Raw genomic sequence first — 72089 nt, forward strand, 5'->3', positions numbered from 1 at the left:
AATCCCAGACATGGCAACTGTGAGACTTGGTGGGTGTGTCTGTGTTTGTCATTCATATCTGGTGTGGAGTTGGCTGTGAGTGTACAACAACTAGACTTATTGTGGACCAGGTTTTGCAAATTTCTTATATGGTGGGCCTATTATATGTCACAATGTCCACCTTACAAGGATAACAGATGTCAAACAGCAGAGAGGCTGGGGTTTGCAATCCATACCCATACATGTGACATCAAGGCCTAGCGAACAAATTAGGCAACACTTGTTTTACCCCGAGACCACTCTCAACCCATGTCTCGTACACAAACACACTCACCTAGGCAACAACCGCTTTGTTGTTAGTAACCTGCATATTGCCCAAAGATAGTAACCATGGTGTGATTGCAGTGGACTACAGAGGACATGGCACCCTGTTCCATCACTACAATAGGCACATAATTGCAGACAGTGTGCCTTCACTATGTTTCCCACTGGATGCCTGCAAACACTTTAGTGCCATCAAACATGGCCCATAAAGGACATACCATGCCTTAAACACATGCCCTGTATGGACAGATGCCACTGACACCAAGGAATACCTGTATCATGCTGTCAATGTAAGTGCAGGTTCAACCTGGTGTCCATTTCCAGTTCCCACCACATGAGGCCAAGACTGGCACATCAGATGATAACAATCTGTGCACACAACATGGCCCAAGACACCCCAGGTACAGTTTCACATGTCCCAGAACATGCATGTGGGATGTGTGCACATCCCAGACACCACCCATGTCATGGACTATAAAACAAATACATGGCAAGCATTGCATAGCACTGGCCACACATAATAGTAACCTAGATGACTGGATGGATAATACAATACCCACCTGTGTGGGCCAATCCAGACACTACACCCCTGAGCCGCACTGGAGACCATTGTCATGTGGCCTGATGCCAAGGTATACCCTTCACCTAGCCTTGCACAGCCTTCTAGCACAGTCAACCACTACACACCTGTAAAGCAATGCACCCATGCTTGTCAATGCTGGCACCGTGTATCTGTGTGTGTGTGGAGTATAATGATTTCAACCCCATTCACACTCACTACAACTCCCATTGAACTACTGAAGCATGCCATCTGATGTCAGACACCTTCACATACCCTTTGCTCATATATCATCTAGATAACCCCTGTGGTGCATGTGATACCTGTGCATTACTGTATTGTGGCACACTAGCTAGTTAGAAAGTCTATTCCTGACCCTCCCAATTGTGTTAATATGTGGAAGTCCCTGAGAGAGTGTGCCTGTGTAGGTGTTGGCACCTGTTCATGTGGACAGGCATGTGTACTACACCTACCTTATCACTCCTATATCACTGTTGCAGATGTCACTTACCATCAGATATACCTTTGGACAGCTCCCCAACATGTAAGGTATGTGGCACATGCAATAACTGCATAGACATGTGATAGCGATACATAGTCAATCAGAGGTTTGCAACCCTGTACTGGTCAGTGTGTGAGGTTTTACTTTCCCACCCCTTCCCTGACTTACTTTGTCTCTGTCTGTCTCTCTCACTCCCTTTCTGGGGGATGTGGAGAAGTACACCTGCTTTGCTGAGGCAGCAGCTTGTGTATTGTAAGTGATGCTCGTGATCAGCTGATGGCCTCTGCACAAATTGCATTTCCCCTCTAGCTGATTGCATGTGGAACAGCTGTGGTAACATTCACATAGTCAATTGCATTGAACACACACTCCAATATCTAGGAACATCATGTGGGTGTTGAGACTTTGCATTAACTGTGAGCAGGACCTCATGTTGGTGTTTGGCAAACAGCATCACAGATGGTATTGGGATTTACCGCTAACAGCAAACACTGTGGAAACAGGCCAACAAACAGGAGGGGGATGTGCCAGACATGACTACAGAATGTAATTGTTGCTCTTCTAGATTTGGAGTAATGTTGGTTTAACAGGGTATATGTGTGGATATGGCTGGTCTACATGTCTTAATACCTGTCATGACAGTGTTATGTGTTTGAGGAAACTCCCACCTGTATGGTTATCTGCAGACTGGGCAGTGCTTGGAGTCTTTGTTTGTTTATTGAACTGCAGTAGCATAGTCTGAGGACTGCAGTCAGTACCTGGTGACAGCCATGAGAGTTACTGACTTCATATCCTTCATAGGACATATGTCACAACAAACCCTGTTACGACAGTAAATGTATGAGGCTATCACAGCAACATGCCAATATTGGCCCAGTGTTTGTAGCACCAGCCACAAGTCTGTCAACCTTTGTACACATGTCTTGCAGTAAGAGGTGCATATGTTCTGTACACCACTATTTACTGACATCATACCTGATAACAAGCCAGTCAGATATCAGACTGCTAGATATGTTATGTATAGTAGGGATTATTTCTGAGAACACAACCTGGGCATTCTGCAGTTGTGTGTACAGTACTGGGGTCTGTGTACTTATGGTGATTGTCGACAGTATGTGTATTGCGCATACGTACCTTGGCCTGTGCAGAGACTGTGGTAGATGCCATTGTTCTTGGGCCTGTTCTGTCTGATGTTACATGCTGTTCCAGTGTATGGTACCCTATCAGCTCACATGTCTGTAGGGCCACACGCACACATATCCCATACCACAAACAGGCATTGGACCACACTGTGTCGTGACCCAGTTTATGTAGGGCTAGTGTGTGCGTGGCACATATGAGGTTGGTGTTTATCAGACAGTCCATATGGTGCCATATTAAGCTTGTGTACCATATGTGGCTGTGGCTGTATTCACATTGGTTGTGGGAATGTACTTTCTCACAGGTGTCTGTTACTCTGTGCTGTGACATGTGTGTAGAGCCTGCTATATTTGCAGGTACATGTGTATTCCTCCATACAAAATGTAGTCCAGTGTTGTGACAGTCTGCTTGTAGTTTGCACAGTGCTTTGTTGCATGCCTAGCAGCTTAGTGTAATTACCCAGTGTGCTGTTATGTCCAGATATTTGCAAGACATATGGCTGACAGTCCACCATAACTGTTGTGTATTTCTGAAAAAGCAGTGGGATTCTATACAGATGTATGTCACTAACTAGTATGTAGTATGTGGCCATGTGACCTCTGCACCACCAGGTATTATGTGTCAGGACAGACTAGCGTGTGTAAATGCATAAACTGTGTGGGCATATGTAGTCCAGCATTTATGTGATATACTCATGTACATGGCTGTTAATATCCACATTGTCAGGCGTGGTTGATGTCTCGCAAGAAGGGGATATGTGTACACCTCTAGACTAACCACAGAGTGCCAGACTGTCCACATATATTGGTCATATGTCTGCTGTAGTCCACAGGATCATTACTGTGCTAGCAGTGGTACTGTACTATGATTACCTTAGGATGTCTGTCAGTAACCAGTGGAGTACATGTCATGTCAAAAGCAGATGTGACCTCCCACACACGTCTGTTAAGACAACCCCTGCTACAGTAGCAACAGTCTACATATATACCTGCAATGCATGCATGACATCCCCTTGCACTAAGAGTTTGGGACTACTGGTGTGCTGAGATAGGACTCCACTCCATGTTCTGGACATATGGTAAACATATATGTATATAAATGTGTGTTTATATATATATATATATATATATATATATATATATATATATATATATATATATATCCATATATCTATATAGATATATAGACATATACATATCAACATATATATATATATATATGAAGATGTATATATATATATATATATATATATATATATATATATACTCAAATATATGCATATACACAGCTATATAGGTCTACACATATACAGATATATAGATATATATACACATATAGTTATGGATATCTACATATATATCGACATAAATAGGTATATCTGTACACATAGGATGTGCATATATATATATATATATATATATATATATATATATATATATATCTTCACTTCATAATCTCGAAATGCTGAAATACCGAATTTCAGCTTCTGAGACCATGAAGCCGAAAATTCAGAATGCTGAAAGTACAAAAGAGTGAATTTGAATATCTCGAATCCATGCTTTTGCATTTCTGGTACGTTGCGTATAGTGTTATGGTACCTGAAATTGCAGGTGAGTGAGTGTTTGTGTGTGTTTTTGTATGTTGTATGCATGGGTAAGGGTAAGGAATTATAAGTATGAGTGTGAGTGTTGGATTTGTTGGTGTTTGTGTATCTGTGATGTATATTTATGTGAGAGCGAGTGGAGAATGCCATGGTGTAAGTTTTTTTTTTTTATGTTATGTGCGATCTCGTAGTTTGTATATATAAGTAGGGGGTGTGGGGGATGCAGAGGGGCTTGCCCCCTGCTTATAGGTAGTGCAGGGTTGTGTGTTTGTGTGCTGTGGTTGGAATGGTGTGTGTGTTATGTTGTGTATGGTGTATATATGTTCATGATTGTGGGTTTCAGTATTGTGAATGGTTTGGCTTCATCATCTCGGAATGCTGAAATTCAGCATTTCAGCCTTTCCAGATTATGAAGTGAAACTACATATATATATATATATATATATATATATATATATATTTGTTCAGACGTTGCCCGTTCGATTCTCAGTTAGAGCGTCTTCTGTGTGGCGACATGCGTGAATGGGCGTTCCTTCGTTGAAGGTTGTGCATTAGGCCTGGCAAGCCAGCATGTCAAAATCTACTGCCAATCATTAGCGGACCAGAGTTCCGCTGTGGCGACCCCTAACCGGGAAAAGCCGAAAGAAACAAACAGACATACACATACACACACACACACACGCGCAGATGTAAAAATGGCCATATATATGATGCACTCTACAGATGTGTAGAAATACATATATATGAATATATATGTGTATGTACATGTAGACATATATCTACATATTTATATGTATATATCCATATCCTTGTCATGTGTAAACATTACGGTTGTGTATACCTTCTCAGATGTATCACACCGTATGTATCTGATATGTGTATATTTAGATATAACAACATATGTGATGCAACAGTAATATCACTAGCAAGTACTAGACAAGTGTGGAAGTCACAGCAATTGTTCAATACTATTCATAATGTATACTGACAGATATATTGGAAAAGCAACTCTCATCACATGGTGTAGTGGGTAACTGTTGTGACTATGGTGTACATGGTCCTGGGTTCAAGACCTGCAAGCGCTGTTTATTTTGTTACTGGGAAAAACAAGGGCTGTTGGATACAGAGTGTTTAAGGCAGTTTTGAGCAGCTTGAAGCATATTTGTGCTGGTTTGTGGGAAGCTATGCAGTGCTTATGTATGGTTAAATGTAAGGGTGCTTATACCATGTAGGCTTTGCTTACCAGTGTGCAAATGTGCTCAACTGTTATATTGCAGCAATTCCTACACCTGCGAAGCATGGCTCAGCCCTGGTAATCAGTGCTCACATCCCAGTCTGATAACATAGCAGGGTAATGACATCTGTAATAAGTGTATGTAATGCCATGTACAAAACATGCATCTGTGTGCCATCATTACAGTAGCAAGGGGTGTGAGTGTTATGTCTGGGGCACTCAAGTATATAAGACCTGTACATCACTCTTATCCATGTGAATGTGTTACATACAAGGGTAGTAACCCAGGTAACATGCCATCACACTAGAATGTAGTGTATCATGCCATTACTACTGTTAACAGTGCTTTCCCAGGCTAGAGTAGATTGCTAAATGTAGTACTGGCAACAAGCACCCCTGCAGGCATAGCTTGACTCTTGAGTCCTCACTGTCATGTTCCTGGTGTCTGAGCTGTGTCACAGTATATATCCCCTACTGGATAATGATCTGACATGTGGAAAGTTACTGTAGACTACTGTCTAAACAGCACATGTCACTGAGGCCTTCCAACATGTGGTAATGGCATACATATTGTTGTCAGATGTCTATCTGTCGACACATTCATCCCACTGCATAGCTAGTTGCCAAGATGATGTCTGTTAGTGCCTGTACAGATGGCAGGTGTCCAGCCTGGATATGTACAGGCAACGTATGATTGACTGACACTGACATGTCTGTCCAGCTTTGTTATAATTGGCACAACACCCTGTATGCACCACATGCCATGGGTACCTCCACTACACTACCACAGTCAACAGAACATGCTTGGGTACAGGTCTCCATCACACACACTAACCATATGTTGTAATACATGTTGCATACATGTCAACTGGATCATCTTAGTGGCCATTTACAGGATGCACACAGAAGATTGGCTGATGCATGTCACTCTCACCCTGAGGGTCACCACAGTGGTGTCTGTTGATAGATTGCCTGCTGGCACATGGCAGGTGGCATGATACTACTGTACACACATCCCCTTACACTTCCCATCTCTCCATGGACAATAGCCAGGTACACACCTATTAACACCTGCAGCAATGCACCCTAGTACTGAAAATGTGTATGTGTGCATTACTAATGATATCAGTGTCAGTGTGTTAGTACACGTGTAAATGGAAATATCATGAGGGATTTCACACCCACTGCAACACCCATTGCCATAGTAAGGTGTGGCTGCTGCTGTACCAGACATTACATGTACCCTGTTATGCTCCTCTCCCTATCAGCTACATGAGCCTTGCAGTACCAGCAAAACAGTGTTGTACAAATGGGTTGATAGGCATGGGATACACATTGAGTTCTGGCAAGTGTGTGTATGTGTGCATGTCTGTATATCTGTAGGGTACAGCATTCCGAGGCCACATACTCCTATTACAATACGCATTTCCACACAGTATTATGTGATGTTGCTGCCCATAGGTGAGGCATGACAAGGCATCACCCTTCTATGCCTGTGGCATGTGCATTAGATGCATATCCCTATAGTACCACTGTTGGGATGGACAATGGGTTATATCGCAGTTGTGGGCAATGTGTGATGGTGGGTATGTCAGAGTGACATCATGGGTTCCACTGTGTGTGCAATATCCTCTGTGGGGTGTGGGTGCTGTGTACACTGTCATTACATCATGGTACTGCCGGTAAATGTCCCATGTACCACTGTATGGGGACCACTGTCACCATCAACTAGACAGGTAACTGATACCACAATCCATCCCAGTTATGCATGTGGTATGTGCAGCCTACTTGTAACACATTGGACACACTGACAAGTTAGTTAGCACTGATAGGCCCAGGTCTCTTGGATGTGTGTCTGCCAGCTATGTCTCTGTTAATGTGCATATGATGGTATGTCACACTATGTATTGTCCATATACAACCATTACATCCCCCATTACCATACTGTACATGTCTGGGGATGTTCTGCAGGTAACATGTAACCTGGAACATACCACACCCTAAATGCTGTGTGGTGTGTGCAATAAAAGCCACACACATCAGTAGCACTACATACCTAGGTAGGGGTCTAGTCCCAGTGTTGCCAAGTAAGAGTTTGCGTGTATGTGGATGGATCTACATCAGGTTGCTGATTATACATGTCCCAGCAAGTCACCTGTTCATGTGGCACAGGCAGTAACTGTTTTACAGACCTGTGACATGTGTTCAACTGTACCCAGGATATGTCACAGCCATGGTGTCACCACAGTGCCATAACCCATGTGAAATATAACTGAAGACCATCCTCCTGCTGACACATGTACACATACAACACAAATGGATAACATTGTGGAGAACACAATTACTCAGTGTTACTAACAGCTATAATGCATCATGGCTGAACAGCTACACTACCTGACATGTATGCATTAAACATTACGGCTGACAACATGTTACACAGCAGTATATTGGTATACTGTAGCACAGTCACCGTGTGCAACAGAACCATATTAGCCTGTCCCTGCATCGATGTTATGTATAACAGGGATGTGGCACAGGTATCATCATATGCACAAGGTATGTTGTTGGTTTGCCAGAGACGGAGGGTGGGCCATACATTTGACACCATGTGTGTGGGTGAGGGGTGTAATTAGCTGAAATGGGTGTGCTGATGTGGTGTGTGTAGGTATGGGGTTGCCCTAGGTGTCTTTGGATAGTGTGTGGATATGCATGCACACAGTTCTGCCAAGTGGCCGCCCTATACAGGTGTTTCTTGGACAGCTGCAGACCATACCTGGCAGGGTGTGTAGAGTTCACCACCTCCAACCATGGACACATGAACTGTGCCTGCCAGGGATTCCTTGGGCACATCCAGGTATAGGTCTCGATGTGTTACTATCCCCTGATGATGACAGATGTCCACTGGAACCAGGACCCTCCTGGGACTGGCCAGAGCCACGTGCATGTGGCCTGCTGTGGTGTGGACAGCTCCCCCTGCAGTGCTGGGGCTGGTACTGCCACTACAGGAGTGCCTTGGTGTCCTTGCACATCCACGTCGACCATCAGCTGTTGGTGCTGCTGGCCTACATCCACGTGGCCAGCACCCCACTCCCACTACATGTTCGAGCACGGACAAGCCATGGTTGATTAGACCCACCATCTAATCCAACTGTCCATCCATGACCTTGGTATAATCACGGAGGGCACTTGCAAGTTCATGGAAGTTGTCACTTACAGATGAGAGAGAAGCACTCTGCAGCCTCAGGCCTTGTCTGGTGTACAGTTCTATATGTGCCTGCGTCCCCATGACAGTCTGAAAAATGGACCTGGTAGTACCAGTTGTGGCACTTCTGCCAGGGGCATGATCACCAGTGGCCCTACCACGAGCACTCCACTACATCTACCTATGTGGTGCCCTGCCAGACATCTGGCTATGCCTGCTGTGACCAGACACAGTAGGCATAGATACCACAATCTTCTGTGCACGGCCACCAACCACCAACTGTCCCTCTGCTATGGCCAGTGGTAATGGGGTATGTATAGGCACTGTAACTGTGTGCAGGATTGGGGTGGCTAACAAGAGGATGTCAAGCGATGAAGCAGTTTCGTTCTCTGACAACCCCGCCTGTGCCACAACAGTCCTATCATCAGCTTCGGTGTCTGTATGGACACTGACATCAGAGTGCATGCAGGAGGGACCCTGACCCACCTCGCCACCTGTGGGGGAAAACAAGAAATGCACTTTAAGACCTGTATGCATAACAGTACACACACATGCACACACACACACACACACACACACACACACACACACACACACACACACGCACACACCCTGAAATTCCATCATAATACCTACCTTTCCCTGAGTTTACAGACAGTCCCATGTTTATTCACGTAAGTTCCCCATCCTGCATCACACTTGGTAACATACACTCATTAATACCACTCACTAATGCATCACTCCTCTAAATGCATAGACGAGTGATCACAACACAAGACCTGTTTCTCCATTACCTCCTTGACTTGAGTGGAGTAGGTTTTACTTGGCCTCACTGCTGTCATCTAGTGTTCACCCTGGTTATGTCCAGACATCGAGAGCATAGCCCCCATATGTTAGGGGCTACTACATTCACTCCATAATGTCATGCACTGGAGTGTAATACGTAACTATTGCTCAGTACATGCCGGATCTGCTGCTCAATCAACTTATCATGTGGACAACAGTAATATAGCGATACACTCCCTGGTGATGTCTAGTAATTCCCCAATGCATCTGTAGTGCTGCATATGTGGGTAGGCATTCACCTTTCAGCTGATTGCAATATTAAAGGTATACCTGGTGTCTAGTTTCCCTCCAAATGCATGTTCCATGCTACAGACCTAATTATACTATCAGCTGTCCTGTATTTACATATCAGACAAGTATTCCTGGTGTCTCATGTGTTAGTCCATGTCCATATACTGCACGATTCCAAAGGGAAGTATTGCCGTATGAACAACCCCACAATCACACATGTGCATACATGGACACCCACACAAACACACACACACATGTACACACACATTATCAATCCCCCTCCACTCCACCAGATTGAACTTACAGACAAAATAACCCTCCCACACACACACACACACACACACAAAGATAGTACACACAGTCCTCCCATTACCCATCTGTCAACATGCATAACATATGGCACTCAACAGCATGCAGTGCAGCTATAGTCAATCCATGCTAGCAAAAGTATACATGTGTGCGATGCATGGGCTGTGTTAGTAGATGATGCCCCTTCCCCTGGAAGATACTGCACCCATGTACACAGTATTGCTGTGCACCTGTTCTGCACCCTGCCATGTACTATGCACCATACCTCACAGGTGTACAATGCATTGCTGAACGTGTAGTACTGTGTCAGTTATGTCTGTTCTAATGCTGACAGCCCCTATGTGTTTGTGCGATACATACCTGGGATGATATGTGAACAGATGTCATTTGTGAATGCCTGATGTCTGATTTACAGATGTCATCATCAGCAGTGCATGTATGACCAATACGATACTATTACACTGACAACCATCAAACCTTACCATGGCTATGGGGAGTGTACACACCCTTATTGATATGACACACTCTTCCTTGATATGCCATGGGACCACATCACCGCATATATTAACATTACATGAGCCTGATATGTGACATATGCTCTGTACATTCACATGCAGTGTCTAACAAATGTGTTAGGTGTGCAGATAATGACCGCAATGCATACATTCCATGGGTGCATATGTGTGCATGCCCTTATCATGACAGTTTGTTGCACCTATTGTTATGTGTACTACAGCAGTCACTATTCATGGCAGGGGTATAATAGCATGGGCCATCTGCATTGGTCAGTATATGGTCAGTCTGCCCTACACATGTCGCCCAACTCTGCATGACTGCAAGGTCTATTCATGTGCACATCCCTTGGAGTTCACACATTGCTGTCACTATTGCTGTGGAGTCAGGGTTACGTCTTCCACAGTTCCTGAGCCTGACTGTGTGCAGATACAGCCATTCATAGCATCCTTAGGATCCTTGCTGCAGTGCACTGGTGTGTCATGATGATACACCCTCCCCACCTTCAGCCTTTTTGCAGATGCTTGACAACTATGGCCTACACATGTGTGTCAGTTTGCAGTGTCCCAAACACTGAACACCATGTGTAACAGGCTAGTCCCAGCTAATGACTGGCAAACATATAGATGTACACTGTCACAGTACAGATGGGGATGGTGGGCCTGAGGTGGGGAGAGGCATTGGTTGTGCAGCACCTGTATCTTACATGATACTGTCTGTAGGTTCCCAATGTGGTCATGGTACACCAGTACACATTGCAATGCATGACTGTTGGGGACCTCTTCTGTTATGCATACACTACCTGTAGAGTGGCCTGGCTGATGTTTCCTGTTTTACAACTGTCACATCTGTTTACCCTAACCCATAGGCCATGCGCTTTTAGATCCCAGGCAATTGTTGACATGGGTATCACACAGCCAGTACTTGCTGGGCATTCCTGCTACCCTCTCAGTGCTGTGGCATGTTAGTGGACAGCCCACATGCCCAGTTTGCTACATGTGACAGCATTTGTCTTGGGTGGCCATCTGTTTATTTCCTACATCATTCCTGTCCCATACATCCTTGCCACATACATGACTGTCTGCACTGTTTGCCATGGCATATGCAATGGTGAAGTATGGCTACATGTGCAGCTCATGGGTGCTACCTGTTGGGTATGGAGCCCATGCCATGTCTTCTAAGATGTGTGGAAGCCATGCCTGCCTCTATTACAGGTAAGTGTGCACATTTGATGGCCAAATGTCTTGGACAGCTGACCAATATGTGGTGTGACATTGGGGACATGTACTTGATGAAAGGTGCATTTCCATGACAAATGCATGCAGGCAGTACTTCAACAGCTGACTCCACTATATTTTCTCTGGAGTGTGTGTACACATATGCTTCCAGTGTTGGTGAAGGTATGTATTCTCCATATTTGCTGCCCTAACCTATGATTCCATATTACACACGCAGTGCTCATGTTTTGACCACATTGCAGGTGGTAAAGGTTGTGGACCACAGTGTTATGATATGCTGTATTGTATATCTGTAACAGTTGTCATTGTAATACTGGTATATACACTGTTGCAGCATGTATAAGGGTGATGTTTCATGTCCGTGCTGTAGGCCATGTGTCCCAACATTATGTTCATCCCTGATGACACATTTCACAACAACAAGATGTTAGTTATCTTGCAGGTGTCTGACATACCCGTCAGATACCCAATCATGGTCACCACTGTGATGCAGTGCAGTTAACAGCAACAATACGTGAACATGTATGGCATGCATTATGGGTAGGTGTGTTCGATATGTTTATGGAATATACCATAGCCATTACATGATCAGTGTATTGGCAAGCATAAGCATAAACCATACTCACCAGCTACAGGCTGGTGCCCTGGTGGTATACCAGAGGGACCTAAATAAGAGTGTGAAAGATGTGATGTCAGTGGCCACAGCTGTGGCATTGCTACAGGATGGGTGCAGCATTACAGTACATCAACAGTACAGGTCCACAATACTACAGCTTATGCACATCTGTTTATTACTACTACGTAGCAACAGACTATATATATGACATCTCACATATGCATGATCTACCTGTACAGATGCGAATGCATATGCAACAGTGGTCTACTGATGTGCCCTGTGGCCTTACCTACACACTCCTCAGTCGGTGTGTGGGTAGCACCCAACCTCCACTATGGTCTCCGCTAGTTGTCGCGTGTGCGGGTGGGCAGGTGCAAAGAGGCTGGCGAGGAGCTACTCAACACATGTCAGGGAGGGATGGATGGCATGAACCCCCTGTTTCAAGGTGATCCCCCTGACTGCAGCAGTACGCCGGTGGGCATTGTGAAGCAGGTTGATACAATGATATCAGACCTGCTCATAACTGCGGTTATGCAGGCCAACATCATTAACCCTGTGGCTAGATTGTTCCACAGGGTGGTCTGCTCAGGCTGCTCATGGACTGTCCTGCTGAAGAGAACCTGATAGTGCTGTATCAGTTGGTTAAGAATGACCTCATTTTCTGCCACTGAAAACACCGGTAACCGGCCATGGGACATCCTGCCTGAAAGACATAAAGATGAAAACAGGTCTGAGCAACTCATACAGCAAGGTTACCATAGTTCTTAATACACATCTCTGTCTCCCCCTCACCATATCAGTGACAACAAACTGTTCACACAACTCAATAGATATGGCTACACCTTACCTACCATTGGGACATATATTGTAATGTACCAAGCTTTGTTCCCCTGTGGGGACACTATCATTGCAGGCCTGTTACGGACTATTTCACCTGCATGCCATTGTCAGGGCCACTATGGTTCCATGTATGCATGTGGTATGCTTGCTATGTGATTGCTGTACATCTGTCATTGTGTAATTGGTTATATCTATGCATGCTATTGGACATGTTCTGGGATTGTGTGGACTATTACTACCCACATATGTTCTATAACAGTGACACAATAGCATGTTTAGGAAATAGTTGCCATCAAAACCACCTCTCCCACCTGGCCATGTTACCAGGCCACTTTCAGGTGGAACCACCTCTGGGACATGATCCTGTCACCCGAGTTCAGCTCCAGGCACTCTTCCATAGGGGGTTCCACAGAAACCTGTGGGATGTGCTACAGCACCTTGAGGCCCTCCGTACACAATCACAGGGTTCACATGCTCCTCCTGCTCAGCCTCCAGGCCATGCACCTTCAGGACCATGAAACTGCTGTTGTGACTAGTAATGGGTGGGGGCCTTGTTCCCATTGTTTCTATATGGGGACTCATGGGGCTTCCACATCGCAGACCACACCCACCACCCAGGGTGTTTACCCACCACATGTATACAAATATACCTGCTATCCTTCCCCAAATTCCCATTCCCTACTTCACAGATAAGGGCAAAGTGCTCCCAAGAAGGGGTAAACATGTAACAATTCCAAAACTGAAGAAAAACAAACTGTCAAAAAACAAACCAAAATACCCCACGACATAGGGATTGAATATGTCACCAGAAACCTAATAGCACATGGAGCGGAGAGTGATGAGATCTGTCTAATTCAAGAACTATTAGACGTGATCCTGAACAATAACTATGTTGGATTTAATGGGGGCATACATAAACAAATAATTGGAGTAGCTATGGGTTCCCCTTGTGGAGCCAGCTACACCAATTTAGTACTGGCCCAGTGGGAACACGACTATGTATTTAAGGACAACAATTTTCAGAAAGTCAAACTATGCAACAGGTTTTTGGACGACATTTTCATTATGTTTCAAGGTAACGTAGGGGATGCAAGCAACTTTGTTGAGGTTTTAAATAACAGCACTCCATTTTTGAAATTCACATTTACCTTTGGTGAAGACACCATTAACTATTTGGATGTTGAATTGAAGAGAGACGACATCCATAGGGGTTATGTTGCTAAAACTTACAGGAAACCCACTCACTCTAACACTATGTTACATTTTTCTAGTTGCCACCCACTACACCAGAAAAAATCCGTTTTAAAGGACCAACTAGTTAGAGCGGCAAGAATGACTACTGAAGACTCTGCCTTCAACGAGGAATGTACCTTGTTGAAATGCATGTTTATGAGTCGTGGGTACCCTGAATCACTGGTGGATGACACAATAGGAGAAGTTTGTAGGAAAAGGGGTTTGGGTTCTTTCAATCCCATTCTGACTTTGAAACAAACCAACGTGAACCTGGCAGAGCCAGATGAAGTCACATTACAGATTCTTGGTGTCCACTCTTCTAGCATGGGTCAAACCATTTTTTCCCAAGAGAAGTACAATAAAAAAAGTTTCATTACTTCTTTTTCATTAGAAGCTAAATATATTAGCAATGTACTTAGAAAGAATTGGCAGTTGTTATCTTTTGAAAAAGAACTCACGGAGAAAATAGGGGACAAACCTGTTATCATTTTTAGAAAGGGCAGAAACCTCAAAAACATTATGGAAAGACTTTCAATAAAGCATACTAGAACTGAAGGCACATACAAATGTGAGACATGTAACTATTGTAAATTTATATCTACAGGGTCCACATGTATAGTGAAGCAACGTCTGTTTAAAGCAAAGGGTCGTTACAATTGTAACTCAAAATCAGTGGTGTATTTAGCTGTGTGCCAGTCATGCCCTGCCTTTTATATAGGGAAGACTGACAGAAAACTTAGAGAGAATTTATGAACATACGTACCACATTAGGAAGAAGAGCAACACTAATGCCCTTGCAAGACATTGTAATAACAACCCTTTTCACGCTTTCCTTTTTAAAGTTATAGACCAGGTACTTACAGATGAAAGAGGAGGACCCCAACAATTGTTATTAGAAAAAAAGGAACTCATTTGGCAACTTAAAATGAACTCTTACACGTCACCAGGGTTGAACGAAGTTACCTCTTTGACTTGTGTTTTAAAGTTAAGAAACCTGCTAAGATAAGACTTCTTTCATCATTACTTAAACCTCAAGTCTGGTTTTTAAACCTTAATTCAGAAATGTTTAACTTGAGAAACATTGGTTTTCTGACCTCTGCAGCGCTTCGCTGTACTTTGACCCTACCTTATTTTATTTTATTTTATTTTTATTTTTATTTTCATTTTGCATAGTTTCGTTCAGGATTTGTATGTTTTATTTTTGTCAGGTTTTGCATTGTGGTCTGACTTGATTTTTGCTTATTTCTAGACACATACACCTTTTTGCGTAAGTAACAACGAGATCTTAATGTTTAGACCCACGGTATTTTGAAGTACTAAGTTTACCTATTGTCAATGTCATTGAACACCAACAGCTGTGGATTTATTTAGGTGTTGTGTTTCTTTCTTTCTTTTGTCTTCTGCTAATTTATTTATTACCTTTTTCGCACACAGTACAAACTCATTTGCAGAGCAATGTGTCGTATTCATGGGCACGATTGTGAACTGATTTTTCATTTGTTTGGCTATCCACCTTTTTCGCATGCTTAGTACCTGCATGGTTCTTGAATGAAGTACCATCTTGTGAATCCAGAGGTTTGTTTGTTTTGATTTAGAAGTGTCTTCCACGCAATGCCTTGTCATATTTTTTCTGAAACAGTTGCATTTTGACTTGTTTTGGCTGCTACAACTGTGCATACTAAAGCTTAGAAAGTGTTCTCATCGCAGCTTGGTGCTTTACCCATTGCTCAAGGAACAATTAAAAAAAATATATATATATTTTTCATATACTGTTGTTGCATTCTGTTGGCGTTGAAATGACAAGCAATTTCTGTGTTAGATTTTTAACACAGAAATAAACATATTCGGTTATTTAACATTAGAAATAGCATTTCTTTTATTAGAAACGCCTTTGAAATTCCGCTTTTTGCAGACTCCTAGTTGAGTTGCACTGTTTATTTATTCATGTATTATTGATTCTTCATTATGCATTAGAGATGTGTACTCCTTACTACCTTTTCTGTTAAGGAATGGATATTATATACTTAGGAATGGATATTATATACTTAGTTGCAAGCATTTCTTCATTTTATTTTATTTTTAATCACAAGATTCTGTATGAGTTTTGTTTTACCCTATGAAAAATTGTTTGCTAAACTGTATTTTAAGGGAAACAAACAGTATTTACACTTGATTAGGTTCATGAATCTTCACTAAGACATTTTTGGTTACTTTCATCAAGTTCATGTTTCTTTTTTGAAAACTTTTTTATGTTTGACACCCTGTCTACACTAAGTGGACATTTATTTATGCTTTTAATGTAATACAACTTTAAATGTGAAGGTATGTCAGTGGGTTCAATTAAGGCAGCTGTTTGTAATTTTGTAACACACCTCCCTTTTTTTGGGTTTTAAATTGTGTTTGATGATTTTTTCCTTTGTCTGAAGAAGTCTTCCTACTAAGGGAGACGAAAAGCGCTTTACTTTTACATTTCCTAATAAACCTTTAGAGTTTTACACCTGCTGGTTCGGAACCTTTTGGTTTGTTTTTTTTGACAAGGGGTAAACATGTGACATAACCATCCATGTTGCTCACAATTACAGCTGTATGTATATGTGTGTATTGCTATGTCAGAACTGTGATGGAAATATAGGGGACATGTATTTATATTCATGTGTGTGTGTGTGTGTTTGTATATATGTAGACACACACACACACACACACATATATATATATATATATATATATATATATATATATATATATCTGTGTGTGTGTGTGTAGATATATTTTATGTTGCATATATATATATATATATATATATATATATATATATATATATATATATATATATATATATATATGTATATATAGATGTACACATATACATACCTATATATATGGGGTACATTCAGACATCAGGTCCACAGTTTCTAACTCTCCTTCCTGCATAGCTGCACGGTTCTGCCTTGCTACAACACAGACATGTGCCACATATGGACACAGCCTAACATTAGGGGTTATATATAGGACCAGATCATAGGTAAGCCTATTACACACCTAAGGCATTTCGGCTTGCTAAAATACATGTTACCCTGAGTGTCCTGTAAGTGGTGGGCTCTGGAACCCATGTGTCCATCATTATGGCATTACTTCCACCACCAGCTAAAGGCCACAGTAATATACATGCTTTCCATTACACAACACACACTATGATGGCTTACATCTTGTCAGTCAGTGCTTCTCTGCACAGTTGACTGGTATGGCCCACTACCCTCAGGGACAGACTCTATTGTCCATAGCGGTTGTTCAGCTAAACATCATTACAACAACAACACCTGATAGTACATATAAATCATTCCACATCATCTATCCCAGTATTATGGACCATGTACTACAGTCAGTTACATGCATATATATTTCACATACCTGTTGTGGGAATGAGGTCTGTTTTGGATAGTTTCCTTGTAGGAGTATTTGTTTATCTCTTTCTTTCTAGGTTTGTTCCTATTTTGGTCTCTGTCTCTCTCTGTCTCTAGTGAATGGATTGAGCTGCTTGGAATAGATTGCATCATGGCTTTTGTAGGTGATGCACATGATCAATGATGGCTTCTGTATTTGTAGGTGATGCACATGTTCAGGTGATGGCCTCTGCACCAATCAGTGTCCTCCACTTGCAACCTGCATGCTGTGTAGTACTTCCAATTACCACTGTCATGGCAACCCACTACTATAAATCCCCTACATCATGTGGGCGTGGTTCCTTTACCTTTCCTGTATGGTGGACTTCCTTCCTGTGTGTGGGCAGCAGTGTTACAGACACCAGGTAGCAATACGTCTTACAAGAGAACTTGCATACTCAGGCCAGCTACATATTTGTATGAGGTTCCAGAACTACAGAGTGTGAGTAGTGTTGTTGTATGCATTGTATAGCACCAGTGTTACAGGGTTTGTCTGTACATACTAGTTTAACATGGAATGTAGTCTGTCTGCATAGCTGTCAACTGTGGGCCTATCCACTTGATGGCTAGAGGTTTGCCTGTTATGTTTTTTCTGTCCACCACACAGGCCTTGTGTCAGATATATCACTGGCAGTGTGTGTGTGTGTGTGTGTGTGTGTGTGTGTGTGTGTGTGTGTGTTGAGTGCTATCAATGCATGGGTACATCCATTTGTGTTTCTGATGTCATATTCTTGCCTAAGGGTGTGTTGCACACTATACTGTAATGCCAGCAACTTGCTTAGTGTATGACAACACTATTTCATATATGGCCCTGTGTTCAGGCCTCTGTCCTCCACCTATATACCAGGCTTTGTCAACATGATTTGCAGTCAGGAATTGTTATGTAGTGGCCTGTGAGTATGTCATGCTCCCATTCCTGCCATTATTCTACTGCTGTTGTGGCCCCCACACATATTGTGGGGTTGGGTCCATGTATGTGTGGGTTTTATCTGCACAATACATGTGTGCCCTTCTGCAGTCCAGAGGTCAGTGTATGGAAAAGTGGTATATGCCCCTGTAAGTCAGTCTATCAGGGGTGCACCATAAACAACCTAGGCTGTTACAACATGTGAGGGATATCAGGAATAAGCTGATTAAGGTGTATGGATGTACATTACCATACATTTCACCTTGAGAAAATGCTGGCCTACAGCTTCCTGCCATACAGACTGTTCTGTTTGTCAGTGTGATTGTGATGTTTTCAGTTATGCCTTGTTATGTAACAGATACTTCCCATTGTTTCATCTGAAGTCTTTTCCCTCTAGAGATTGTGTACAAAGTGTAGTTAGAAGCTGCTGGACTATACATCTGCATTACTTACTGTTGATTGATTGTTATCCTGTGGCACAGTCTGTCTCTATTGGTGTACTACTTGAAGGCCATGGCCTGGACAGCAACATATGTTATGCTTTTCAGAATACTGTATTAAATGATCTGTCTGAGAGTTGCATTAATCTGTCTAAACAGCTATATGACATGACATATACAACTGTAATAGTACACAAATATAGCTTTCTCATGTATGCAAATCTGTATGTGGTGTTATATCCTTTGACCTCTTTGTGAGTATATGTTTCAGGCAACAATTGTCTTTTGTATGGGTGACTCATACACTGACCATTTAATAAGGTGGCAACTGTAAGAATAGTGGCTGTTCCATACATATCTCTGAGTGTGTATGTGTAATTACATATATATCTATATATATGAATATATATATGTGTGTGTGTGTGTGTGTGTGTGTGTGTGTGTGTGTGTGTGTGTGTGTGTGTGTGTGTGTGTGTGTGTGTATATATATGTATGTGGTGTTATATCCTTTGACCTCTTTGTGAGTATATGTTTCAGGCAACAATTGTCTTTTGTATGGGTGACTCATACACTGACCATTTAATAAGGTGGCAACTGTAAGAATAGTGGCTGTTCCATACATATCTCTGAGTGTGTATGTGTAATTACATATATATATCTATATATATGAATATATATATATATATATATATATATATATATATATGTGTGTGTGTGTGTGTGTGTGTGTGTGTGTGTGTGTATATATATATATATATATATATATATATATATATATATATATATATATATATCTGCAGGTTTACTGTGGTTTGTGCGGATGACATTCTGTTGGCAGCATTGCTGACGAAAATCAGAATGTCATGAACAAAACTTTCACGGATGGGATAGTTGAAACACTTATGCGAAAGCTGTAGTGCATTCGTAGAAGTGTATTCAACTATCTGCACAGAGATCGCGGTACAGTGGAGATTTGAAATTCATCAATATCCCCACTGTAGTGCGATCTCAGAGTTGGAATATATTAGTAGTGGGGGTGTGGGAGGCTTGAACCCTGCAAAAACATGATTTGTCATATAGGAGTCTGATTTACATCAGCTCCTATACAGCTATCACGTGATGGTTTCAGCCACAATGCCGACTCAAATGTGACGATCATTTGGGTCGATAGTGTGACAGGTCGGAAAGTGTGTTTTCCGGTTTACTATTTCTTGTTTTTAACATCAAATGTTTTGCTGTTCGAACAAACAATAATAAACCATATCTGCATATATTTGTGCATGTGTGTGCGTATATGTATCTTAGGAATGTTTATTGCTTCCACATTGTACATTCCATATGGTAGCCAGACTGTATTGCATGATATGTTATTGTTACCAGCCTGACATCATACAGGTGGGATGGACTACTGTTAACATCTTGTGCCCATGTTGTGTTGGGTCATGGTTATTGGACTTGCAACAGTTGGTATTGTATTGCAGGGCAGGCATGTTTGGCTGTGGGGGGGTAATATCAATATGTACAAGACGTATGCAGCTTGGGCCCCCTCACCCCCATTAACAGTGCCTGTGGTCATATATGTATTTATGTTCTATATATATATATATATATATATATATATATATATATATATATATATATATATATATATATATATATATATATATATATATATATGCTTACATATATATTGCTCTATAGATATATATATATATATATATATATATATATATATATATATATACACACATATATATGTAGACATATATATCTATAGATGTATGCATACGCATATACACACACACACACACACACACACATACATATATATATATATATATATATATATATATATATATATATATATATATATATATTTATATATATGGATCTAGGACATTTGATTGAATGATCAACCGTCTGAATCCATAACCACCAAACACACATTAACAAAAGCGCTTTTATTGAAAAAACGCTTTCGTTAAAGCGTGTTAATTAAAAAAAAAAAACACTACATTAACGGTTTTGCAGGGGGGCTTCGCCTGCCCTGTACCCCCCACCCCCTACTTTAATATTCTCCCTCCCGAGACCGCACTACAGTGGGGAAAATGGAATTTTCTTTTATCTACACCGTAGTATGGCCTCAGCAACAGGCATACTTTCACGAATGTGCTTCTTCGATGAAAAGCACTTTCGCATAAGTATGCCCGGCCATTTCGGTTTCGGACTTTTGATCTTGCGATCAAAAGTCCTAGACCCATATATACATATATATATATATATATATATATATATATTTATATCTGTTTAGACAGAAATATATATATATATATATATATATGCACACACACACACACATACATCTACATGTTTAAATATATTTCCTGTACTGTTGAATGAATATGCTGGATGATATGTTTGTGAAAACATCAGGGTTATGTATATCTGACATGGCTTAGTGGTAAATCACTTTGGCTATGGTGTGCAGGGTCCTGGGTAAAATCCTTGCACAGGCTGTTTATTTTGTTTCTGGGCAAAACAAGGTCCTTAGATACAGAGTGATTAAGGCACTTTTAAGCAGTTGTAAGTGGGTTTGTATGGATGTAAGCACTGCTAACGTCTGGTTACAGTTTCTTAGGTTCATAGGTAGGTACTAGGCTATTGGCCCTAGGGCCTATACAAGCCCAACCAAAAAGGTACCCTGGCTTTTGTCACCCAAGAAAATTATTTTCCTGTGCCACTGTCGAGCAGAGCCACAGAAGTGATCCCTGGGGTGAATTTCCTATTTCCCATCCAATCATCATGATTTTTCTTGAAGAGTACTAATGAGGAGCTTTGTTTGATATAGATAGGTAGTTTGTTCCAGAGTATGGGAAGTCTCTGGGACAGGAATCTATCCCTCCAGCATGTTCTGTTTATTGTGGTGACAAGGTTTAGGTTGCCAGAGCGTGTAGCTCGGAGGAATTGGGACTTCTTTAAGTGGAGCATGTCCAACAGCTCTGGTTTTGACATAGCTATGTATGTTAGGCAGAGATCTCCTCTGAGTAGGCGATATGCAACAGAGTAAAGTTGGAGTTTTTTGAGACAGTCTGTGTAGGGCATCTGTTTGAGACCAGTAATCCTCTTTTTGAGGTATTTCTGTGGCCTTTTCAGTTCTTGTAGATGTCTTGTGAGGTACATACCATTGTACTCTATATAATGGGTCTAATGAGTGATGAGAAGAGGGGAACAATGACCTCTTTTTTTCTGGATGAGAAACCTTTTGTGATGAGGTGTGCCATGTAGAAGGATTTCCTGACTACTGTGGCAATGTGATTATCAAAGGAGAGACTACTGTCCACCTGTGTCCCAAGGTCTCTTATCACACCTTCAGTGTTAAGTATACTACCGCCTATGTTGTAGTTCATGGATACAGAGTTTTTACCAAAGGGGATGACAATGCACTTTTTGGCATTGAGCTTGAGATCATGGCTTTGACACCAGGCATCTGTGTCAGTGAGGCCCTTTTGTAGGATGTCCACATCATTAGGAGTTTAGATTATGGTTCCTAGTTTGCAGTCATCTGCGAACTTCATTAGTCAAAGACCTTCTGTGTTAGCCTGTACTTCAGAGAAGTAGACACCAAACAGGAGAGGACCCAGGACTGAACCCTGTGGTACTCCACTTGTCACTGGTCTGAAGTCGGATTTGGAGTCTGCTACTTTCACAGTGTGGTTTCTGTCGGTGAGCCAGTTGGCAACCCATCTTGTGACATAGGGATTTATGCCTAGTTTAGTGAGTTTATCTATAATTCCAGAGTGGGAGATGGTGTCAAAAGCCTTGGCAAGATATAGATAGGCTGTGTGAATCATTTTACCCTTGTCTACAGCTTTGGTGACTGCTTCAAAGAAGTCTATCAGATTTAGGAGACATGATCTGCCTTTTACAAACCCAAACTGGGTGGGGGTCCAGAGTTTCGAGATTGCCAATTTCTTTGTTTATAAGTTAAACAGAAGAAAAGATGGCAGGACACTGCTGCTGCTCAATAAAACTTTTAATAAAAACTTTAAAACAGGTAAACGAAGTAATCCAAATGCAGATAAAATGAAAAAAGGTTAGCGCTTTCGGGTTACACCCTTCATCAGACAATAAACACTGCATGCACATTCTTTTTTAAAAGGAGTCACAACCAATGAAAACCTTGTAGGTCAATGAAACACACGCCTCTTCAGGAGTGTAGGTTTTAAAGGAATAACATCATTTAAACCTGGGGGTAGGTGTGCCATTAAGTCTATAATCCATTTAGTTTCATCCAATGCGGTCTGCAGCCTGACATCCCCCCCCCGATTATTCATTCTAATGTTAACTATCACTCTAAATGAAAAGCTATGTGTTGGATGTATGCATATATGCCTATACAAGGCATTGCTGTCATCCCTATTCCTTATACTTCCTAAATGTAGTAGGATTCTCACATTAAACATTTGTGGTCATGCCCACATAGAAACTGGGGCATTTTGTGCATTCAGCCAAATAGACCACATTTAAGGTCCTGCAAGTGGCTCTACCTTTAAAAACAACATTCTTCCCGGTGGTTCTATGTATGAAGTTAACCTCTTTATTAATAAAACTGCAAGCTTTACACGTACCACATGGAAGTGTACCTGCCCTGCTCTTAAATGGCCTGCTCTCAGAGAGACTGTTCTCCTTACATAAAATGTCACTCAAGTTCTTATTCCTTCTATATTGAAAATAAGGTCTGTTATCAATTAGCCCCTTTAAACTGGTATCACTGGTGAGGATATTCCAGTTGTTGTTAACAATTCTACAGATGTCACTGATGTTGCTCCCATAGGTGAACAACAACTTGGTGCCTCTCTGTATGGTGGTATCCTGCACGGTCACTACGGGAGCCTGGAGCTGATTCCTATTGAGCCAAGGTCTAAATTTAGTCTGTCTATGGATCTTACCATTATCTATAACGTTCCTTACCATATTCTTCCCATAGCCTCTCTGCTCAAAGTGCCCCGTTAGATTCACTAACTCTTGTTCAAATTGCTTGTCATCTGTGCTAATCCGGGAGACACGACTCACTTGCCCTCTTACAATGTTTGGGAAAATGTGGCGAGGATGCATGCTGTCGTAAGACAGCAGGGTATTTTTCCAACAGTCTTTCTTGTGTAGGCTGGATGAAAAGCCTACTTGTTGTTGTGTAACCCTCACATCTAAAAAATCTATAGAGTGGTAAGATGTGTTCGCACTAAACTTAAGGAAGGTGGTGGTAGTATGTAGGTATGACAAAAAACTGTTGAACATGTCATATTCTCCATTCCAAAGAATAAAAATATCATCTACAAATCTAGCATACATCAAGATGTGATCCTTCCAAGTAGCATTTCCCAAAATATTCATCATTTCCCATTTTGAGAGGACAAGGTTCGCATAGGTATTAGCACAGGGTGTGCCCATGGCTACACCCTGTGCTTGCCTATACGTGGAGCCAGCTCCCAGAAAAACATTATTATCCAGCACTAATGTTAACAGATCCCTAATAAGTTCTATTTTGTTCTCAGTGACACCCAAACCTGTCAAAAGTTCAATTATAGAGGTAATACCATAATCATTATTGATCACTGTAAAAAGACTGTTAATGTCTAATGTCACCATAAGAACGTTATCTACATTGGCAGGTTTAATAACATTCCCCAAGATCTGTAAAAAATGCCCTGTGTCTATCAAGATGTTATCCATTTGTTGGATATAAGGTTTTAATAAAAAATCTATCCATATGGAGACATTTTCGGTTACCCATCCCCTGCCCGAAACAATCGGCCTAAGGGGTGGGTCATTCAAACATTTGTGCAGTTTGGGTAGTGCCTTAAATATTGGGATTACTGGTTTCTCTATCAGTAAAAACTGATAAGTCTCTTCAGTGATACTAAAGTTATTCTTCAGGGTATTTAACTTCTTATGTACTTTATCAACTATATATTTTACAGATACAGGATTAATCTCTATATAAGCCATATGATCTTGTAGCAAATGTTTTATTTTGTCATTGTACCATGCAGTGTCCATTAAAACAATAGCTCCCCCCTTATCTGCCTTTTTTATTGTTATGGAAGCGTTGTTAGCTAATCCCTTCAAAGCTGTGGTCTGCTCTGTGGTTAAATTATAATATTTGGAAAAGAGACCTTCGGTATAATACTTGGCCATATCTTTCTCACAAGCACTCAAAAAAAGATGTAAGGTGGGTGAAAGCTGTGGTATAAACCCACTTGCTTTTTTAGGTACATTACAGTTAGATATATCATTACCAAACATGCTCTTCAACATCAGGTTTCTACAAAATAACATGATGTCAGTAATTACCTCATTATGCATACAAGGATTGCTAGGCACAAAAGTTAGTCCCTTGTTCAAAACGAACAACTCGTCCGTGGTTAGACAATGTGATGAAAAGCACTAACCTTTTTTCATTTTATCTGCATTTGGATTACTTCGTTTACCTGTTTTAAAGTTTTTATTAAAAGTTTTATTGAGCAGCAGCAGTGTCCTGCCATCTTTTCTTCTGTTTTGCTTATTTTGGATTCGCAGGACTTTGGCAAGGCTAAGTGGATTCATTTTGTTTGTTTATAAGTTCCATGATGATACATTCCATGACCTTGCAGACCAGGCTCATCAGGCTAATGGGGCAGTAATTCCCAGGCTCCATTGTTGCTCCTCCCTTGTGGAGTGGGATAACCGTCACTGTGCACCATTCAGCAGGCACAAAGCCTGAGGTGAGGCTATGATTGAACATGGTACTTAGGTGGGGTGCCAGTTTGTTCTGTAGTTCATGTAGAATGCAGCCTGGGATGTTGTCTGGTCCCATGGATGCTGTGTTCTTGGCTTTGGAGAGTGTGGCTTTTACCTGTGCAGCCGTGACTACAGGAACTTTGCATTTGTCTGGTATAGAGATGGGCTCTTTAGGGGGATGAGAGGGGGGTAAAGTTAGCACTGAACCTATCTGCCAGGATGTTGGCAATATCAGTTGGGTCTGTATATTTAGTGCCATTGTGCTGTAACTCAGAGCAGATCTGAGTGTTGCCACTGAAATTCATGACATAGCTATAGAATGCTTTGTGGTTGTATTTAGAATCAGTGTCGATTTTGTTTTCATAACTAGCTTTGGAGGATTTTATCAGAGATCGCAGCTTCTTACTGAGGCTGACCAGGGAGCTCCTCCACTCATGGGATTTTACTCTCTTTTGCAACAGTTTCGTCCTTCTGTTGTACAATTTGTTTATGGCAGGGGACCACCAGATTGGCTTCTTTTTTTGGAGGATAGTGTATTGGTTCTGTTTGGGATAGCATGATCCATGCACTCGTTTAAGTGATTATAAAGTGCAATTGTGTAGGATTCAGTAGTCGTAACTATATTGTCCATCTGCATGGGTGTCACGAAGTTTACCACTTCTGTCTTAGGAAGCATAAAGTTGGCTTTGGAGAAATTTTTTACCATGGTTTCCTTAATGGGGGGTGGGGGCAGGATGTGGATATCTAGGGTAATTAGCTTATGGTCAGATCGGACCAATGAGGCATTGTCTTCAGGTGTGAAACACCAGTCACTCATGTTGGTAATGACTAGATCTAGGATATTGTTGCCCCTGGTGGGGGTTGTGGATAAGTTGATCCAGGGCATTGGAATTTATGAATTCCAGAAAGCACTGAGCGAAGGAGTTGGTGCATGAGTATTTTCCCAGTTAATGGTGGGGTAGTTGAAATCGCCCATTATTAGGGTGTTTGGTTGAACCCTAATATTTACCAGTACATCAAGAAATGAGGAGTTGGAATCCTGGTGCTTGGTGGGGGATCTGTAGCAAGCTACAATTTGGATTGCAGTTTTTCCCAGAGTTAGTTGCACTTGGATAACCTCAGCTGTATTATGCTGAGCAACTAGCCTGGAGGTGTGGATATCCTTAATGAATACGGACATACCTCTGCCTTTGGTGTTCTGGTCCAGGTTACATGGCCAAAAAGTGTGGTATGAGTTATAGCCTGGTAGTGCAGGGGTGCTCTCTGGAGTCTTGAACCAGGTCTCAGTCACTGCACAGATATCGATGTTCTCCATTTTAAGGAGTGCCTCGAGTGAGTGCATTTTGAGATTTAGACTTCTAGCATTGAGTAGCATCACCCTCAGTTTTTGCTTGCCTGTTCCTGTTACGGTGGTGAATTTGTCATTTGAACCTTGCCTAAAAAAGGCACTATAGGGGTGGCAATAACCTTAGCCAGTATCCAGAATCCCGGGGTGACAGGTGCAGGCCATCTCTGGGAAAGCATCATGGTCTGTCAACCACGTCATCCCAGGCAGACAGATACTGGATTCCTTTAGAATGACACCAGAAGCTTAGCCAATTGTTTAAGTCATTTTGTCCTTGTACTGCGGTATCATTCCGGGTGATTGCAGAATGCTACTCAGGGCTAGGGTCATACCTGCCTGGGCTTCAAGATTGGAGAGCTCTTCCATGTCTCTTTTCATGTAATCCAGGGAGGTATGTCTCAGGTTGTTCACACCAACATGGACAATGAGAGAGTCATATTTGTACTTGTTGTGGAGTGACCTGAGTATGTGGGTTATGTGGCAGATCCTGGCACCCGGACAGGCAGCTGACAGTAACCTTCTCCTTATTTAGCCGGGTGAGTGGGACATCAGTGTGCCTGACTATAGAGTTACCTATGACTAGTGTGTTGGGCACATTGTTTTGCCTTATTGGCTGTGGTTGAGTGGCACACTGAGTCTGTGGGCTGTGTGTCATTTGGGTTGTGTTGGGGGGGGTGGAGGTTGCTTTCATTTCTGCTTTGGAGGTCTCTGTTGCTTGAGCAGATTATTATTGAGAGCCTCCGTGAATGTTTTTGTGTTTCTATGTGTGGATTATGGTGGTGTAGATTTAGTGAGACTATGTGATGAGTGTGGTGAGGTGCAAGTGTTTACCTTCTCCTCTTGACTGTCAAGTTCAGTCTTGTTTGGAGAGAGCTTTACCTCCAGTTTGGCTAGATAACTGCATCTCACACAGGTTGTAGTGTTGGGTGGTAGGAGGAGAGGGTTGTCTGTGTACATGAGGCAATTTCTGCATTGCCCCAAGATGCCCAGATTCATCAGATAGACAGGAGAGAACACTGGGAGCTGGCCCTTGGACATGCCTGAATAAAAAAATATTTTCCTCTAGATAAGTGAGGAAAGTGAGTACAAGACCTGTTTTTCTCTAAGCAAGTGAGGAGAGTAAGTACCAAAACTGTTTTCCTCTAGGTAATGAGGAAGGTTGAGTGCTGTAGTAATTATTAGGTTATTTAGTGCTTACAACAAGTTCTGAACACGTGCTGATCAAGAATAAGCAAATTCAAGTGCTAAAACTAAGAATCTGTATCTGGACTAAACTAGTTACAAGAAAGGGGGGAAACAAGTGCAAATGTGGGCTTTTAAATTAAAACTGCCCAAACGGCCAATAACTACAATTTCTGGGCCAGAAGCACTCCTTATTTGGTAGATAGGTTACCTAGTGTTTACCACTCCCACTGATAAGCTAGAAGGCTTCCCTCCAACACAGAAAGCTTGGGGGTCTCAGAAGCTTCCTGGATACAGCAAATCTGAATCTGGACTACACTAGTTACAGGAAAGGCAGGAAACAGGCTTAGATTTTTTTTTTATACAGAAAAGTAGCTAAAGCAGCAGTAAAAACAATTCAAATGCAGTGCAAGCTAGCACACTTGAGTATGTAGCAATGTTAAACCAAACAGTTTAAAAAATACAATCAAATTAAAAATGACTTAAAACAAGTACAGAAGGAGTCTATTAGGTAGAATGAGGTAAAGAAATGGAAATGGGGAGGGGGTGTCCCAGATCAAATCTACATTGGGGGCGGGCAACTGCAAAAGCCTCCAAATTTAAACAAGACAGGAGGGTGGGTAGGGGAAAACCAACACCTTCAGCAGAGATCTGAAAAACTATACAGTGAAGCAAAAATAACAGTGCACAACTCTGAAGTCAGCCAGCAATGATATAAAATTAGTCAAGCAACAATTAACAGTACACAACTCTGAAGTGCCAGAAAAATATACTTAGCTCTGTATATCTCCAGATAGTTTGAAGAGCACTCTGTCAGGAAACAGGAAGGCTCCAGCAATGATATGCAGGCTGTTACTAAGACTACTTATACTGATTTAGCTTCTCAATTGCTTAATCTGTGTAGGCATTGCTTCCCCCCATGCAAACAAGCTGAAACCGGATTGCTGCTGCTTAAAAGTGCTTACTCCCGCTTACTACCATGCTAATTTCTTTAAAAGAAATGAAAAACGGTTGATAGGAAAGTGGTGAAAAAGGGGCACAAAGACAGAAAGACAGTAGATAAAATAGCTAGGGATGTGAAGGAAGGGTGTAGGGAAGGTCCATAGCTGCCCATTTCTTCTACAGCAACAGCTGTGCATATATACTGAATTTGGAGATATATTTGGATACTCATACCCCTGAGAGAGGGGTGAGGACAACAATTATAATTTAAGCCAATTAGACCAGATTACATGTGTCCAGTGGACACATGTGCGAAGTGGACAGCTATGTATGGGGCAAGATTTTTTGGGGGGGAACAGATTGCCCTTTTTTTTTCAGGTGAGAGTGGGATGTTGGGGAGGGATAGTAGGGATATTTGGGGAGGTAGGTTGGGTAGGTTTATAGACAAGACAAACAAGATGCATACATGGGCCTAGTGGAAACAGTGGGACTGAGGTCCCCACCCATGGTTAGTCACCACTGCACCTTCACAGCCCCAAAGGTGGCTGTGCTGGGGGCTGAATAGGAGGGCCAGGCTGACCCTCTAGTTGTGACACATGGCCCTCAAGCTGGCGTAGCAGATCTCCGAACTCCCTGCAAAGCTCGCTACACACCACGACCTGGACCTGGCGACGGGTGACAGGTTCCTGTCCATGCCTGCTCCTGGGGGGGGACGAGTCCCATCCCCTGAGGTGGTTCCACCCAAAGGTGGTGAAGGATCAACGGATGAGGAGGTCCCGGGTTGTACCCCAGACGTGCTGGTGCCCGATGCCACAGCCAGCTGAGGTGGGTCCACTGGGACAGGCCATCTCCCAAATGTGCTATGGTGTTTAAATTTTAACAACATATGTGGGTCAGTAATAGTTAACACATTCCAGGATTAGATATAACAGCATGCATAGATATTTCCATTAACCCAAATACCAGATATGGAACAGTTGCATAGCTAACACAACACATGCATATATGGAACCACAGTGGTCATTACAACAGCATGCAGGTACATTGATGGCAGCATGCCACCAATGTGGGAGTATTTCAACATGGCACATGCACAGAAACAAATTTAAATAATTATCAAACAATAGGACATATGTCCCAACAGTAGAGTTAATTCAGCACATACCGACTGAGTTGTGTATTTAGTTTATTGTTGCAGATATGGTTGGGAGGAGAGAAAGATGTCAATTAACAACTAGTATATTCCTATAGTTTGCATTACTTTCCTAGTCAGTGCTGTGATCTGTACCTTACAGGTATTAGTACACTACCCTATTGCCTTAGTTTGGACAGAGGTATGGCTGTCGACAACTATATACATGAACTGAGTTTTACCTGCAGTATACACGTCTTACCTTGTATACCTGTGGAGGTATTGTTTCTTAACACTACCTGTTTCTACACATACTCCCAGATTCCAGGTTGATGTTATGCACATACCTGTCCATCTCTTATTGTACACACTCTGGGCATGTCTTCACCACATGCAGGTGAACCGGGACATATTTCGACAATTGCTCTCTTAAACCTTTAGTAAATTGTACAATGACAGGTTTGTTTTCATTGACATTTTCCAAATATGTACAGGTCTGACAGTCAGTTATATGACCTGAAATGCTACCTACATGTCAGAAATTAGCACACTGATATGCCAGGGGGGGACAAGGTAACAACTGGCAGATATGGGCCGATTAACTGGACATTCTGGACAATTCTGTACACTTGTGAGGTATGATTCTGCATACAGCTTACTACCACTCCCAGGATTCAAATCATGGCTTTGTCTGCTAAAAATAAAACACTGTCCATCACAGTTGAGTGTGTGATATATCTATATATATATATATATATATATATATATATATATATATATATATATATATATATATATATATTGCTGTGTGTCTCTTGTCTGATTTCTGTCTATAATTCTCCTGTGGTTTTACATTCTGACCTTGCAATTACAACACTTTTATAATGGATTTCCTAGACAGTTGTATTATGTAGTACAATGTAGGTGACAGTGATGAGTAATATCTTATTATTCAGAGCAACTGCAACACTAACAATGCCATAAAATACCAGAGTAAACAGTACCATTACAGGATATCAATCTTTTATTTCTAGGCACAGTGTTCGTATCTGACAGACCTGTGGGAGCAATGTTTGTTAGCACTACCTGAATGTTGCCACACATATTCCCAGTTTCCACATTAGTATTATGCACATATGTCTCAGTCTGTTACTGTACACACTGTGGTCTCAGCTTGACAACATGGGGGTGGAGATGGGACATACTTGGCTAATTAATCTCATAAAATTTTGGGGAGTTGATAAGAGTGACAGGTTTGTTCTTCTAGATGTCTGACAATCAGTTGTATGTCTTGTTTGCTGCCTAAACATCTGGGATCATCCTACTGATTTGCTGAGGGGGACAGGGTGACAGGCAACAGATATGGGCCGATTTACTGGACATGCTGGACATGTCTGTACACTTGTGGGGTATAATTCTGCATACAGCTTACTACCACTCCTGGGATTCGAACCATGACTGTGTCTGCTAAAACTAAAACACTGTCCATCACAGTTGAGTGTGCTATATAGATACTGCTGTGTATCTTTTGTCTTATTTCTGTCAATAATTCTCCTCTGGTTTTACATTCTGACCTTGTAATTACAACACTCTTATACAGGATTTCCTAGACAGTTGTGTTATGTAGTACAGTGTGGGTGACAGTGATGAGTAATACCTTATTATTCAGAGCAACTGCAACACTAACAATGCCATACAATACCAGAGTAAACAGTACCAGTACAGGATATCAATCTTTTATTTCTAGGCACAGTGTTCGCATCTGACAGACCTGTGGGAGCAATGTTTGTTAGCACTACCTGAATGTTGCCACACCAGATTCCACATTAGTATTATGCACATATGTCTCACTCTGTTACTGTACACACTCTGGTCACAGCTTGACAACATAGGGGTGGAGATGGGACATACTTGGCTCATTACTCTCATAACATTTTGTGGAGTTGCTAGAGTGACAGGTTTGTTCATATAGATGTCTGACAATCAGTTGTGTGTATTGTTTGCTGCCTAAATGTCTGGGATCATCCCACTGATTTGCCAGGGTGACAGGCAGCAGATATTGGGGCAATTTACTGGACATTCTGGACATATCTGTACAGTTGTGGGGTATGATTCTGCATACAGCCTACTACCACTCCCACGATTCAAACCATGGCTGTGTATGCTAAAAATAAAGCAGTTCAAGTCTCAGTTGAGTGTGCTATTTGGATTTTGTTGTTTGTCTTTTCACTGTTTTCTACGTCTCTCTAAGTTGTACTATATGACCTCTTGGGATTACAACAGTCATATACAGACATTCCTGTACATTTGATTTATGTAGCACAGTATAGGTAACAGTACTTAATACAACAGTACTATTAAGAGATTGCAACTCTACATTACCATATTATACCAGAGAAAACACATGCAGTCCAGAAGTTAGACCTTTATTGTCAGGCTATTATGCTTTTATTTACATACAACCTATATGAGACTCTTCCTGCCATATTCTCTGGTGTATGAAGTACATGCCTTAAACAATACAGGTTTATACAGACAATTAACTTACCACTACTTTTAGATTTATTTCCTAAGACAGTACATGCAAGAGTATTACTAACCTGCCTCATGTCGCAACTGCTGCAGTCTACAGGCATGGGCTTTCTGGTTTGCAGCCTGCTCATCTGCCACTGTGAAAGACATAAGAGGAATATTTAGCAATACCTATCCATAATATACATGAGCTGGCAATTATTAAACAGGTAGTGGACTGATACACACAACTGGGACATCTCCTGTCCTCCTAGCCTCTTGGATCCACTGATCCAAGAGATCCCCCTTTCTCCACTTCAGGTCAGCATAGTGATGTCTGACCTGCTCACCAGTTTGGGGTATGCCAGTGGGACTGGTGAGGTCACAGGTGAGATGGTCCCAGGGTTCCGCTTTATACTGGGAACCCTGGTACTGGCCCTGCAGCAGTCTCTGGTCATGGTCTTTCACAAGGAGTCCTGCCATGACTCTGGACTCCTGGATGCCCCAGTGCTGCACCCAAAAGCACACACCCTCTCCCATACCAGATATAGTGCCTTCAGGAGGAAGCTGCAACCAGTTATGAGATGTATTCCCACCTGTTGGGTTTAAATAGGGCCAGTTTCCCACACTTTGCCATGATTAGACAGTTTTAAAAATGCTAAGCTATGGGCAAACCTGCTTACTTAAGGTTGGCATTGTTTAAAGTGGTATACCAATGAGCAGACTGAGTTAGTTGGCCTACACATTGCTTACATCTACTAAGCTGAGCTGTGCAATGCTTAGAGTTGCTTAATATTTAATTTGCATTATATTTGCTTTTTGGCATTAATTTATTATTCATTACATGTTATATATGTGTTTGGTATCCATGATTCATATGTATGTACACTTTATGGGGTCCTTGTGTTTATTAGGGGATTTCAACACTTTATTACAATGACACCTCATATCTGGGCTTACTGCAGTACTCCAGTTCACATATTTATGTTATGTAGTAGGTTATACAACATAAAACTGTATATAGATTCCTTTCACATGTTCAGTTTGATTTTCCTATAGTGAGGATCTGTTTGGTGATACCTCCATCTTATTTACTGCTGTGATGGCTTAGTGGTTAACTATAGTGTACAGGGTCCTGAGTTCAAGACCTGCAAAGGCTGTTCATTTTGTTTCTGGAAGGACAGTGGCTGTTGCATACAGAGTGATTAAGGTACATATAAGCAACTGTAAGCAGGTTTGAGTGGGTTTGTGCAAGGGTAAGCAATGCTAACCATCGGTAAAATATGCTTACAGAGAGTTCGCTTCAATATTGCTTAACCTGTGTGCGCATTGCTTACCCCCATGCAAACAGGCTTAAACTCGCTTACTACTGCTTAAATATGCTTAGTCGTGCTTACTATTGCTTAATCCAGTTTACCACTACAATAATTTAGACAGTAATGTCAAATATTTTTTAGGAAGGTGGTGGATTTGGAAACTGTATGGATTTATCATTCATTACACATTTTACCTTCCATTTGTATCCCTGATTCCTGTGTACATATACTGTATGGGACATTTGTGATTATCTGTAGACTTTACAGCATTATGACAATGAAACTTCACATCTGCATTTAATGAAGTACTCCAGTTCAGAAATATATGTTATTTAGTAGGTTATGCAATAAAAATTTGTCATAAAGTGATTTGACATTGAAAATGGAATGTACTGGAGTAGGACTCGAACCAGAAATGATTGCTCATAAGGCAAATGCTCTGCCCACTACACCATCGCTGTACTGCTTCGTTTGTATATATCTTGCTTTTTATCATCTTGTGCCATTTAAGATGCATTAACCATAGCTAAGTGATGGGCAAACCCGTACACCTACGGTTAAATTTAATCTGTTTCATAAAAAAAAAAAAGCACTTCTTTATATTTAATTTTTTAACTATTGCTCTTGTAAACTTGGGGGGATGTTGCTGGGGGGATGCGAACACCTATGAGTGGTCTCACTCATTCTTATTCACACATTGCTGTTCTTCATTGCAGGGGCGTGTATATTCAGAGAGCTCTGCTCTCAGACATGCCCCCTGCACTTGTACATGCTCCATGTTCATTTAGGAGCTCAGGCAGCATGCCTTTATTGATATGTATGGCACGCTGCCATCCTGCTCCTAAATGGCCGCTCCCATGCAGGACTAAGCTAGTCCTGCACAGAAGGATAGTGAATCCGGGGGACTATCTTACCAAGTACACAAAGACAACCAAAGCACACACTCATCTCATCTCCACACTTCTCTATGCCTCCCCTATTCTTACGAGTCTCAGAAAGACTGATCTATCCAAGCTAGAATCATATTACAACAAAATTGCTAGATTTGTCTCAGATTCCTCATATAAAATACACTACTGCATAGCTTTAAAGCAGCTCAAATGGCTAGAATTTCCACAACTCTTACATTTCAGCCAACGTACATTAGCTCATAAAATTCTCCATCTCCCAGAGAAAACTCCTTCATTGTAAAACATACTTCAACCCTACTCTAGCAACAGGTCTCTCCGATCTAACAATAAATTTCTTCTTAAAATAACAAAAGCCAATAATAGAGCAGGGGAATCACTACTCCAACTACTTGTCCAAAATATGGAACTCACTTCCAGTCCACATATCCTCCATTTCTTCCTTAACACAGTTTAAAAAGTTACTAAAAACTCACTTCAATGCTTGGCTTTGTTTCTGTTCTACTCCAGGACAGTCCCCACCTGCACAATACTCAGCAACCTTCCTTTAATTTGATTTTCTTGTGTAAATAAATATTTAATGTTTTATTCCATATTCCATGTTTTATTCCATATGTGACTTCTTTATTCAACTGTATGCACATAAAACGTTTAAATATGTAACTTCTAGAATATGATGTATTTTCAGTTACCAACATTATTATTATTATTTTTCTTTGTTTGTTTGCATATTGTTTAAATCTATTGTGCATTTAGTCGATTACTTGTGGACCTTTTCTCCCCAAGTCTCCACTGAAAAGGGACATGTGTCCAGTGGACTTTCCCAGTTAACAAAAATAAAATAAAATAAAAAATAAGTAAAATACACCACCACTTGTTAGAGCATATTTTAAATTTGTAGTTTTGAACATTTTTCCAGTAAGCAATGAAACAAAACTTATGAATCAATAATAACAAAACTGCTCATTTTAGAAAATTTCAACCATAAAAGGCCACTCAATATCAATTAATATGCACAACGTTTGCAGAAGTAAAAGTCATCTGAATAATTCCACATTAAATAGATTGATAACCAATGAAGAGGTTTCTGCTAGGAAACAACTTTGTATTTCACTACTTCCGCTACAAATTTATTGCTTGCTGCCCTTGAATAATAAATTGCCTATGTTACATTTAAAAAAAAAAAAAAAAAAAAATTGGTCAGCTGGTAATATTGCAATAGGGAACCGACAACAGGTTCATAGTTACTAAGCATCTCATTAACATACTCAGGATTACAGCATGCCTTTCTCTCCTTAAAGTACAACATGGTATCAGCACTTTATCTACAGGGCGTGAGAGCAGAACCCATAGCATTCTGCATCAAAAGCAGGTGTGCTACCTGTTGTGCTACTAACAATGCTTGTAGTAGAAACAGTAATGACTATTTGGTAAACAAAACTGTTGCACATTGAAAACAAACTTAGCATGAGCAGCAAAAAACTTCCCTTCCATTGGAGCTCACAATTCCTTGAAAATAAACTGAAGCTCACAATTCCTTGAAAATGCACTTTGAGTGCTCTCCATACCTCTCAAATGTCCAGATTTTTGCAGAACATCTAGATTTGTGTATCATATTTTGGGTCTGTTCCTCACAAAATTTATGATTTTTTGGCAAATCTCTGGCAAATCACAGAAGATTAAAGTCACTAAATATTGTCATACATTTGCATTTTAGGCTTCACATCTATCAGAAAATATATGATAACACAAAATCAATTAGTCTAGCAACTTTCTAGGTTTGAAAGAATATTAAAAATTGTCCAGATATTGGGTCTTTGTCTCCCTTTATTTTTATCTTTTTTAAGATTTCTTGCACTTAGAGGTTGAGAGGTATGGTGCTCTGCAGCTGATATAGAAGATTCAGGCTGTCTCCTGTAAGTAAGATATAGGGTTTGAGCTTGAGCAAATTAACTAACCTGCCATCCCTAACTAAGACATTTCACACACACACACAAACACACACACACACACGTACACACGTGCTCTTAAGTCAATATATGGAGTGAACAGACTGGAAAATGTTGTTGGTAAAGCAGACATCAAAAACTGAGCAAAGTCAAAAAAGCATAAATAACTACAAAGCAGTTCTTATAGGGTGTGACATCAAAAACTGAGCAAAGTCAAAAAAGCATAAATAACTACATAGCAGTTCTTATAGGGTGTGAAGTATTAGATCAAAGGTCTGCAAGAATCTGCAATATGTCCTGTAGGTATAAAATGGGTAGGTTGTGCAAATGTGTTCAATGGGGGGTGATTGTAAAGAAGTTTTTGTCAACTCTCAGATCAAAATTTGTAGTGCTGCTTCTGTAAACAAATGGTACTTATGTTCATTCTGGTATTGACCAAGTAATATGTGTTACATCATTGATTAAAAGAACGACAACATGAAAAACGTGACTCGATCAACAAGAATAACTTACTGAGACATTAAAGGGGATACAGTGACAAACTATACATACAAGTTGTAATAGGAATGTGACTCAGGCAAACCCATGCACTACTGCTAGATTTGATAGAGACTATGAAGCAAATCACTAAGGGCACAGACCACTATGTTCAGTCCCTTGTGATTCCTTTCAGAACTGAAGTGTCCTACTACTAGAACATGTGATGTGTAGCAAACAACCACTGCCTATCCATGGGATGAAATGTCAGAATTGTGCATGTCGTCAACAATGCCCTTGCAAAAAACATCTCTGAAATATATCTAAATTACTGACAGAACATAAAAGACAAGAGTATAAATGTCATAATAAAAAGAAAGTGTCCTACAGTCAGTACTGAGGGGCATGTTTGTTTGACACTTCTGTGTTTTATGGAATTGCTTTCTATATGATTAGGAGTAGATGGCCATGCTGTAGTTTATAACCAGTCTCCCAGATATTTGCTCAGAGGAACAAATAGTAAAAGTGAAAGTACAATCACCTGCATACACACATACATGCACGCACACAGATACACACACACACACACACACACACACACACACACACACACACACACACACACACACACACACACACACACACACACGTAAGATACAGTTGTTCATTCATCCACTTACCTTAATCCCAAAGTGGCAGGAACATTCGTTTATTATGTTTGAAATTCTGCACACACGGATATGGCAAACAAGAAGCAATAGCAGGAGGTTTGTGTGTTGATGTTTGCAGAGATGCACAGATGCAAAAGTCAAAGGGTGTTCATTCTCTTAAAGAAGAATGAACACCTTTAAAAAAGAAATTTAATTTTCTTTTTTTAATTCAAAAACTAAATGTGGCAGCCCCCCTACCAGTCAGTGGGCCCTAGGTGACTGTCTAGGTTGCCTAGTGCTGGAGCCAGCTTTGAAGGAAATCTCAAAAAGGTAGAGATATATGGTCAGATTCATGAATGCCTACACTTAGTGTACACATTCTGTATTCAAGAAAATCCTTACCACATGTTTAGTGCTGCCTATTCACTTAGAAAGATTACACTAAGTGCACACATGGTGTACACTTTGTAGTAACTTTTATGAATCTCCTTGATATTTAAGGCTGCAAGAAAATCAGCAGGAAAACTAAAATAAGGATGAGGAAGAAGGAAGGAGTTATGCTTGTACTGTCTATTCACTTAGAACCGTGCACAATTAGTGAAGGCATGAATCCAGTCTTACTTCTTTCTCACAGACTGCACCTAGTGGCTTTAGTTCATCTGGTTATAGGGCCACAATTTGCAACTGATCATGGACACAATAAGCATTGCCATTTAACAGAGTTTGGTTCTGGTTGACTTCTTTCCTGATGCTTCTTCTGTGTGAAATCTGCATGTCCTATCTGTCACTCTGTGGGTTTGTCTCTGTAGTTTTATCTATGTGCTCAGATTGCCTAACACCCCAAAGGTTTCCTGCAGGTAAACTGTTGCTCTTCCAGTTTGTAATTAAGCATGCGAAGTGTGTGTGGAGTGGGGTGGGGATTTTAGCCTATTTTATGATAGACCTTACTTGTGAGGGGCAAAATGTGTGCAAGTGAAAGATGTCATTGATGCTTCTGTGGACACACATAATATTTCTGAGCAAAAGAACAGTTAATTTGCTATCTTTCAAAAATAAGGCATAGAATGCATCACATACCATCTAGAGTCTCAGAGTTTCTGGCAGTCTAGCAACCCCTACTCTTGAGGTGGAGCGAATTTTGATACATGCCTAATACAGGACATTGTCATGGACCCCACCTAATGTAAAACTGGCCCTGCTTAGAAGCAATCACAGGAGGTTTCTATACCTTATGTGGAGGGCTGCAGACAGTGTGGTCATTTCTTTAACTTTCCGCACAATGAAACCTTTAGAGGTGTGCAGCGATGATTGTTATGGCTTCTATGAAGGTCTTGGACCAGTCTATAGTTATGTCTAAGTGGCATAACATGGATGTTGTGGAAGTGTAGCACCATGGGTAATGGTGGGGGGGGGTGAGGAACAGCAGTACAACATGTTAGAATACAAAATGAAAAAAGGCTACACCCATGCTTACAAGCAGGAGCCACCACTATCATCAAGATATTGAATAATCAGACTGCCTGCTAAGGGTAAAGAAGTTTTAGAAAAGGGGAACTGTGTCACTTGAACTGAAATTAGCCTTTTACAAGCAGGCACTGACATTATTTTCAAGATATCAAAAAATGAGCCTCTTAAAAAGCAGGCACTGTCTTGTTTTATAGGCCAAGAAACTGACGGATGTTAACAAGCAAAACAGTTTAATGATTTCAGTAAGATTCCCATAAAAACAGGCACAGCTTCTCTAACTTATCTCATCAAGTAGTCGAGTATAACAATGGGAGCTTGCAAAAGAAAGACCTGGGATTAAAAAAAATAAAAATAAAGTAAAAAATATTTACAAATGAAGATGACAGCTGAGTAAAAAGATCAACACTAGCCTTGCTGCAGCAGGCTTTATATTGCCATAAAACTGACATTTTTTTCCATATTACTGATGGACTTGAAGCTGACACAAAAGCTTTTCAGAAGTGTTACTTATTATTTGTGCTGCTTACCTGCCTCATAATATAATGTAAAGTTTAGCAAATATAAGCATTTTATACCTCATTTGGTATGTTGTAATAAATATTTGTCTTACTTACCTAAACAAACATCTGACAAATTATAAACTCAATGGGAGGCTTCAAGAGAGGCTGAGTTGGGAAGCCCTTCTTGGACTGTTTAGAATATTCAAATAAGTGACTCAACCCCAAGCTCTAGGACTGGTACACTTATTTCCCTACAACACCACAATGTTAAAAAAAGAAAGCTGATGGATAAATAACAAAGGCAAATGAATCAAAAAGTAAGTATTTATTGTATAAAACCAGCACACATCTAAAACTCTAGTGCCTCAGCTTAACAGTCTTCAAGGAGTAAAACAATACATTACCTCACATCTTAAATACCATCAATAAAAGCATTTGACTATTCTAATTAAACAGTTGAATTCAATCTTAAATTAAAACCTTCCATTTACACTCAGTATTCAGACCAGTAGGGGTCAGGGTACCATATTTTAAAATAAATACAATTTCTCTATACAAACATTTTACATCTAAACAAGTATCGTGTAAAATTACTTTCTCCAAGATGTGCCCTTAAGATTGCCTGGGTTACTATTACGACACAACTTAAAATGCATTGTAAGAGGGCTCTCAGGTGTAGCACTTTTTATGTTCCTAACATGCTCCTGTAATCTGAGCTTAAAAAGCCATTTTAGTTTCCCCTACATAAAACAAGTCACAAGAATATCTCAATGCATAGACAGGCCCTTCTCTATTATAATAATATCTCCCATTAGGTCTACAAAATAAATCATTAGTTTTATCAAATGACTTAATGATATACTTACAACTTGAACAACTGCTACAAGCAAACGTTCCCATATTATTGGGTTCTTTAAATACATTACTACCAGGCATAATAAATCTACTAAGAATTATCATGTCTTTAATATTACGTCCCCTTTTAAAAGAATCCAAAGAGATATCAAATAGCATATTTATAAATTCCTTAAATTTTAACAAAAAAAAAACAGTACTGTTTTATAATATTAACTACTTGATCACTGAATATATCATATGTGGTGACTATATATACTTTATTATGATGAGTATTCCTACACCTACTAGATATTTTATAACTACTTCCAAGAGGCTTTATGTCCACTCTCTGGACATCCTGGCCTGTTCTATTTAAAGACCTCATAACAATTTCCTTTTTCTACTCCCCCTCTAAAAACATTGGAACAGTCTTATGTAACTCTCTCTAAATCATTATTTTCATTACAAAACCTATAAATCCATAAAAGGTCACCATAAGGATGTGCTTTAAGTAGAAGGGGGTGGCAACTATGTCCACGCAGAAAATTACTGCCATCTTCAAATTTTATATGGACCTTAGTTTTCACCCTAACACTAAGTAAACCTTCAAGGTGAGCATCCAAAAATACTATACCTTTTCCATATTGAAGTCCATTAAGATTAAGACCAAGCCTATTGTGTAAATTCTGTATAAAATCAGGAACCAATTCATAACCCCCCTTACATACAAAAAACAAGTCGTCAATGTATCTATGATATTTTAATATAAATGGATGCATAAAGTCCTGTCTGTAAAGAAATTTTGTTTCAAATAGGCCCATAAACAATTTTGCATACACGGGGCAAAAGGTGTCTCCATACCTGTTCCCAGTAGCAGATGGTACACTGCTTTAATAAATTCAAAATAATTATGTGTTAAACAAAAATGAACAATTCTATTATATAATGAGCTACTGGACTACCACCCCAAAAAAATTCTAATGCCTCAGTACCAAAATTATGTTGAATACTTGTATGCAGGCTTTTTACATCAACTGCAATCCAATAAATCTCACTGGTCCATTTTAAATCAGAAATGTCTAAAAAATTAAATGTATCCTTTGTATAAGAAGGTAGTTTCATAACTAAAGATGACAAATATTTATGCAGTAACAAAGCAATAGTATGTAAGAAATAGTTGCATGCAGAAACAATGGGCCATCCTGGAGGGTTATCCATGTTTTTGTGAATTTTAGGAAGACAATAAAATGAGGCCATACCACACCCATCGTTACTAAACCTACTTTTCACATAATTCTTAGATAAATAACTCAGCCTAAGACCTTTATTAAGCAACTCTTGAAATTCTATCATAGCAGTTTTATACTGAAGTGTAGTTACCATTTCATACACATTTATATCAGTCAAATGATCATAACACATTTTTAAATATTGCATATAGTGAATCACCATAATTCTGTTAACTTTGAGGGCTTAAAAATTAACTCTTCCTGTTTACTAAGATCCTGCTGAGCCGTCCATTCTAACTTAGTTAGATTGTAAAAAATGTTGCTTTTATTTTTAACAAAAGCAGAAAAAGTTGCTTCAATGGCAAAATTTACCATGGCAGAAGACTGTTGAGTAAAAGAAAGAATAAAACTACTTTTACATGCTATATTATTTGTATCAAGCTAGCAATTTGCATTATACTCACAATCTTCTATACTAGCTTCACATGAGTAAAAATGTTCATCCACATTTTCATCTATCTCTAGCATAGAATCTGATGTATTATTTCTAAATGCATTACTATTATCTCCATTAAAATTATTTAAAAAATTAATAAGATGTAACTTTCTAACTAAATGAAAGATATCACTCTTGAGCATGTATAATCTAGGCAGAATAGTTGGAGTAAATTTCAAACCAGAGTTGAGTACAGATATCTGGATGTCATTAAATACATAATCTGAAAGGTTTACAAGTCTGATTAGTTAGCACAGCATCTTAATACAAATTGCATATTGTATATGGAAACGTGATCTTATATATTGTGTATTTACGCAATTGTATATAGTTTCTTTTGTAAATAGCTGACTAGTTGATTATATTATTTTATGTTTCACTATTTATGGTTCACTCTATTTGAAGATATGGAAAAAAATTTAATAAAAATTTATTTGAATAACAAATCCTAAATCACTTCCATCATGAGAACAATCCCCTCCCAGGAAGTTATCAATGACAGAACTCACAGTCATTAAATCAATGCCATTTTGTCTTTTTATAGCATTGCTGAAACTGTCACTCTCTAGAGGTGGAATTCCCTTGCTCAATATATGTTCTCCTATGTTTTATTTCATTCTCTGGCATCTGTTTACCGTTCGAAAAATGATCTTGCAGCTATCTCGGTTCTCGGGTAGGAGGATGAATATATTTATTTCCCTACCTTTTTCTTTTCCACCACTCACCCTTGGGCCCTATCCTCTATAGTCTCAGAATGCCTTTAAAAACAGAACCTTAACTGTTTTATCAGAACAAGAATACTTGTCCATCAGCGCACTTAACTGTCTTGAATAAGATTAAAAACAAATATAGTTGAAAAACTTCCACAAGATGTCATTTCTCCTGCTGGGAGGTGATTAGAAGAATGCTCACAGATGTAAGAGCTAAGGTGGTAACTCCTGGGCTTAACCTTGTTCTCTTTTACATTTGTCCTGTTACCCTCTATGTCACAGGTTGAATATCAGATCCAGCTCGAGAACTGTGAATTACTTGTGTTTCCTTTTCTGAGGCGAACACCAATGATCAAAACTATGATTTTGCCAAACATGATATTTATTCTGAAACATTTCCTGCAAACAACTTTCTTGTTGATCTTAGAGAAGATTTAATATCCAGTCATATCCTTTTATGGAAAAAGGGATCCCTGTGGTTAGGGCGAAATAAGTTATTTATTCGTAGAAGTAAAGAAGGCCAGGGATTGCCTCATTTAGACATTACCATATGGCAGTTATGAGGAAGACTTTAGAAAAGCAAGACCACTCCCACCAACAACCAGGGACATAGCAGAATCAAAAGTAATCTGTAGCTATAAGATTACAGTGAAACCAAGCATCCATAATAAGATATGGAGTCCTGGTGGTATGGACATTTGGCTGGAATATGAGAAGTGGTGACACTTGTTTTCCCACTTTACTGAACTAGAGTAGTCCAGTTTCAGAGTTGCTGATCCCTGGGCTTTGTTTTTAGTTCCTGTTACTGATCCATTGCCTTATTAGGAAGGAGGGAAGTTTCTTTGCTTACCAGTGGGAGTGGGAAGCACTGAGCGGCCTTTTTGTCCAATTTGGTGAAGTTTCAGCCAGAAACTAGTAGTCCATTGGTCGTTTTGGGCCAATTCCTAGCTCCCTTCAGCCCCCTGCTATAAAACACGCTAAACTGTACTGCTGATCTAACCAGCATATCCTATAACTGAAAAGTTCATCTCTACTTGATTCCCAAGTAGACTATTCTCTATCTGTAAAGCCTAGCACTTACTCCTACAGTACTTGCACCTTGATAAAGCACTCTTATTATAGATAGTACCCCACCAGCCCAAAACCCACTTTCCCCGGAGTCCTTTGAAAGTTCTTTATCTACTACTTCTAGTATGTCGAGGGATCAGTTGCTAGTGTCCTCTCCAGCTCAACTGGTGAACCTGGGAATATTGAGGCAATGTTACAATTGCCTCATGTACACAGACAATCCTCTCCTTCTCCCACAAAACACAAATACATGCGAGAGATGCAACTATACGGCCAAACTGGAGGCTGAGCTCTCTCAACATAGGACTGGCAAGACCAGACAGGAGGAGAAGGCAACCACACACAATACATACCCAGTCACACATGGTACCATCACAACTTCAAATCATACACATACTCACACAAAGACATACTCGGAGGCTCTGGTCAAAAACTTACCAAAACAGCAGAGGCCACCAAAGCAGACACCCAAACAAATACCACCTCACGACCCAACACATGCAACACATAGACCACACAGTCAGAGTGTCAAACAGTCACAGCCCTTAAGGCCAAACAAAATGCCAGACACACTTGTCATTGGTGATTCCATAGTCAGACACACTGACGGGACGCTCACCAGACTGAGTAAGGAGAAGGTCACAGTAAGCTGCCTGTCGGGCGCTAGAATCCGCCACATAACGCAAGCACTCAGGTCTCTCAACAGCAGGTACAAGTACGACTCAGTCATTGTCCACGCTGGTGTCAACGACCTGAGACGTACCTCCTTGGACTACATGAAAAGGGATGTCGAGGAGCTCTCTGATTATGTAGCCCAGGCAGGTATGACCCTGACCTTGAGCAGTATCCTACCTTCACCTAGAATGATGCCACAATACAGTGATAAGATGATCAGCTTTAATAATTGGCTTAAATTCTGGTGTCATTCAAAGGGGATCCAATGTCTGTCTGCCTGGGATGACATGCTGGACAAGCCACGCTGCTTCAAGGGACGGCTTGCACCTGTCACCCTGGGCTTCCGGATATTGGCAAAGGCTCTTGCCACCCCATAGTGCCTTTTTAGGCAAGGCTCAAATTCTAAACCTACCACCCTAGAACACCAAAAAGGAAAAAACTAAGGGTAATGCTGCTCAATGCCAGAAGTCTCAATCTCAAGATGCACGCACTCGAGGCCCTTCTCAATATGGAGAACATCGATGTCTGTGCTGTGACAGAAACCTGGTTCAAGGCTCCTGAGAGCACCCCAGCACTAACAGGTTTCACCTCATATCATACGTTCCGGCCCCAAAATCCGGACAACACCAAGAAAGGAGGGGTGTCCATATTCATAAAGGACACCCACACCTCAAGGTTGGTGGCAACGCACGATGCATCTGAGACCATCCAGGTGCAATTAACCATAGGCAAGACTGCTCTGCAATTTGTAGCATGTTACAGGCCACCCTCTCAAACTCAGGAACCTCACATGGCCTTCCTGAAAACATTGGAGGGATAAATGTATCTCCAAACACCATCATACTAGGTGACTTCAACTACCCTAATATAGACTGGGAACACTACTCAAGCCCGAACACTCTAACCCAAAGATTCCTGGAGTTCATAAACTCAAATGCCATGGAACAACTAGTCACCATCCCCACAAGAGGTGAAAACATACTTGATCTCATCATCACGAACATGGGATCAAAATGTTCAACACCGAAGTATACCCTCACTGGTGAGATCAGATCATAAACTAATCTCGCTGGAGGTCCTCATCCCGCCCCACCTGAAACAAAAAGACCACAGTGAAAAACTTCTCAAAAGCCGATTTCACACTTCTAAAAACTAGTGTGGTCTCCTTTAAGGCCCCTGAGCCAGTGGTAAACATTACTCAAACCGCTGAATCACTTACAAATGCCTTCTACCAGCACCTACAGGACTGCATGGATCAGGCAATCCCAAACAAAACTAAGACTCTCTGTACCAAAGGCAAGCGTCCAGTCTGGTGGACCCCAGCCATAAACAAGCTCTACAACAAAAGGAGGAAGCTACTACAAGATAGAGCAAAATCCTTGAAAGGTAAGACACCTTTGATCATTATAAGTAAAAACTAAGAGCTCTCATAAAATCATCCAAGGCAAATTTTGAGAGAAAAATCGCCAAGGACTCTAAAGACAATCATAAGGCCTTCTTTAGCTATGTTAGAAACCTAGGAGGAAACTCCCAGATATGCTCAGAATTAGTTCAAAATGATGTGAAAATTACTGAACCTACACACATTGCTAACATACTGGCTGACAGGTTCAGTGCAAACTTCTCCCCCCCAAAAGGAGAGATATCTATTCCAGAGGATTGTAGGGCCCCAAACATCTCCAACGCCCAGGTGAGAACTTCCCTCACTAAGCCAAAAACACAGCATCCATGGGACCGGATGGTGTCCCCGGCTGTGTGCTTCATGAACTCAACGAGGAATTAAACCCACAGTTAGGACAGCTGTTTAATCTTAGCCTCACCTCAGGATACGCACCCAAGGAGTGGCGCACGCGACTGTGGTCCCACTTCATAAGGGCGGTGCCTCCACAGACCCTGGAAATTACCGCCCCATTAGCTTGACAAGCCTTATCTGCAAAGCCATGGAGAGGATCATAATGGAACTCATAAATAAAGACATAGGGAACTTGCAGACTTTGGATCCAACCCAGTTTGGCTTTGTCAAAGGCAGATCCTGCCTCTTAAACTTGGTTGACTTTTTCGAGACAGTCACCAAGGCCATTGATGAGGAAAGGCAGTCCATACAGCCTACCTCGACCTGGCAAAGGCCTTCGACACAATACCCCACTCAGGTATCATCGAAAAACTCATCAGCTTGAATGTAAACCCATACATCACAAGATGGGTTGCAAACTGGCTAAGCGACAGAACCCACAGGGTCAGAGTTGCTGGAGCCATGTCAGACTCAAAGCCTGTCACAAGTGGTGTCCCACAGGGCTCAGTCCTGGGTCCACTCTTGTTCGGCATCTACTTTTCTGAAGTACAAGCAAACACAGGAGGGTTATGGCTGACAAAGTTTGCAGATGACTGCAAACTGGGCCATAGTCGAAAACACATCTGACACAGATATCCTCCAGAAGGGCCTCACAGAAATGGATAACTGGTGCCAGAGCCATGGCCTGAAGTTAAACGCCAAAAATGCATAGTCATACCCTTCGGGAAAAACAAGGTTACCCCTAGCTACCATATAGGTGACAATCCACTGAGCACAGAAAAGTCATCAGGGATCTGGGGACCCAAGTTGACAGTAGTCTTTCGTTTGACACTCATGTTGCTAAAGTAGTTAGGAAAACCTTCTATATCGCCCACCTGATCATGAAGGGATTCACATCTAGATCAAGGGAGGTCATCGTCCCCTGTACTCATCACTCATTAGACCTATGATTGAGTACAATGCCCGTTCGAATGTATCTGACCAGACACCTGATGCAGCTTGAAAGGCCCCAAAAGTTCCTCACCAAAAGGATAAAGGGTCTCAAAAATATGTCTTATGCTGCCCGACTGAAAGAACTCCAGCTTTATTCAGTCTCATACCGCTTGCTCAGAGGTGACCTGTGCCTGACATATAAGGCCATGTCAAACCCAGATTTGATGAATATGCTTCACCTCAAAAATCTAGATCCCTCAGAACCACAAGGGCGGAGACTTAAACCTTGACACGGTTATAAATAGAACGTGCTGGAGGGACAGATTCATCACCCAGAGACTCCCTATGCTGTGGAACAAAATCCCGGTACATGTGAGGCAGAGCACCTCGCTGGCCTTGTTCAAGAGGAATCTTGACCAATGGATGGGGGATCGCAGATATACCCCAGGGATTACTTCAGTGTCACTGCTTGACAGAGGCACAGAAAAATGATAGGCATAGTTTTTATTCAAACTAAAGGGGTGGCGAAAGCCACATAACTATGGGCTAGGCTTATAAATGCCCTTGGGCAGATAGCCTAGTATGAACCTATGAACCTATGAACCTAAGGGCCCATGCAAAAACTTCACTCTAGACTCTTGGTTTTTGGGTCATCCACTGTTCAAGATGAATGGTACATCTGTCTGCTGGGATGACTGGGTCGCTTCAGGGATATATGCCTTAAGTGACATTTGGTACAGCAGAAAAAACAGAATGGCATGATATACAGAGTTAGCAGAAAAAAATGTACCCCACATGTTGAATTAGTTGCAATTTCTCCAAATGCAATTGATTCATGCTAATCAGGGCCTTAGAGGTGATGGTGGAGTGGCTGCATTCCTGAGGGGTACTAGGACTACTGCTAGAAATGTACAAAGGGGAGGGTCTTTTACTAAATCCATATCTAAGCTGTGAATGAATGACTACACCAGTTGGTTTGATTATTATTGACATCAATGGGATGAGAAGATAAGTACTAATTCTAAAGAGTATCAAGACTGTAGGTCTTTCCTGGTATGCGCTAACAAATGCTTACCCAAACGTTTAGCTTTCACCCACTTTAAGATTGTATATACATGGCAAAGAATCCAGAATATGTGGCTACAAGGGGGGAGGGAAGGTTGTATCTTGCTGGAGATGTATGTCTGAAAGTGCAGCTTATCTTCATATGGTCTGATCTTGTCTGTAGGCAATCCAGGACTGGAGTAAGATAATTGATGGGATCTGTTAGGCCACTCAAACTACCCTTCTCCCAAAATGTGCCATTAAAGTTTAGTTACTAGGCATAAACTAGTATTGTGTGAAGATTGAAGCATTGTCTATTGGTAGACTAGGACAGTTAATCTGCGGTATTGTTGGCTGTTATATTTAGGCTTTGCAAAGACCCACCCCCCCTGCACACACACACATGGCCTAGACATATTTAAGTTTTCAGTTCATGACAAAAGAAATGAGTCAGCATATATTTGGATGTGAGGGTGTGAAATCAATACTATTCTATTTTTCTGGATTGTGTGGATGACAATTTGTGCTAAGTGTTTTACCTTGGTTATTAGCTGCTGTATTTTATAGTGTTTCTTTATTGGATTTGTCTTGATGACATAATGTGCTACCTTGACATGGCTGTAAGATGCCATGACAAAATTCAGTAATTATAAGGTATGTTCATTAAAGTGTTTATTGTCAAAATGGCTGCACCCAATTACAATGTTTCTGTACTGATATAGTTATGTTTGCTGTTTTTATGTCTGAAATAAAGTTGATTAGATATTAAACAAAATGTAGCTGTGGCATAATGGTAAGGATCTTCAGCTCACACGTACAAGGTTTGATCCTGATCACTGACCAATTCCTGATTGGATTTTGCATTTTCTCCCTGTATCTTTGTGGGGTTGCTCCTACCTCCCAAAAACAAGCTGGGTGTTTGCAACTCAAACTCACTCAAGAATACAGTCATGCACAGCAGCACAGACACTAAGTGGTGCCTATCAGGGAAGGAGTTCTGTAGGCCAACTGCTTTAGGCATCAATTGCTGTGCACAGCATCCTCTAGAGGAAGTAAAGCAAAAACCGGAACAACACACCAAACCTGGCCCCAAGTCAACACAAAGCTGGTAAAAGTCTTAAAGTATGTAGCAGAGGATGTCTGCAAACCAGTTTCTAACGATGTAAAAACTCAAACCATGTAATAGAAAGGAATTCCAGCTCCAAAATACAAAATCCTTCCTTCAAAATAAGCGATAGTAGACCCGGTAATTCCACCACAAAAGCTTTAATAAACAGATACAAACACCAAGCGCTTTCGCCTGGACACTTCCAGGCTTTTTCAAGGTTAAAATACTATTATGGCCACTCAGTATTCATACATTTGTTAATCGGCCAATTAAACTGTTAAATTGTCAATTGAAATGGAACAATCACCTCTTAAAGTGCAATAGTGTTAAGTTGCTGTTAGCGTTTTACTTCATTTAAACAAATGTGCTGGCAGTATTACAAATATAAAATCTCAGCCACATCAAATTGTAAACATAAGTCATAATTAATCTTTCCTAATTTCATTGTAGTTTAACTGTTATATTAAATGTTCCTAAATAAATAAATTTATATGATATCTAAATATCCAACTGTTAAAAACACATCAGTAAAAAGTTGATAAAAATGGTAGTAACAATAATAATAAGCATAACATTCTATACAAAGTTTTTTTAAACTGTAATAATAATTTGTAATAATTTGTAATACAATAGTTATTTCCTCCAAAATTAGTTTATGTAAATGTGTTTCTAAAGCAAAAAATAATTTTTGTATTAAACAAATAAAAATTATGTGTTTTACTTAAAAAACGAATGAAATTATACTCACATTATCCTAAAAATTTATACATGTACACTTCACTTGGAAAGTTAACAAGTAATTTATAATTTATTTCTTCTCATTTTCAATATACTATTTATACTAATGCTCTCATTCATACCTGGCTTCCTTGAAGCATCTAATTTAATTTGCCAGGTTAACTCTCTAGTTTCCAAATAAGTTTCCCAGTCACCTCCCCTGGGGTCACTGGTGACTTGTTCTAAGACAAAGAATTTTAAACTCATATTGTTACAAATGAGAGAGTGTTTGAAGAAAGCATTTGTATTCTTCCTTTTTTCAATTTCATATATGTGTTCGTATATTCGTTTTCTAAGTGATCTGATGGTTTTCCCAACATAAAAACCATGACAAAATGTACATGTACCTAAATAAACTATACCCGTTGTATTACAATTGTGATGCCCCAGTGCTCTCAAAGTACAATTCCTAGCCGGGATGAAAATTTTTTCAGCATTTAATAAGTACTTGCATTGTCTGCAAGTACCACATTTAAAGGTCCCTTTCTTCCTATAGGGGGCCATGGTACTGTGAATGTTCTTGGTACTGGAGTGTTGCTCGAGCATTCCTTTTAAATTAATGTCACGTTTTCTAATAAAGGTTAGTGTGCTGGGTATATAGTTTTTGATGTCTTCTTGTATTGTGAGCATAGACCAAAAGGCCTGTAAAGTGTTTTCAATAAATGTTGCGTCTTGAGTGTAAGTGTAACTAAAACTTTTATGTGTGTCATACTTAGCTACATTGTTGCTATTAAAGGACAGCGGACCTTTGCTGAGCAGGGGTGGAAACTTGGAATCTCTTTTTTCTATTATCTCTTCTCTAATGGTATTAATTAAATGAATAGGGTAACCCCTTTCTGTGAGCATGGTAGTTAAAGTAGCCGCCTCCTTCAGAAAGGCTTCCATAGTACTACAAATTCTCGATGCACGAATCAACTGGCTCCTTATAATTCCCTTTTTGGTATAAGCGGGATGAGAACTCTCAAAGTGTAAAAATGTGTTGGAATATAAGGGTTTCCTATAGATAGTGGACTCAAAGTGTTCTCCTTTACTGTCCTTTGTAAGCAAGATATCTAAATAATGGAGTGAATCAGTGCTGAGTTCATATGTAAATGAAAGAAAATCAGTTGTAGTATTGATATATTCAAAAAACTCCAGGAAATATTCTTCAGGTCCCTCCCACAGTAAACAAATGTCGTCAAGGTATCGCTTGTAAAAGAGAATGTGATGTTTCCATTTAGATGAATGAATGTAAGTTAGCTCCCATTTGTGTAAAACAATATTAGCATAGGATGAGGCACAAGGGGAGCCCATGGCTACCCCCCTTTTTTGCCTAAAGTATTCTCCGTTATAGAATATATAATTATTGTTGAGAATTATTTCCATAAATTCTGTCAGTAAATTAATCTGGTTGTTACTTAGACCACTTAAATTTGTTAAGATGTCAGAAAACCAATCTAATCCTTTGTCGTGAGGTATACTTGGAAAAAGTTCTATTACATCTATGGTGATCATCAAGACGTCTTTGTTACAAATATTAGGTGGAATGCTGGCCAGAAATTCCCAAGAGTCTTTACACACATAAGGGAGCTTAGAAATTAATGATTTAACTTTGTATTCAACAAATTTACCTAAGGGTTCCGTAATGCTGTTAGCTCCAGCCACAATTGGCCTAAATTTCAATGGAACAATTCCTTTATGGACCTTAGGTATCCCAAATAATATCGGAGTTTTAGGGTGTGGGACATTCAGGTAATTAAAAAGTTCTTCATTAAATACCCCCTGAAGTAAATGGTCTTTCAAAATATATTTAATGTTAGCTTGGGCAACATTAAGTTCATTAACAGAGGCCTGTTCGTAGGTGTTAAAGTCCTGCAAAATATCATGCATTGCCATGTCATAGTCCAAAGTCGTCATAAGGACCATCCCACCACCTTTGTCCGGTTTCATGACCCTAATTTTTTGTTGTTTTAACAAATTCATAACTTCTATTAAGTTTGTATTGAAGTTAGGTGAAGGGTCCTGCCTGTTTGATAAATTAAGCCTCAATGTATTTTCAATCAGTTCTTCAAAAATTTTTAAACTCGGATGTAGGGGTGGGTTAAGAGACTGGACCTGGCAATACTATTACTTGTAGTTTGCTGTCCTTTAAAAAATAGGGAAAGGTTGAGATTTCTAATAAACAGTTTTAGTTCAATCAACAATTTAGGAATATAAGCAGGTCTAGCTGGTACATAATTCAGTCCTTTAGTGAATAATTCAAAGTATACCGAAGTTATTTCCAAATCAGTGTAGTTGTAGATGTTGAAATTGTTTGATGAAACTACAGTGCAGTTAGTATTATGAGTGAAATTTAAAAAGGCATCATTATTTATACTAATACCTAATTGCGTGCCCTCCCCCATGCTTGTTGGTATGGGGCATTCATATTCCTCCCCATTGGTCTCCCCTGGGGAAAGTGAAAACCCTGTGGAGCATTGTTGTTCTCTTTTTGTGCTATTCTTTCACTCCTCCTTAAAGGTTCAGAGTTTTGTAGATTTCTAACATTCTGACCTTCATTTCTTTTCTCGTATTCAACATCACTAGTTCCTACAACTTGATTCTGTTTAAACCCCAATGGATAAGCTCTGTATTCTAAAAGGTCTCTGTCTAACTTTTTGATTTTTCTATCAATAACTTTCTGACAATGTTGATCCACTTCAAAAAATACTTCATCGTATTTCTTTTTATGTCTAAGAAAGTTCTTGTGCTGAACAATATTGTCATTTAGAACAGTAAGTTCATCTAAAAATACATTACACTTGTTCTGATAATCCTTAACCATCATGTCCAACATTTCTAAACCAGTCTGATTAAATAGTTCAATTAATTGCATGTGCAAAGTTGAGCCAACAGTAGCATTGTTAGGGAATTTAAAACATCTAAGGCCTTTCGGCACTCTTTTAACATCAATGCATTCCTTTAAATAGCTGATTTCAAGTTGGCAGTTCTTATATGCATATAGTTTGTTACTGAAAGAATCAAAATCAACGTCCAACTGCTGAACATTGTGCTGAAAAGTACCTTTTTTAAACTCCGGTCGGAGTTCTGTCCATTTTTTAAAATTAAATAGGTTGTCCGGTGCTTCACCATTCGGTGCCCTGTTATTGGAATTCTCCTCTAGAGGAACATGGATCACAGACAGAGTATCATGTTAGGCATGACCATTCAGTGGTGCAAAAATTGGTTATAGGCAGCTTGACCACATTGACTATTGCTGACGAATATGTGCGTGGATATTTGCCGGTGGTATGTGAGTTGAGGATCCAACCTACTCTGACCAACACCAGGGACTCATGCTAACAGTGGGAGGAGTTGGCTATTGTGTGCCCAATATAAAGCCCAGCAGCCTTAGCTGTCCTGAGTCTAGTTGACTTGCTTGAGTTACCTGGCTAGCTCTTCTGAGGGAAAGTTGTATGTAAATCCAATCAACTTGATAAATATGAACTAAGAATTAGATTAACTAACAGAATTTTATTTATTTATTTGATTTTATTTATTTTACATTTGTTGACCGGGATAGTCCGACTGGATACATGTCTATTTTCAGCGGAGGCCCGGGGAGAAAAGCTCCAACATAGTCACAGAGACAGATAGTTCCATATTAGTGTTTAAGATAGAAAAGAATAAAAAGCAATTTACATACTACATACTACACATACTACCTTGCTCTAACAGACACAACTTACGAAAGTTCAATATACAGATCTTTAAAAACATGCTAGTGAATTTATTAAGACAGATTATAGATTATAGTTTGGCTAATGTACAATGAACATGCTTTTTGATTACATATCCCCACTCTAGGTTGTCCTTTTGGGTTTAGATTTACTTGAGAAGTAGTATGGCCTTGGTTTAACGAAGAGGAGCTAGTCTGGGTTTGAGCATGGACAAAGCCAATGCAACTTAAAATGGAGTTTTAGACTCTTTTTGAATTGAACTGGGGAAGTAATAAGCATGAGGTTGTTGGGGAGGGAGTTCCATAGCTTTCCAGTGGTGTTGGCGAACAGAGCATCACCGCCTATGTTGTTGGATTTGAGTGTTTGGACAAGGAGTCTGTTTGATGAGCGAAGAAAGCTTAGATTGGTGTAAGGAATTATTATATTTTTCAGTGCAGGGGTGTTATCAGGTTGTTTAAGAATTTTAAAAGCATCAAAGAATACATCTTGGAAGTGGATAATGTGATGGTCAAGAGGTGCTTGGACATCCTCCTTATCCAGGAGCTAACACAGCTAACACAGAAAGGCAGGGCAGCAAAGCCACATGACTTGGGATCCAGAGTCTAATACTCAGTGGGAGGACAGACTAGAAATGGTGTGAGAACTGTGGTGGGGAAGAGGTTTCAGAAGATGGTGAGAGATGTCAGAATTAGAGACACATTCCTGGCAATTAGATTACTGTGTAAGGATAGCACAGTATTCATAGTCACTGCCCATGCCTCACAGCAGGGTTGTGATAGTGAAGAAAAGAATGCATTTAGGCAGCAGTTGCAGAACCTACTAGATAAAGCAGGATGGAAGGAGTTGATGTGATAGTCAGGCAGAGAACAGCAAGACACAAAACACTACAGCTAAATAAATGATGATGATATTTTGCCTGGCGTACTAGTAGTAAGGATCTTAGGTTTGATATGATGTTTCATATGACAAACACTGAGTGGTCTGAAAGTACTTCTTTTCTTGAAGCACAAACTGAACACTTTCTCATCTATGTGCAGTATGCTGAAAAACAGAGCAATGCCGTTTTTGAATGGCTGAATTCTTTTGACTCTGAAGTGCCTTTTTGTGGTATGATGTTATTAGTGTTGGAAGGTTCCTGCTATTATTTGTTTTGAATTATCATGTCATACCATATTCAGTTTCTAATAATAAATTATATTATGATTTATTGTTGTGCTTTATACATCATTATAATTTATAAAAGATTGTCTAGTCACATCAAAGCATATTCATTTACAAAATGTTATCAAATAGTGATTCTTATTTTTTTCTGAGGACATGCAGTCAGTTCTGTAGAATTCTTCATGTCTCAGCTGTCTCCCCCTAGGAAATATCTTGCTGTATCAAAACAAAAAGCATAGCAATCATTATCTTTCACAATGATAACTCTTACGAAAGAATATTTTCTGAGTGCTATACACACTTGAATTTGGTTATTTTAAAAAAAGGATTTGAAACACTATTTTACACATATTTATGATTGCAATTGTTTTAAATAAGTGAGTTCCTTGTATAGTCTTGGCTATATATTGATATACTTGGAATATTGTAAAATATCTTTACCTGTAGATATAAAGGTTAAATAAAATAATTTAATTGCAAAATGTATTGACAAATATGACTGATTTTTGTGTAACTGTTTTCCCAGTTTATTTTTTTAGCAGTTCATTTATTATTCTTTGAACTTCACCAAACAAGATCCAAAGAATTATTATTATGGAACCACTTTTCCAAGTGGCAGTCAACATATGCTTTCTAATTCTATCAACTAGATGCTTTGGTGTCATGCATGTGGAAAGGAACCCCATACAATAAAATGCCCTTAGGCTATATGTTCTGCGTATACTTCAGAAAAGACAGAAGATGGACATTACAAGCATGACAAAACTTTCTAGCTACTTCAAATGTCACTAGTATCCAAGTCTCATCATAAGATGGTGATCAGCATCAACTCTTTCCTACAGGATGAATATACTACTAGCAGTTCAAAAACAAGCACACTTTCAGGACAAAATCAACAAGATTTTGTTATTCCTCTTATTTAGAAAATAGTTAAATGCAATGGATGCATCTTACCATATTAGGAATAAAACACAACTGCAAAATCAGCAAGTTTTCTGGCATACTCTGTACACATAAAGCAGAAATTTTGAAAGTGCTGTAATGAATGAATGAACAAATGTATTTATTTATTTGAATTTGTTTACTGGAGTACAGCACTGATCAATTCTAGCCAATCAGTGCTCGTGCAAATTCCAGGAGGTCATTACTGGATCACTCGTTGGCCATATTGTGTGCAGCAGCTCCTGCACTATTCCTGCACACCATGTACAGCTTGCTAAATCCTGGGGAATGAAAATAAAAGGCAGGAAGGAAAGACACATAAGTTAATTTTTAAGTAACAGTAAGTAAAAAAAAAAAAAAAAAAACTGAATAAATGCTTTTTGGTCCAGCTACACTGAATATGTACTTTTCGGTCCAGCTGCACTGAATAGTACCAACAGTAAAAAAAAAAAAAAGTGTTTCCTACACAATGTAAGCTCTTGTCTTGACAATGGAATGTACAAATGGATGGGGATTGTTAATACTGACCTCTATTTGGGGGAACAATCATTTTGCCTTAGATGAGAAATAAGTAGTAGGTTTCTGAGAAGTTCATATTTCAGGATTTTTTATTATGACCACCTGAAAGGTGCAGTACTCCAGTGAGAAACAGATAGCAGGTTCCTGAGATATTCACATTTCAAGATTTTTTTTTAATTACACCTTCCAGTAAGCTACAACTCTTAGTGGCCATGCAGTACTCATAATGTAAAATATGCATGTTCTGCTTTACATGGCTCATTGGACAGCTGCTTCTCTATAATTTGTTGGATGTGTGCACACTAGCTGCCAGATGTCCCAGTGGTAACACTAATTATATGTTGTCCCTCTCTATGAAAAAGGCAGTTGAGCCACTGGCTGTCATTCCCTTTCTCCTGGCCAGTCATCTTGTCCAACAGGACTCTAGACGCCCTGTCACTATACCATCGGTCCCACTGCTGCATCTTTTTACAAAAAGCATTGCTGAAAAACTATTTCCCAGCTGGGCATAGGAAGTAGAATTGTTTTCAAACATCACATTACTTTAAAGTGAGGAAAATTACTTATAGTTTAGAACTACAAAATGGAATAGCTTTACTTATTTAATTTCTTCTTGGTCAGTAACAAACTATTATCACTGCAGCTTCCACAGGAATAACTTAAATAAAGAGACAAGTGATTGTTCATACATTGTTGTTCAGTCTGTTAGCTGGTGGTTATTATATAAGTGCAGAAATAGGGGAAGTGAAAGTTATCAAACTGCATAGTCCAGACATGCTCATTCACAGTTCCTTAGCCACACTGTCAAACTATAAAGGGCAAAGGAAGGCCGAGACATTCATTGTTTCTCTATGGACATTTTCTCTGTGCACCAATATGGGGCATGCACCTGTTAGGACTGGGTATGGGGAGTAGTTAACAATCAAAGGGTACATTTAATGCCAGAAACCAGGGGATATATTCTCCTCTGTGGTGGCCTTCTTATAAGATGTGTGGTATGAAGTGAGAGGACGTTATGTAGGAATGTAGGGAATATAAAGTATGCTGATGCCCAGAAAGAAAATGTTAGCATAGTTTGTCATCAAGTAGCCAAATACAGCATGTTAGTAAGTTGTGTGGCAGAAAATGCATATGCAGCCTGTTCACATATTCAGTTTACATGCCTTTTTAGTTCAGTTTTTTCTATTTCTACTACCTGCATCGGCTTAGAGTCTAATAAGGTACCCACACCAAAATGCGCATGTGTGGCAGGCCTTATAATGTAAGACCTCATGGTACAGGGTATTCAAAACTGCTATATTGCCATTTCAGTGTACTGTGTGAGAATGACCAGCCTAGTCTGTCATTTCAGAGAGGTCTGTAACATTGCAAAAGCTAGACTGACCTACCTTTAGCAAGCAGAGTACTGATTAGTTGCTACCTTTACTATTCTCTCTACCTTCTGACAGCTCAGTAGTTGCAACCTGATAAAAGGTCTTCTTACAGATCCTATATCAAATAATAAAAAAAAAAAATCATACTTAGACATGGGTTGATCAATCTTAGATAAATTGTACTGAACACGTAGATAGAACAAAACTCTGAGAACAACAGTTGTCACAGAAACACAGAACTTTAATGAAGCTTTCGGACTCTCAACCCTTCATCAGCATTACACAATATACAATTTACATCATTTAAATAGAGGAACAGTTAAAATCACATGATCAACCAGCCAATGAATTTTAAAAAGTTTTTTAAAAGGGAAATGTTTAAAACATGAGAATATGTACAAATAGTGTGTTATGCATAATATATTACTTAAATAATATTTTATAAGTTATTTAATTGGCGTTTAACTAGTATTGGTTTTATACTAGTAGTGTTATTTAATCCTGGTGGAGTTTCAGCCTGTAGTCTTATTATCCACTCTAGTTCTCTTGTTTCTACAAGGTTATTTACATCACCCCCCCTCATACCCACTTGTATTGCATCTATACATCTGAATCTAAAAGTATGTGTATTGAACTCATATATATGCTTATATAGGGCATTGGTCTGTATTTGTCTGTTTATTTCAGACTACAGGCTGAAACTCCACCAGGATTAAATAACACTACTAGTATAAAACCAATACTAGTTAAACGCCAATTAAATAACTTATAAAATATTATTTAAGTAATATATTATGCATAACACACTATTTGTACATATTCTCATGTTTTAAACATTTCCCTTTTAAAAAACTTTTTAAAATTCATTGGCTGGTTGATCATGTGATTTTAACTGTTCCTCTATTTAAATGATGTAAATTGTATATTGTGTAATGCTGATGAAGGGTTGAGAGCCCAAAAGCTTCATTAAAGTTCTGTGTTTCTGTGACAACTGTTGTTCTCAGAGTTTTGATCAATCTTAGCCCATGTCATTACCTATCATATTGTTTGCCTTCATCTGAACTTCTAAAACTATAAAATGCCTTCCTATAGCAGCTCTTACCCAATCTTGGCTATGGTAAAGAGATTACACATTATTGTTCCAAATATGGCTGGAAACTATTAACAATCCCCTTAATTTGTCAACCCCTTTGTCAAGACAAGAGCTTACACTGCCAGTGAAACACTTTTTTTTTCTCTAGATTCTTATCCTGTTTTATTCTAAAGTAGAATTGTATTTATGTGGCAGACTATGACCAAAGATGTATGATCTGTGTGAATAAAACCTGTGACCAGCAAATCATACTTCCAAGAAAATGAAGCAAGGGAATAGTTTTTGCCAGTCATCCTAAAACTTTGAGCAAACATTTAAAATGTTAAATTTCATGGCATGTTCTCAGTCACTAGCTGACCATAATGAAGTAATTATGTTTTTGTGTCTGTGTGAATTAAAAAGTGAACAATTTGTAAAGCCACTGGAATCATGTAGTTGTTGCAGCTATTTTGAAAACTGGCTGCATTTTTGTGTGTTTCTCTAAACTGTGTTCAGTTGTTTTGGTTGTAGGAATCTTTCATTTTTAAACATTTGTTTGCTGGTTAAAGTCTCAAGGATGAACTAGCATTTTTATTCTGGATGGGTAGCATTTATAAAGTCAAATAGGGTCTGTAGAGTTTACTGGAATTAAAAACATGTCAACAAAATTGAGTTCTTATACTGCTCATTGCCAGAAAACATAAGTCATATCTGCTGAGATCCCAGTCATTTGTAGTTCTATTCACTGAACTATCAAGATTTGGGAAGTTATATATCCCAAGGATCTACCATATCAACAATATACCCCTAAAAGTTGACCCAGGTGCTCAGGATTTGAGAATTTATGTGGACAGTCACTTAACATTTGACCAGCATGTGTCCACTGCTGTAAGAAAGTTCTTCTATACTGCTTAGCATATAAACAATGGGATTGTGTCTAGATCTAAAGATGTTGTTGCCCCCCACCCCCTTTTACTCAATCCTCATTAGGCCATTCTTTGAATATAATGCCCCTTTTGGCATGTATCTGTCCAGACACATGTGAGAATTAGAATGCCCACAGAGATACCTTGCTAAAAGGATACAAGGCCTAAACAACATGTGCTACATGGACCGAGCCGAAGCCCCGTCACTATACTCAGTATCCTACAGACTGTTAAGAGGTGATCTGTGACTGCCATACAAGGCATCCTCTGACACCACGCTGATGGATCTACTGCACATCAGCAAGTCAAATGGCATCATAAATACTCTTTTGCAACATCACCAGAACTGTTTAGAGGGATGGCTATATCTCACGGAGGATACAGCTGTTCTGGATCAGACTCTGCATCCACATAAAACAATGTTCATCCTTATTCAAGCATAACTTGGATCTATGGATGGGAAACAGAAAAGTTACCTCAGGGCTGCCCCTATACTACTAATGGACACAGGCAGCTCCTAAATGCTTTGTCCCATGCATGGGTCACCTCAGATTAGCTATGGTATGATCCCAGTTATTTTAATTAGGGGTAATATATAATTATCAACTATGAGATGGGTAAGGCCAATCTCTAACCAAATGGGATAGGTTAATTCTAGCCCAAAATTGGAAATTTACTAGGCTTAAAATGTCCTGTAAAGGCAGCTAGCCTAGTACTTACCTATGAACCTATATGATGTTCTAGTATGACCCTCTGTTAACATATACTTACACCTTAGTTCCTGCAGAGTATTGAATGATGCCTATAGCAAAACATCTTTGTCAATTTGTATGCAATTTTTTTTAAATTTGCTTCACTAGAAAGGGCAGAAATTATTAGCAATGTTCTGTGTGTAGCAGAGATATTCAATGTCAGCATTGGAAGTCTCCTCTGAAATAAAATGCATAGTTATATTTGAGTTAACTGCAAACTGGATAAACTGATACATCCTGTAAAAAATACACATAATACAAAAATATCCTGAAGATGTGACACTGAACTATCCTTAAAATTCCTGGCATTGTAGCTATTAACCCAGTAGGTATGACACTGCAGTGCATTGTACCTTTTACTTGAAGTAGGCATCCAATATGCTTCAATAAATTTTGACAGAAAGATGACGATCCTTCAGCTCTTTCTCCTTGCTTCCTGCCCATGCTCATAATAGTCGTGTTATTGCTAGCTTATGTGAGGTTTCTGATATCAGAGGGATACTCTTTCTAAACAGTACCAGTCACCCGGGATCATTATGGTATCAAAAATGTTATGCAGCACTATTACAGTTACGACTGGGAATACAAGTTATACAGGTTTGTTGAAATTCTAATAATGATAATCACTGAAAATATTTAAAAACATTTTTAAAAAATAAAGCCTCAATGAGAAAGATCACGGATATTAGTAAATGATACTGTTTATTTTATGGGGACACTTTTTCATTCAAGATATTTTCTGTTTTGTTGTTAGATGGCCTTCTATTAATTGGAGCTGTTCCCTGACATTTCAGTGCCCATATTTCTGAATACCATCAGCAGTCATAGGTAGTTTTCTTCTGTGTGTCTACAAACAGTCCTTTGTGGGGCTAAAGCCATCCAGTAGTCATGCCTAGTGGCTGCACAGTTGTCTTTGCATTTGGCATTGTGAAGATGTCGAACATCGATCTATGCCTGTGAAAATATAAGCACTTGTAGGATGTGTAATCATATGCTTGCAACAGCGTTGAAGTACTGTTTACTGCAGATGTCATCAATGTGTTCCCTGATATGGAGCATGATAGGAAGAGATGCTTGCCTAACACTGAATGCCCCAAAGAAACATTGTGCCATATAGATAACCCAATCGGTGTCATGGGTGATCAAATATCTGATCTGTCCAGTGGGAGATTTTAGATGGAAGAAAATCCTCTCTAAATATTTGTGCAGGTATTACAGTGTTTACACTGTCAAAAGGTATGCACCTCCCTGTGGACATTGTAATATCTGCAACATTTTGAAATGTACACTATATTAGACTATAAAGAATATAGATGGATCATTAACAGAATAACTTTTTTCTCTTCAGGAATAATGGTGCATTTTAATTGTCTCTCACTTACCTTTATGTCTATTAGTTACATTTTTTTTTCCAGTTTCTTCTGTTCTTCTATTATTTTTTCACAGGATGGCAGCAATATGTTTTTGTATTTTTCTATACTCCTAACATTCCACATTATCTTGCAGATTATACTTCTGTTTGTTAAAAACAGGAAAACTGCATGATTGCAATTTCAGCAACAGGCTACACCTGTTTACATATTTTTAGTATTTGGTATTGTTAACCAGCATATATATGACTGTGCTGCCTGGTTTATATTGTCTTAATGCAGGTCATGTGATCTTTGCTGGCTATATGTAATCATCAACATCATCATCATCTTGATCATCAACTCCATTTTTTCCATTTTCTACATGGGGTCACAGGGTGATGTGTCAGCTATTGTTATCTCTCTCTATTCAGTGCCAGTCTCCTACCTTCTTTGACACTCATGCTTGACTGTCACATGTCTTCTCCCACACAATCCATCCACCTCTTTGCTGGACAATCACACTTTCTCTTGCTTTTTTTCCTATCTGTCCCAAATATTCTTTACTAGAATGCCTTTTGCTTTTCTGCACATGTGCCCAAATCACTGACATCTGTTCTCTTTGACCTTTTCAGCAACTGGAGTTACTTTAGCTTCTGCTCTTATGTCCTCATTTCTTACAGTGTGCATCCTACCACCCATCTCAGGCACTTCATCTCCATCACCTCTAGCTTCCTCAACTGCTCTGCCTTTACTGCACAGGTTTCGGTACCATACAACATAACTGGTTGTACTATTGTTTGTACACCTTACTTTTCAGCTTCTTTGGCATTTTTCTGCCACAAACCACCCCTGACACTCTGATCCAATTGGCTGCAGTCCCTCCGATTCTAACTTTGACCTCCTCATTCAGACTTCCTTTCTCATCAACCAACCCTCCCAAATACCTAAAACTGTTAACCCATTCCATTATTTTCCCTTCTGTCTCAGTTCACAGCTTCTGATTTCCTCCATTTGCTGCCATTACAACTGGCTTATCTGTACTCAGTTTAATCCCATGTACTTTCAGCTTTGCATTCCATTTCTTTATCCTTTGCTGAAGTTCTTGCTCAGAGTCTACCTGTAAAGCCACATCATCTGCATACAGCAACTTTGCTAAATTGTCCACTCTGTCATGTTTTCCAGTGTAGTCCATTACCAGTATGAACAACAGTGGGTTCAGAGCTGAACTCTGACGCAAACCCCTCTGTAGGACTGAACAATATTAGTGACTGGTACCTTGTGCATAGCCTGCACTAATTCTACTAATGTTTCTGGGACTTCAAACCACCACAGGCTGCCCAACTCTGCTATCTTGGGACCTTGTAATATGCTTTTTCAGGGTCTAGGAATGATCATTTCAACTATTTCCTCATCTTTAACTTGTTCTCAAGTTTCTGTTTCACTGCAAACATCAGGTCAGTTGTGCTGTATTCAGGTCTAAATCTGAACTGTTCATATTCCATCTTACTTTTTACTGTCTATGTATATGTTTACCAGACACCCTCTCCAGAATTTTCATGCAGTGTAATAGATGTTTGATACCTCGGTACAGAAATTTCTCCCCTATCTCACCCAACATCTTTATCATCTCTCACGTGACCTCATCTGAGCCTGCTAATTTTGCTGACCTTATTTTCCTTAGTGCATTGATTACTTCTTCTTCTATGCTGGGCCCTTCCTACTCTTTTCTCATCATATGCTGTGTCTGCAGTAGCACAGCTTCTGTGTTTTATTTTTCATTCAGAAGCTGCTGGAAGTACTACTTTTATCTGCCTTTCTTGTCCGGTGGACAGGTGAGCAGGGTGCTACTGGCATCACTTGTAAAGGGTATCTGGCTATCTTCTTTTTCTCTCTGTCCTTACCTTATAATCTGATATAGTTTCTTTGTGCCATCTACTGACTGACTTTTCAGAAGCTGATAGATTGCCTCACCTTGTTCTTTGCTATTGCAGTTGTTCTCTTTCCCTCTGTTAGCCAACCAGTATTCCTTCCTAGCCTGGCCCTTCATTTCTATTTCCCACATTTCCTGCACTTTCTTTTTTTATGACTTTCTGGCATAGCTCTCAGCTGTCCGGAATTTCACAGAATGTCCAGATTTCTGCCTCCTATTTTTAGTCTTTTCTTCATAAAATTTTTCATGTTCTGGCAAATCACAGAAAATTGAAGTCACTAAATAGTGATAGACATTTGAATTTCAGTCTTCACATCCTTCAGAAAATGCATTCTAATGCAAAACCGGTTACTCATCAGTTTTATACAAACATTTAAAAACTGTCCTTATTTTTGGACGTTTGTCCCCTCATTATTTTTGGCTCTGTCTAGATGTCTTATGCTAAGAGGTTGAGAGGTATGCTTCGTGGACTTCTGTATTCCACTAGCTTTCCTTATGTACCTTATTTCTATACCTGGCTTGGCCACATATCTTTTTTGTAGTCCTCTCACATGTTGTTTTCAGGAGCTGACAATCTTCTTCAACTCCATCTATGTCCTTTTCTTCTCGAGGTGCTGAGGCCCTGAGTAATTCCATGAACTCCTGTGCTTTCTCTTCAGTCAACTTCCAGGTCTTCAGCCTGGTGTCTCTGGACTTTAGAGCCTTCTCTGACCAGTGCTTACACCTGATTGTGGCAACCAGTGGTTTATACAGCAGGCCAATGGTATCACTGGTGATGACTTTACAATTGCTAATTGCACCCCATTGCCTTTTCTGTACTAGGAGGAAGTCTAGCAAAACTGCATGTTGACCAATCTTATATATGATCTTGTGACTTCTTATATGTGATCTTGTGACTGTATCTCTTGCTGAATCATGTGTTGTTCACCATCAAGCCATTTGCCACAGAGAAGTCTAGAATTAACTCTCCTTTTTTTCTTTTTACTCCACCCATGTAGACCCAGGCAGTCCTCATATCCTGTTTTGTCTATCCTGATATGTGCATGCAGGCCATCCATTATCAACACCAGTTCATGTTGTTTTCCTTTATCTAGTAGGTTCTGTATCTGCTGTCTAAATGCACTTTTTTCCTCACTATCACAACCCTGCTGTAGGACATAGGCTGAGATTATGAATACTGCCCTCTCATTAAACTGGAGTCTGATTGCCACGAGTCTGTCACTAATTCTGGTGACACCCTTCTCTGTCTTCTAAAGCCTTTCACTCACCACATTTCCCACACGATGACAATTCCTGCACAATTTCTAGCCTGTCCTCCTCCTAAGAGATTTTGGTACACTGTTCTTCCATCTTGTCTCCTGGAAACATGGGATGTCCAGCGTCTTCCTTACCATGACGTCAACCACTTCCAAGGTACATCCTGTCAGTGAACCTACACTGAGTGCAGCAATTTTTAGTTCATGTTTGGCAGGTTGATTGGATTTACATACATCTTTTACTCAGCAGAACTGTCCAAGATTACCCTAGCTGGGCAACTGGACACTGGCCAAGCAGTAACTTATTGATGCAGGCCTGCTGGGCTTTATGGTGAGCACACACTGGCCAATAGAGGCATATACACCCTGTGATGATAGGAGGTACTGTTAGCCATGCCAAAAGAAGTAGAGCAGTGGATGTATGACTTGTGCCAGCACAGCTAGGTGGAATTTTGTAAATAATTATATGTCATTTGTATATCAAACTGATTTGTACAGATGCTTATATGAAAATGTATTTGTAAGGTTAGCCTGTGTTAAAATGTATCAACAGTGCACCCTGCCAGAATGAAAATAAATGTATGTGTTATTATTATAACTGAATTAAATGCATATGTTTTAGTAGACGATACTGGGACAATCAGAGGTTAACCAGTTAGTTTACTTTATGAAAATATGGGAAATGTAAATGAGCTGTTAAACCATTAAAATGGCATACTACAGTGCTAAATAGGACTGGAGATAGTGGGTCTGGAAGAAGCCCTTGTTCATTAGCTCAGCAAAAAGAGGGAAGCCCCAGGTACTGCCATAAACATTTAGATCTATATTGTAGTCATTTATGTTAAATTCCTGTCTCAGTTTCAAAGGGGATACTGTGAAAACCTAGAGTCAGGTGACCGGATGAGGTCATTCTGCAAGCCATCTTGGGTATTATATTTTACAGGGAGTAATCTCTGAGTATTCTGTTTTGGGGAATCTGACTAGAAAGACTGCTCATGTATTTCATTATGCCTTGCTCGATCAAGTAAGTTATTAGAGAATAGTAACTCTCCTAGAGTCATTCAGGAACATAGTGAAGCTTAGTTTAGAGATTGGTTTTCTTAATTTGTATGAGTCTCTCCATTAATATTATTTTCAATAGTTCCAGTGATTTGAACTCTGTTGTTTACTGTAAATATATTTTAGTACTTTCTTGCTCTTTTATTATTTAATATACTTAAACTTTTCATTGCAGTTGGTCCTTGTATAAAGTATTTAACCTTTGAGAGTGCTTATATCTATTTGGTGACACTGTGTGGGCCACTCCTGAAGGCCTAGCTGTCTTGGTCAACTACTACCATTTGTATTAGTATTAATATTACACAGTATAATTGGACACCCTTTGTTAAGGGGCCTAGAGTAGTGGATTGTGGAGCATCTGGTGGAGGTAATAACTATGTTATACTCTGGGCAAAAGGAGGCAGAGCAGGTAAATCTGTGCCAGCCTTTCCCAGATGTGTGTGTGTGTGTGTGTGTGTGTGTGTGTGTGTGTGTGTGTGTGTGTGTGTGTGTGTGTTTGTGTGTGTGCGTGCATGGGGGGGGATCAGATCTCACACTGTGTGTGTGTGTGTTTGTGTGTGTGTGTGTGTGTGTGTGTGTGTGTGTGTGTGTGTGTATCAGCTACTTGGAGCAGAGACATGAAGCACTGGGTTCACAGAGAGGGTGCTGGAGGACTTCGCTTGGATACACAGCTGAGGACCTAACCCCTACAGCTGTACCAGTGTGGAGTCATATTGGAGACCTGGAGGGAGACAGATATAGAGAAATCCAGACCCTGGCCTGAGTGTATACCCTGTGTGCTCTTAAGGGAAATTGTGCTTGATACAGAGATTTCTGCATCTGGAAATACTGAGTACATCCATTTGTATTCCAAGTCTATGTCCCTCTCCAGTATCAGTGGAGAGGATTCAGGCTCTTTGATTACTGGCCCATCATGGGAACATCATGCATCCCTTGCACCACTCACATGGGTCCCTGGCATAAGTCGGGTAGGCCGGATCCTCAAACCATTTATCACCAGCAAATACTCATGCCCATTTGGTGACCTATAGTCATAATTCACAACATTGAGTGGGTATCCCTGACAGAATGCATAATCTTTGATCTGTGTTCTTCTAATACAGTAGATGCCCAAAGCAGTTGGTCTATACAACTCTTCCCTTTAAATATTTATTTATTTATTGCATTTGTTTAACGGGATGGTGCACTGGGCCTGGATGAGCCCATTTTCAATGGAGGCCCGGGGAGAAAAGCTCCACATAATATGATAGTACATACACGAAAATAGCATGCATTATAGAGTAAAATACAAATGCAATACAGTAAAACATTCAAGTTGACACTAATAGAGTCTGTGTTGTTGCCCACAACTCTATTCTTGGGTGTGTTTGAGATGAAAACACACAGCATGTTTTTTTTGGGGGTTTTTTTGTAGGAGGTGGGAGGAACCCCACAGAGACACAGGAACAACATGCAAACTACATACAGGCTTTGACCAGAGGTCAGGCTTGAACCTTGTGCCTTGTGCATAGAGACAAAGACCTTGACCATTGTGTGAATTGGTCTCTCTGGATATATGGAAATGGTATATCTATTATGTCCTTAGCTGAAGAAGCCAGTGAAACTGATCTTTGTTTTGCTTGCTTCAGGTCTCAAATACGGAACAGAATGATGTCATTGTACTGGCTCTTCACTGACTGTTGGAATTTTCACGTCTTGCCTTGCTAAGATAAGCATTTTTCTCCAAGGACCTAAACTGTTTTTGAGTTCTATGAAAGTATTGTGATATAATATGTGCACACTGGCTCCAAGGGCACATGAATGATATCTGCATACCATATTCCTTTTCTTTGTGCTCATTCGTTGTAGTACCACACAACCTCATGCATGTAGAAGGACTGCATAATAATACACAGCCATGAAGAAGAAAACTTGCTTAAAGCATTGTCATAATTCACGCAGCCTTCTCAGATATCACTTGTCCATTCCTGAAATGATTTACAAATGGCTCAAGTGACAGAGTCAGCATACTTCTACAACTCTAGCAATCATGCAGTTGGACAGTTGTGCTGAATAAAATAACAGCATAATACCCTTAATTAACTATTAAAGTACAAGAACTTAATGGAAGAATTACCATGAAATATACATTTGTGTCTATATATATCCTTTTCTATGCTATGTGCAGTTAACTTGCACAAGATGTTCTCATTGTGTAAAAGTATTTTTCCTGTGCCCTCTGCCTGCCTTATCTCTCCATCAGAAGTGTGAAGCTCAATTCTGTCAGTGGAGAGACTTCAAAAACTAAACTGTGATTCTAACACACAAAAGTAAGGTTGGGAATTTACTGTTACAAGTTTAGTACAATTTTTTGCAGGTATGTACTTCACTCCCTGTTCCCCTGCCACGAGGGCATACATCCTTCTGCACCCCAATTTCTTATGTATAATACCCTCAAGAGTGTTGTATCTCAGACTGGGGGGGAAGTATTCTGAGATAACACCATCTTAGGATTTATTATTTATTCCCTCCTACTCACCCTTAAAGTCTCATTGTTTCAAAGGATCATAGTTACTGTTCTTGAACTTCCAGCAAGGACCTATTTACCTTATTTTATATCATGTAAGGGTAAACTATAGGCATAGGTAATTATTTGACTTTAATGTATATAAGGCTATATCACCTGAGATATGGCTTGTTCTTAAGATCAGCTTATGTGTTCCGGATTACCTGGTTGACAGCTGCAATTCTTTCACATGCTCTACTTCTATACTTTGTCAGCTCTACTAAAAAAGTAAAATCTTGCATTATTCTCAGCTTGTCTGACTTTGAAAAAGGGAATAGTTAGGGAAAATATGGATAGTAGCAGCTTTTCTTTGCCACTAATAAGTGTACCCTCAGTCTAGAGAATGAAAAACAAATTTTACTTAAATTGTTTTATAGTGCCTTTTCACTCACTGGCTATCTCCCATTAGCTCTGCTGTGATCAAATGTGTCATCCTCACTGAGGAGACAGAGATGAACTTGGAAGAGTATTAGGCAGATGTGGTTTTCTGATGGCTATAATCCATTCCCATTGGCTGACATATGCATGTGCAATCCTTGAAGGCTACCATACAAACAAGGATTACCATAGCTAAGCACACATCCCTGACCCAAACGATGCATATCTTGCACTTCTCTTGTAATTGCCAGCACTGCAGGGAGCCAGATGTCCAGCTACACCTTCCTACCAGAATGAATAAGTTAACATTGCTGCTTATTCTTCCCCAGAACCAGGTTCTTTTGACATTCAAGCTACTGAGATCAGGTCACTGGGTCATAATCAGGGTTTCATCCCTCCATGTTAGGAACCTGGGCTTAATTTCATTGAAATGTCACATGCTTTTAGATAGGATTTTGGTGTCTAGTATTACATAGCAAAAATACAGCTGTGCATGTTTATCTCTGGTGCAATAATTACAAATATATAAATTTAGACAAAATGAAAACCTGTCCTAGGAATTACTTTTTTATTTAAACTGATGTTTTTTGTTTATTTGCAGCATTTAACCCTGAGCAATGTACTTATAAACTAATAAATACAAACAATAACTTATAACAAGCTCTAACAATACAATAGAAGAAACAGCCATTAAAGAAGCAAAATATGTTTTTATGATCTGGCAGAGAATTAATGTCATGAGTGTCTGACAGTACAGAGGATTAATGCCATGAGCTGCTGATGAGCTGTTTCCTGCAGTAAACCTTTTGACTGCTTCAGCCTTCACTTGCCTACTGTGTGATCTTCAGTAAGCCACTTAAATCAGACATTACTATAGGGCTGTTGGCAAATTAGGCTAGGCACCTTAATGGTTTGCTGAGCTTCATGCTAAGTAATTGCCTATGAACTTATAAAAAAAGATTAACATGTTATGATACCCACTGTAGACAGCCTTCCTATGCATATGTGCATCTGATGAGGTAGTGCTTTCCATAGCAGGGGAGGGTAAGAGAAAGACGGAATCCATGTGTTTCCAATGGGTATCATTAGCACTCCCTTCTCTGCTGTGCAAGTGAGCCATATGGTATGTACCAAAAATGTTTTAGGATGTCCAGGGCAGGACTATGTAACACTAGATATGTTAGTACCTAATTCTTAAAGGCAGTCCTTGCTGCCACTGGCAGTCAGAATATAGTCCAAACCTAGCAGTGCTATATTGATATTGTGAGGTACCTGTAAGGAGTTCTGAACATCCTGGGGTATCCATATGTTACTATCAAGAAGCTCAATTTTTATGAAATCAAACTACTCCAAGCAGTACACAAATGGTCCTGCCTAGATCCTGATGAAGTATCAAGTGCCTGATTTGGGCAAATGTTACATAAATAATGGTAAGATGATTTTACAACTATGTGTGACAGAGTGTAATTGTATATAACTCTGAGGCTATACACCTTGTCCACAAATTACATTCTTCCTCATACAGATTTATGGGAGAATGGCAAAGCTCTATATAGACCCTCACAGATGTATGCACCATCACTGCCTTTGCTAATTAAGGGTGCCTTCCATACAGTCTGCAAGAGTAATACACCCTGACAAAAATTCCTGAGTGAGGAAGAAGTACAGCTGAGAATCATGCAAGTATGCATTTTAATTTAGAGCTTTTCCTTTACTATATACTATAAATAACAATGGGGTCAGGAAGCTATAATGCAGCATCCCATGCCACAAAGGTGGTTAGTTGAAAAACAAATGCCACAGTCAGCTTTGAGAGTGTGCACTGAAGTGTAAGAAGCAAACCACTCCAGGATTGTCACTGAAGGCCACAAGGGGAAATGCAGCTGTTTGGCCAAAACTCTAAGATTTAAAGTATCAAACAGGCAAGATGAAGAAAAAACAATGCAAAGTATGTGCGGTGATTTCAGTCTCCTATCAGAGCATTAGTTACCTACAAACATCAGCTTTTGGAGGAAAATGGCATCTACAATTAGACTCTTAGAGATCAATAAGGCCATGCTGAGTGCAGCTGAGCATATGACATCTTTTCAGTAACACTGCTAGTATGGAGAAGGATAGAGAAGGTGCCTTTAAAATAAGAATAAC

This window comes from Protopterus annectens, chromosome 10.part0 (genome assembly GCF_019279795.1).
Source record: "Protopterus annectens isolate FY-2018-M chromosome 10.part0, PAN1.0, whole genome shotgun sequence".
NCBI lineage: Eukaryota > Metazoa > Chordata > Ceratodontiformes > Protopteridae > Protopterus > Protopterus annectens.